Below are 72,089 nucleotides of genomic sequence, written 5' to 3' on the forward strand. Positions count from 1 at the left end.
ATCGGACCACTATAGCATATAGCTGCCATACAAACTGGTAGCTCGAAACCAGGTTCTAGTATAAAAAATTTCTTTATTATATAGTATAGGGTATACTAGATTTGGTGCAACCGAAATTAACGCTGTTTCTTGTTTTTTTTTTTCTTTTAAATACACATGTGTTTATTATTGTTGCTGCCATAAAATGCTTCACTTTACTGCTTCGATGCACCCGCGCTAGCCGCTCCTGCACTGCGGCGCTGCAACATCAATGTTGCGAATTTGTTTGATTAAAATCTACCAAAATATATTCGCGCACACACACACGTACATATATGCCCACATGCATACATTGCATAGTAAGTGCAGAAATAGTTTTGAGGCGCAAGTATTTCCTTATAGACATTTCCCAGCAAGGAATTTAATTCAAATCCTTTTACTTCTTGCTATGTGCTGGCGCAGTATTTACGTACTTATATCCATACAGCCATATGTAAGTGTGTGTGTACATATGCTTTTTGCAATTTCAACGCTGTCAAACACACACTAAGCTGGCAATTTTCAGCGTCCATTGTTCGGGCAGCGCCTTTGTAGCAACTTCAGTGCAACGTGTTTATCTTGTTAGATGTGATTATGGCATACTAACATACATATATACTATATATATACATATATGTACATATGTGTGTAATATTATATATATATATATATATATACTGCAAAAGTGCTTCATTGTGTGTGTGTTGTGCGGCAAAGTATATGCAATCCTTTAATTATCCTTTAACTGTGGCGCTTTCGCTTGCAGTCCGCCTGCATTGGACACTTGCATTGCTTTAATCACAAAATCTGCAAATATTAACTATGTACAAACCACTCGCCGTGAATTGTTGTATTTGCCATAACGGTGCGGGTGTTTGTAGTTGGATGCAGATAAGGCACAATTTGTGGCGTTTAGCGGTGTAATGTACTTGAGCACTTGTGTGGAATTCTTTGCGAATGAAATTTGCGCAGTAGTCCACTTTGAAGAGTATAGCTTCACTTTAATAAATATAACGGCACTTCTTAACTGTTTTAAAATTAGAATCTTTGATATATGTATATTACATAGCCTATCACTAGTAAAATAATTAAAATCAGGTAGTTACCAAGTCACAAATCCTAAACGAGCTAAAAACAAGAAATAATGTTAAATACACCGTTGCACCGCAGCTGTAATACCCTTCACAAATAAAAAAAAATTCCACATAAGAATTTTATTTTGATTGTACAATTTGCTTGGCAGCTATATCCTATATAAAATTTTTTTGAGGATTGCATTGTAGCCAAATTTCGTAAAGATATCTCGGCAAACAAGAACTTGACTTTGATCATTCAGTTTGTATGCAAGATGCATGCTATAACGGTCCGATATCAGCGGTTTCGGCAAATAATCATCTTCTTAGGGAAAAAAGGTTGGGTCCAAAATTTCAGCTTTCAAAAGCGGACGGAGAAATCGAAAAAATGCATGGCTAAGCCAACTCAGCTCGTCACGCTGATATTTTATAAAGGGTAATCTATTTAAAGTATCCCTACTTTTTTAAAGAAAAAACACAAAAACTTCAAATTTAATGAGAAATGTTTATTATTATTCGAAAAAACATTTTTTATCATTTATTTTTTGAAAATTATCTCTCTTTTTTTAAACGTTGGCCATGGCTACATCTCAGATGGTCCATCCGCTGAGTATAACTTTCGATGACTCGTTCAAGTATTTCGACTAGTAACTGACGAATGACAAGCGTGATGTTTTGCTCTAAGGTCTGAATCGAAGCGGGATTGTCGGCATAGACATTACACTTTACATATCCTAACAGGAAAACGTACGTAACGATCTCCATGAACAATCGATTGGCCAAAAACCTCGCTGAAGTGTTCTATAAATCAATCCATTGAGTGATGCGATGTGTGGGAAGTGGCGCCATCTTGTTCAAAACAAATGCCGCTGGATCACGTGCTTCAATTTCAGGCATCAAATAGTCCATTATCATGGCGCGATAACGGTCGCCATTGATCGTTACGTTCTCTGCGCCATTATTTCTGAAGAAATATGGACCAATGACCACAAACCACACCAAACCGTTTTTTTTTGGATGAAATGGCAGCTTGCTTCGAAATTAGGCTCGAAAACGTCGGATCTTCTTTGAATGAAGGCGAAGCGATGTCGCTTGGGAAGGTCGAGCGGCTTCAGTTCTTGGTCAAGCTGTATTTTGTACGCTTTTAATTGAAGATCTGATCTGTCAAGAAAAATGCTTTTGAAAGTATTACCTTTACTTGGATTACCCGTTATATAGGGACTCCGACGTTTCATTCATTTTTCTAAAATGTTTTGCTGAAAAGTTTTCCCACACATAGGTCAACATATTATCTACTTCTTTTGTAACTCAAAACATATATGACACATCCAACTTCAGAACTGCCAGCGAAATCGTTGACAATATTGTTCGAAGAGATCTGCATAAAGAACTGTCAGCAGAATTCACCCTTAGCAAGGCGTCTAGTGCAGCAATTAGTGAAGCAGAACTATGCAGGCGCTTCTAGGAAGAGGGACTGTCTTTCAAAGACTATGGACGAAAAAATAAATAAAATATTACTAAGTTTATAGACTGAAAACAATTGTATAACAGTTTAAGTAGGAGTGATTTTCAGAGTCAAATATTTTGACGAAAAACCTGACAGACACAAAGGACAAGCTTTCACAAGAGTTCTTTTCTACCTCCGCCTAGGCGAGAACTTTGAGAGACAAATTTTCATAAATCTAAATCACTTTCAATTTCGGTACAAATATTTATAACTAATTCGTTATTTCTCTATTTACAGGAGTCTCGTGGCAAGAGACCCCTTAAAATTTGGGATAGTTGGCGAAATGTGCGCAAAGGCGTAGTTGTTGGAACATTCGAGGAACTATTAGTCAGAGGTAAGTCTTGTTTGTGTTCAGAAATCTTCGTAACAATAATTTCAATTGCGATTGTTAACAGGAAAAGATAAATTAGGGGTTCCTGCCTCAGAACCGGTGCGTCTTGTTCTGGAGTGCGATGGAACCCAAATTGAGGATGGCGAATATTTTCGTACATTGACGAACAACACGGTGCTACTATTGTTAAGGCAGGGCGAACGCTGGTATCCAACTGGTGTTGATGTTATAAAAGCTGGTAGGTCATTGAATTCACAAAAAAAAAAAAAAAATACACAGAAGTAAACATTTAATTAACGGTGTTGCAGCGATATCAGCTATACCGAAGATCGTCTGTGAGACGATTCATGCGCTCGACTTACACGATGAGACGCCATCTTGGAAGATTATGGATAATAAGGGTCGTGTCACGGTGGTCCTGCATTGGGACCAGCGTCAGGGAGGTGGAGGCAGTGGAGGAGGAGGCGGCGGCGGCGGCGGTGGAGGTGGAGGCGGTGTCGGCGGCGTTGGTGGCATGGGACCGAGCGGTAGTGGTGTCAGCGGCAGTAACGGACTCATGTCATCGGACAAATATTCACCATCGAAGAAAGGTTTATCGGCGCAAAGTTCGCTCGATACCAAATCGGTGTCGTCACAATCGTCACAGCAACGCTATGCCAGCCCACAAATAACCGTCATCAGCGATGAGGGACCGGCTAGCATATACCATCCGGGCGGTGTGGTGCTGCCACCCGGCGTTGTAATACCCGGCACCAGTAGACGCCTATCTAAACAGGGCAGTTCATTTGATAGCGCCGTGGGGGCGGTGCATGTGCATACACCGGAATGTGCGCATCATGCGCATACGCCCAGTCGGGCGGGCAGTCCCAGCACCACGGAATGCGATTTTCATTGTTGTGCGCTGCACGAGGAGGGACGCAAAATTGCGGTGCATAAAAGTGTGGCCACATCGCCCATACAGGACGGCACCACAAGTCCCCAGCCGCAGCAACAACAAGCGACGCTATCTATGTCATCGGTTGTGGATCCTATGATGGGCGGCAGCATGCAACGACGCTCATCGGGCGTCAAAGGCCATGTACGCTTTCTGGATATAGCGCCGGAGCGTGATAGCTCCGAGAGCGAAACAGAAAACACCGTCATGGAGGATGATAAGACGACGACTGAGAAATTCCTGCTGCTCATCGATCAGCTGTCTGTCGATCAGAAACGACATCTCAGCATCAAAGATATCGGCATCATATTGGAGCGACTCAACTCGAAAATACTCGACGTGGAGCGGCTGGATCGCGAATCGGAATCGGACGATTGCTATAATTGGACGATAAAGGCGACAATACGTGGTGATGCGCTGCGCGAGCTGGGCGTCATCTACAATGGTAACTATTACGCCATATCCGAACATCCCGGCTACAAGGAGGAGGTCGAAGAGAATGGCGAAGAAGTCGAGGAGGAGGATGAAGAGGATAGAATATAGAAATGCAATTAATTAAATTTAAAGAAACAACAAAAACCAAATGAGCAGTTTAAGCATTAAAACGGAACTCACTCACACACACACACACACAAACGCATTTACAAGCAAAAAAAGTATAAGAAATAGACTAAAGAATCAGCTAACAAAAGGAAATGTGTAATAACAAGGAATGTGTGAGTGGAAATACTGATTAAAAGACATAAAAAGGTTGAAGGAAATTCAAAAAAAAAAAGAAAGTAGAAAAATAAAGTGAATAAATAAGCTAGAGCATACGTTTAAGTAAAGTATAGTGAAACAATTTTAGTAAATTGTAGTAAATTAATTAAGAAGAAGAAGAAGCAGGTGAAGAATAAGTAATAAACAATAGTAGTTAAAGGGACAATGCGACATGGCGAAAGCAGGCAGGTGACAGAAAATGAAAACACATGCACACACACATACAAGAAAACATCAAACACACATGCATGCAGACAGACATGACACACACACACACACATGCAACGTGTGAGCATAATTGTATGCATTAATAATGAGAACATAAAAATACCAGAATGCAATTCAATAGCGTTTAAGTAATAGTTAAAGCCAAAAGTAAAAGAAGTAAGCAACAATTAAATCAAACCAAGAAAAAGTTAAATAAATTAAACAAAATTGAGCAAAACCCCGACTTGGCGCTAAACCTAACCCAAAGAGAAACTAAAGAATAATTTCACACATTTGTAGGTTAATAGAGCTGTTGATAGCGCGTAGTAGGCAGCAAATACACAGTGCGACATTTGCATAGCCAACCCAAGTATGTACCGGAAAGCGCCAAACACGCATTACACACATTAACGCAGAAATAAAAAACAACAATAACAAATAAATAAAAAAAAAAAAAATTATAATAAATTACAAAAAAGTTAAAAAAAAGTTAAAAATTGCAAGAAATCGCAGAAAAATTACTCAATCAATCGTTTTTACATACACGCACATAAACACACACACTCACATACATGTAGACTACAGCATGCAGAACTATTTATGAAAATAAACATTTTTTTATTAGCCGTTAAACCTTAGAAACACAGTTCATATTATATAAAATATTTATATAAGTAATTTATATAAAAGCAGCAACTCATTTACCTTCTATGTGAACCAATGGAATTATTTAAATCAAAAATACAACAGTTACGTTGCTCTCACACAAATCTCAATGCAAACAAATGTGATCTTATTCAATCTAATAACTCATTTAGGTATTTATGTATATTTATATATGCAACGGTGCATATGTGGCACATATAAAATAACGGTTTATATGTTTAAATTGTTTGAATTGAATATTTATGTATAAATACTACATAATTAATTTCAAAATACAGTGATGGGCATTGAAATAGAACAAACATATGTATATAAATAAAAAATGTATGGCGATTTTTTAAATTAATTTTTGCTTGAGTTTTAAAATATATTAAGCCAAAAAAAATATTTTTGGAAAAAATTATATTAATTTAAAAAATATAAAGTATGTTATGTAAAAAAAATAGTTTAAAAATATTTAGTTCGTTGCTATAATTTTTTTATATAGAAAATCAATTAATAATATATTTAATTTCATAGATTTTCTAATTACATACATACATTGAAATAGAACTGCTAGGAACAGAAACTCTCGAAATAACTTAAGGCTATCAAAAAATTATTGTTTGAATTTTAAAATTATATTAAGTTAAAAAATTATTAAATAAAAAACTATTACAAAAAAATGTTATGGAAAAAAATTATAAAAAACATTTAGTTAATTTCTATAATTTTCCTTTTTGATAGAAAATAAATTAATACAGTATTTAGTTTCATAGCGCTTCTAATTACACGATGTACAGTGATGGGCATTGAATTAGAACTGCTATAAATAAAAGCCCTCGAAAAAAATGAAAGCGTTTCAATAATTTATGCTTGGGTTTTAAAATTATGTTAAGTTAAAAATTTATTACGAAAAATTTTATGAAAAAAAATTAGAAAATAAAATAAATATAAATTCGTTTCTCTAATTTTTCTTTTTTATAGAAGATAAATTAATAGAGTTTTTAGTTACATAGTTCTGCTAATTACACTGGCATAAATAAAGTGTTTCGAACATATTTTTTAAAAACATTATATATTTATTAAAATAAAAATTATAAAAAAAACAAAAATTGTTACTATTATTATGTATGTATATGTTCAACGTTTCTACTATTTTTTTTAATAGAAGTCAAAGTGTTAGTATTAATTTTTTTAGCTACTTCAATTACACAGAGTACAGTGACGGGTATTGAAGCAGAACAAAAATTTTAAATTTTTTTTTACTTTTTAGTAAGAGTAAATAAAATGTATTTGGGTTTTAAACTTATTTGTAATAAAAAAAATATTCAATATTAATTTAAAAAAAAAAATTATTTAAAAAAATTTTACAAATTCATATATTTTTTAAATCTACATAAAACGCAACATATTATGATATTTATTTTTATTGCGCTCTTAATTACACATTTGACACACATATTTAACGCGAAAAGATATTATAAAACATTTCCAAAAAAATTTAATTTTATAAAAAAAATTTATTAAAATCAAAGACCTTTTTTAAAAAATATATTGCTAATTGCTGATTTTTTTCCTAATTTTTATAAAAGACATGTTAATTTCTATAATTTTTTTTTTAATTTTCCTGTTCCTATTCTTTAGCAAATCACTGTATTTTGCAGACTTTTTAGACCACTCTTTTTAAAACTATACTACACTAATAACCATTGTAACTGCAACCTTGTTTTTAACAAACTCCAATAGTTACATACATACAAATGCTCATACTTACATAATCCATATATATAAAAGTGATTCTTGAAATGTTTTAAGCAAGTGATTTTCACGCACATAAATACCTCTTTATAAATATATATATAATATATATGTATATGTGTTAAGTAGTTGGCAATAAAAAATATGTGTAAAATCTACTTCCAGTTATTATATTGTATTTAGTTCAGGAATTGAAGTTGAAACATGAAACCTACTATTTTTAATGTTATATTTTATTGATCTGTCTATAGTGTATGTATTCGTATACTTAATTTAACTAAATGCATATAAAGTAAAAGTTGCGATAGTTACCATGAAAGCTAATTCGATCGAAGAAAACTCTAATTTTAGCATATAAGTTAAATTTTTCATCTATGAAAGCTCTTTAAACAATTAAAACTTTCGTTGTTCGAAAACTTTCGTTGTTCGAAATATGTGCTTTGTAAGTCTAATGAAATTTTATAAAACATATGTGAATCTGCAATAGACTGCAAGCACTTATGGTCACATCGATACACAAGTGTTAAAAATGAAAGCTCGTTTAGTTATAGTGAAAGCTCCCATAAAAAAAGTTAAATATTGAATTGAAATGAAAGCTTATTAACCATCAGAGCTTTAATAATTTACTGATCACGAAAAATAAAGTTTTTACCATGAAAGCTTGTTTAGTTACAATGAAAGCTCCCACAGAAAAATGTTATATTATTAAATTTAGTATGATTATGAAACTTTGTTTATTTATGTTTTGCTATTACGATCTAATATATGCATATGTTAAGATATCTTTTAGTACACTTATTTTAAATTCAAACTTACAGCTTAAGTATCCACGTTAAGCTTGCGCTAAAGCCACCTTATTGTTAGCACATTACTCAGGTCACTTGGAATTTATGTTTACATACATACATAAGTTAGAAAATATTTACTAAAGCTATTACAATTACAGCATTTAGTTAAACAAATTAGTTGATTAATTTTTAAACGATATTGCAGAGAAAGCTTCGCAAAGTTTCATTGGAAAATTGTTCATGAACTCTAACAAAACTAATGGGATGCCAAAAAGGATGGAATATTTATTTCATAACGAAAATATAAAGGTTAAAAAAGTACTGAAGATGCTCATTCAGCGGTTTTAAACTTAGATTTATCTCTCTAACCTTTTACGGTTCGAAGCATACTTTTAAGAGCCATAAAGTAGATATTTCCATAGTCCTAGTTTGGATTAAAAATTTCGGCAATTTGAATGTTTCTGAAGATCTTAAATGTTTTAAGGTATATAGAAGAAATAATTGGAATCGGTGCAGTTTATAAGCATAATTTTAGGCGGCATAGGAGCCGTATTTTAATTATTCTGGTCTTTTTTACATTGAAAAACACACTCGGCAAAACCGTCTTTCAAAGCATATGAAAGAAATAATGAGAACATAAGATATATACTGAAAAAATCGAGTTGCCATACAAACTTAGCATACTTCTAGGCGCCATTAAAGCTTTATTTTCACTTTTTTGCATATTTTAAGTGCAAAGAAACCTCACTCGGGATCAGGTATTGAAATTGAAAATTCCTAAATTTTTTTCAAAAAGTAGTGGCTACACTCTATTATATAATAGTGCATAAAAGCATACTTTTACATGCCATCGGTGCTTTATTTTAACTTTTCTGCACATTTCTTGAGTGAAGAAACCTCATTAGGGATGAGGGTAATGTAATTGAAAATTCCCATATTTTTTTTGAAAATAGGGACTAATCTCTGTAATATAGGGTGCACAAGTATACTTTTAAGCGCCATAAAAACTTTATTTTCCCTTTTCTGCACATTTCTGGAGTGAAGAAACCTCATTCCAAATCAGGGTATTGAGATTGAATATTCCCAAAACTGCTTTAAAAAGTATTGACTACTTTCAGCAATATCATTGTGCATAAGTATACTTTTAGGCCCTATCGAAGCTTTACTTTAATTTTTTTGCACATTTCTGGAGTAAAGCAACCACATTCGGTATTGAGATCGAAAATTGCCAAAATTTTTTCAAAAAGTGGTGACTACTCATTGTAATATTATTGGACATAAGCATAATTTTAGGCGCCATCGGAGTTTAATTTTCACCATTCTGCGCCTTTTTAGACTAAAGAAACCGCTTTCGAGATCAAGGGATTGAGTTTGAAATTTTTTTCATTAATGAATTTCTCTGCAATATCATTGTTTTTACAGTTATTACCTTCAGCATCCACTCTTCTAATTTCGCATTATAAATACTAAAACAATACAATAATTGTTAAAGAAGTGTTCGATGTTTTTGTTGTTGTTTTTTTTAATGTATTACATAATAAATAAATAAATAAAACTGCCATAGTATTTAATAGTGTACATGATGAGGAAATTACCACAACAATAACAACAACAAAACACGCATAATTTTTAAATATCAGAATTAGAAGAAAACACGAAGTAAAAAATAAAAGTAAAAAGAAAATATATAAAAATGTTTAAAAACATGAATGAAAAGGTGAATACGAATAAACAATAAAATAAAATAAATAAACAACACAGAAAACCGCATAAATAATAAAGACGAATGAACGAATATATTTACGAAAACGTAAACACAAGAAAAACACACAAAATTCTCCTCGTAGTGATATTGGTTTTTAGAAATTTCATAATTGTATTTGAACAGCTGAGAAAGAAATGAAACGAAAAATGAATAAATAATAAAATACTAAAAAAAGATTGGAAGAAAAAAGCTACTGAAAAACTAATAATAATAATGTTTGCAAATGATGAATTGAGGATCAAGATACACTGCCATTATGAGTTTTTTCCTCAACTATTTTGTAATTATAGTGAACAAACGAACAAAAGAAGGAGATTTAGTGAAATAAATTGCGTGAAATATGTGTAATTTAAAGATACCAACTGTTTTTGTTGTTAGTACGCCCAGTTATGTAAGCGCAGAAGCAAAGCACAAATAGATGAAGTAGTTAAAATAAAATAAAAAATAAATAAAATAAAAAAAATAAAAAAAATTATAAGAAATCATACTAACACACACCAAGACAACTGAAATATAAATAAAAAAAATTGTTAGTTATGCAAATGTTCATTAACACACACATACACAAGCGCACATACATTGAGTACATTTCTAATTTGTTGAAACATATTTTAATTGAAATTTTCAAAAATAAAAAAGAAACAAAATTCCAACTCAGCCAATTTTCACATTTCCGATCAAAATCGCTCAATATTTGTTCACAAAGCGGCAAACTCCAAAAAATAATTCATTCATAAAAATATGATACAATAAAAAAAACCTTCACTGCAAGCATCAAGCGTCGCTCAGTGGCGCAAACCACACTTTGCGCAAACGGAAATCTCAAACATTTCACAATTTGTCGAACATAACCAAACAATCTCGAAAAATTTTTATGAAAAATGCCATTCAAAGTCAAACTATTGTACTCTTCATTGTTCAAAGCACAAAACCACATATGAAACCTAAAACATTGTGTCATATGCGAAATGTGTTGGAAAAAATTGAAAAAAGCGGGTTTTTGTAATTAGAAAGTAAAGTACACAAACACCTTGCACCGGCATGAAAATGCCTAACATAACATTGCTTAATTATCATGTTAATAATTAAAAAAATTGTAAATGTAGAAAATTGAAGATCATTATAAGAAAATATTTGGCGGAAGTGTTGCAGACCACACACAAACTCAAAAGATAAATGGTTGCATTGAAGAGGCGCTTGCGCAGCTAAGTGTAGCGGTACTCTTGTTAGTGAACGATTTCGGAAAAAAGTCTATTTTTATTGTTAAAAATAGGAGTTCTTGTATTTTCTTTTTATTTATTTGTTTATTTTTTTATTTTGATTACACATACATATGTATAATAATGTATTTATACAATAAAAAAAAAATAACTTTTTTAATTTAAAATAATAAAAAATTGATAATCATTGTACACACATATTTTTATTTCTGAATTTCTTCAATTTTTTTTTAATAAATAATTTAATTTTGAATTATTTATGTAATTTTTTTTATTTAATATGTTGATAGTTGCAAATAATACAATCGAAAATGAATTCAAATTTCAGAAAAAAAAATTTTTTGTAATCCTCTAATTCTTAACTAAAACTAACTTTCAAATTTTTAATACCAAATGCGGTATTGAAAAAAAAGTATCCCAAACCCCGTTTAAAAAAAATATGTTAAAAATTATTTTATTATTTTGAAATACATTTTAATTAAATATTAAGTATATTAATGTATTTATATAATATTAAAAATAACGTTAATAATTTTAATATAAATGCTAAAAAGAATATAAATTTTTTTATATTTCAATTTATTAATTTTTTTCAATAAGTAATTTTATTTTTAATTATTGATTTCATTTTATCTATTTATTATGAGGAGTGTTTTTTTTTAATACGGATTTGTGATAATTTTTTTTTAATCCCGTTTTTGGTATTTTTTAATTAATTAATTTTTTAATTAATTAATTTTTTAATTTTTTAATTAAATTGAGTTAAACATTTTTTTATAATCCCCATAAGCTTAACTAAACACAAGTTACAAATTTTTAATACCAAGAACGGGATTGAAAAAAAAATTATCACAAATCCGTATTAAAAAAATAAATTAAAAATATTAAAACCATTTATAATTTAAAAAAATGCTTTCGAATTTAATTTCGGCTTTTTGGGTTATCTTATTTTCAATTAAATACCAACATAATTTTTGTCTTATTTATATTTAATTGCTGCTGATAAGAAATATGTAAGTTTTTCCTTTTCCATCACATTTTCCTACAATTTTTAAATGAAAAAAATTTATTATTTATGCAATTTAAATTTTTTAATTTTTTTGTTTTAATTTTTTAATTTAACTTTTTAAGTTTAATTTTTTTTATTATTTTTAATTTTAATTTAAAATTTTACTTTTTAAGTTTTTTTAAATTTAATGTTTTTATTATTTTTTAAAACCAAACATCTTGAATGAATTTTTAATTATTTTTTTCTGAATTTTTTTTATAAAATTTTGGAAGACCAATTTTTGATGTAAAATTTTTTAATTGCAAAAATCGTAAACCTGAATAAATGAGTAATAATTATAAAAAGGTTAAAGCAGTTGAGACTTTAAATTTTTACAAAATGAAGACAGAAAAAGTTGATAAAAATGTCTGAATTCTCACGACAGCCGGTTCTACATTACCGGAATTGACCCGGATTTTATCCGGCCAAGCGCTGTTAAAAAAAAATAAAATAAAATAAACATTTCTCAAATGTTGCCCCTTGACTTGAGTCGTCACAAAAAATTAGCAATTCCTTCCCACAAAGTAATACATCGTTTTTTTAAATTATTTTATTAGCTTTAGTAAGGTATTCATAGCAAAAAATATGTTTTTAATATTTTTTAAGAATTTTTTTTTCTAATTATTATTTATTTACTATTAATTTTAGCTTTTGTAAGACATTCATCGAGGAAGCAAAAGTAAAAAAATAATATAAAATGAATAATTAGTAACAAAAACTTTTAAATATATTTTTTTGTAATGTATTTTTTACTAATTATTTTTTATTTAAAATAATTTTTTTTTTTGCAATTTTTTCTATTAAACAAGAATCAACTTTCTACCACGTTGGTAATTCAAATTCTAATGTGTTTAGGATTTAAACTAATTTCTTGCATTTTATTTCGAAAATTTTAGCAACAACTATATACATACATATGTATGTATGTACTGCGGTGATCTCCTTTGAAAATGATCAATCTAGCTAGAAAGAAATAACTCATTAACTTCATAAACTTTACAAAAATGTGGAAATATTTCTTATAAAATTCAGTTTTTATAAAATTTGTAAACTTTATATACAATTTGGGAAAATGTATTCAAAAATGGAAACCTTACAAAATCCATGGTTTCACTGCAGCACTCAAAGGGAATATTTAAAATTTCGACGTTGTTTAGCGTGACTTGGCAGCTGGTGAAAAAGGATTAGAAAACATAAATTCTCGTTTGTTCTTCTTTATAGACACCGCTTACACGATTATAGCCGAGTTTACTTCGATAAAACATGAAGTGCGTGATTTTTTCATAAGAAATCATGAACTGGAAAGTAATTAAAGTGTTAGAATGGAAACTACGAACAAAATTAATTCAATATTCCAAGCATTTCACAAACCTAAATATTCAACACTAACAAACGACCGCAAACGCTGCTCGCTCTTTGAGAAAAAAAATCAATGTTTTACTCGTAATACAAGAACATATCGACACTTAAAATGCAAAACAACGTAACATCAAAAAGTTCGAAATTTAGTTTTTTCTTGCTTACGATTCACTATGTCATATTACATATATGTATGTATCATAAACTTTTAAGCTTACTTTATCCAATATATCCAATATATAACCATTTTCTAACCAAAACACACATTTCTTTCAACATGAGTGATTTCTATTATATCGTCTTTCCTTCACTTGCAAACTTAGGAACAGTGAAGTTACATTATTTTGCATTTTAGTTGACGATATAGACATACACATACACCCCATATGAGAACATTCCATAAAAGTCGAATCACAAAAATCTCAACAACTTAAAAAAAAGTGTAAAGGAAACCACAGAACGCACTTCGCCAAAAGCCAAACCGAAGCCCAAAAAGTTAACCCAACACACATTTCGCATGACACACAAGTCACTTAGCCACTTACGAACCCACTCACAAGCTCACTTCCAAAATAATGCGTGTAAGCATGAGAATATTTTTTCCTAGGGTTTTTTGTTTTGTAGTTTATAAGCGCCGGTACATAAATAAAAATAAAAAAAATTATAGAAAAAGAAGGAAAAAATATGTATATTATATAAAATAAGTAATAAAAAATTAAAAGTAATATTGCATAAACTAAAATTTATGAGAAGACATAATGAATATTGAAAGTTAATAAAGAAAAAATAATAAAAACTCAGAAAGCTTAAAATGTTTCCAGAAAAAACCAAGTAAATTAATTTTTTGCGGTAAAAGTGCAATCAGCTAGGATGAGAAAGTTAAAAATTAAGAGAAATTTAAATTAAAATTAAATTATATAATGCGGAAATATTTGAAAATTGTGAAAAAACAAACATTCAGAAATAAAAAATAAATTCAAAAATCTAATAAATAAATGCGAATTGGAAAAATAACTAAGCAAAGTCTAAAAGTGTGGCATGAAACTGATTAGTGTATAAAAAGAGCAAAGAAAAATATTAAGAAAGAAAATATTGAAAATAATACAAAAACACGCAAATAATTTTTATTAGCGAAAAACATGAAGGCAGAGAGAATTAGTAAACCGCAAAGCCAAACAAGCAGCGAGAAAAATATAAAAAAAGATTAATAAATAAACAAAAAATATTTAAAATAAATAAAAAATATTGCAAAAAATATAATAAATACTAAAGAATATAAAAACTAAATAAAAAAAATTAAAAATCTTGAAATAAGAGCCTCGATTACAAAATATATAAAAATATAATAAATATTAAAAATAACTAAAAAATCTTATTACAAAAAAATAAAAAAAAATATTAAAACTAATTAAAATAACATGCATTAGTGCATAAAGCTAGCGCATAAAAATGATTGCTAACAGTGAATAATACATTAAAATTAAAAATAAAGCAGAAGAAAAACACAACTAGCATATTATTGTAATTAAAAAAACAAAAACAAAAAAATTGATCAATTAAATTGTTTTTATTAATTTTGTTACAAAATAAATGAAAGAGGCAGGCAGAAATATATGAAATAAATAATAATAATAGTAAGCGTAGCCAAGCAGCAGTACATAGAAGCAGATAAAGTTCAAGTTAAAACCGCAAAACAAAAAAAAAACATTAAAAATAATGATAAAAGTAAATGAAAAACAAGTTAGGTAAAGCATATAAGAGATAAGGCGCAAGAGAGAGAGCGAGCGAGCGCTAGTAATATGATGAGTATAGTAATTTAATGAAATAAAAACAAAAAAAAAAAAGAAATTGCATAAAAATTATATTAATTTAGTTGTAAGCATTATGATTATACTGATTATTATTACTATGATTATCATTATTATTAAAAAACAACTAAAATTAATAATAATTTCCATTAATTGAAGTAAATAAAAAATAATAAATATTATGAATAAATGAAAAAAAAACGCATCATTCGTACATATATGCATACAGTAGCAAACGAACAACAACAATAAAAACAACACACTGGCAAAAAAAGAAAATTACAAAAATAGCACACATTTCCGAGGGAATGCACCACAGGCTGACTTTCACACACAGTAAACAACTGCATAGTATAATAACAACAACAATAGCAAAATAAATACAATTAAAAACCACTAATTAACAATAAATAGGAAAACAATTAACTATAGAAAACAAAATGCGAGCATACACACATACATACATACATATATGGATGACAATTAAACAAGCAACGCACTTAACAGCGGACAACACACAGTCATGCGGTCAGTCAGTAAGGCAAGACAGTGCAACAGACACACACAAACAAACACACAGCAATTGCATTGTTTATGCGCAGTTATATGTATGTATGTGAAGAATAATAGAAAATAATAAAAATTATTATTAACAAAACAACAAACACACATACATACAGACAACATGATTAAATAGTGAATGCGTTGCGTTGCGAGCGTTAATGATGAGCGATGTTGATGATGATGACGATGACGATGCTGAGTAGCAGACATTACATACATACAAACATACAGGCATACATAGATTAATTATTATAAAAGCGGTTAAAATTATGTATGATGTGTGCAAAATGCACGCAACAACAAGTATAACATAAATGATGAGACAAAATAATAATAATAACTATAATAATTAACAGTTTAAACAGTGATGAGCAGCAAACGATGAATAACAAATAAAAAACGACAAGAACAACAACAACAAACAAACAACAAAGTTATTTATGATGAAAAATAATAAAATGCAAAAAAATTACAAAAAAAACATTGCAACAATTGTTTAAATTTTACGACAATTTTGTTAGGAGCAGAAAGTGTGTGTAGTGATATATGTATAATATAACATAAGTATAATCAGGGTTGCAAATAATACATTAAAAAATATTTAATAAATATTTGAATTAATTTTGTTTGCGCTAAAAAATAATTTAAATTACATTTGAGTTAAATTTTTATTTATATGATTCAAATAAATATTTTTTAAAGTAAAAAAAAATATATTTTTTAATTTTCAAACCCAAACATTTATTTCAAACTACTTTTTTATTTTCAAACTCAAAAAGCGGATTTAAAAAAATTGTTATTTTAATGCAAAATATTTTTTTAATTTTTAAACTCAAAAACCGATTTTAAATTTAAAAAGCAAAAATATTACAAAAAAAACTAAAAATACATTTTTATCAAAAAAAAAAAAAATAACCCAAGCTTGCATTTAAAACAAATAATAATTAACAAATAATGGATTTTAAACCCTTTTTGGCGTTTGCATACTTTGTGTTCTACCATTTTGCTCAACTTTTCAAAAAACATGAAGAAGTTGGAAAAATCAACATATTTTTTGACTTATTTATATTAAATTGATTATAATTACAGTGTTGCAGTGCGAAATATGTTAATATTTCCTTTTCAGTCCTTTTCTGTTCTTTTCCTTACAGTTTTTATTTAAAAATTATTTTGAAATTTAATTTTTAACCCATTTGTTTGGGATTACAATTTAAATTGTCAATTTATGCCAGTAAATTAAAAATATACTATTCTATTAAAGAAAATTTACAAAAAAAAAAAAACATTTTTAACCTCAATATTAAAATTTTCCGATATTTTATTTTAATCCCAGATAAGGGTTAAAAATTGAAAATAATTCTTATTAGAAATTTTTTCCAAAATTCGTAACCCTGAATATAGTATGCCAACACGTGCATAAAAATATATGTACATATGTATGCATGTAGTTATTTGCGTTTACTTACCACACGTTGTTGAAGCATTGCGAGAAACTGCGCAGTTAATCTTGCTAGCATATGTATGTATTCGAATTTTGATTGTCGCCATAGCCCAAAATGACCTCCCCAAGCAGCATTTGCTTAACAATTGCCAAAATGTTTTGTTAGTAGACGTTAGGGCCCACACATACATATACATATTAATACAATTTTTCACGCTTCACTTAAATTGTAAACATGTAATGACAGACTTTTTAAGTACATATTTAGGTATATTTCATTCGATATTTTTGCACTAAAACTATGAGATACGATTTTTAACAACAAACAAACTAAGCTACAAAATATAGGCTGCACATATTATTAGAAAAAGGCACTACACATGGCAAACAACGGTTAAGCTCATTGTACATACTTAGGTATGTGTATAATTTTTGGTTTCTTTAAAATTGGCAAGTAAATGCGCACAGGCCTCTCTGTTGCTAAATTCAGGCACAATTTGAGTTATTGCTGCACTTTGTTCTTCTTTATCCATTCGGGCTTCTTCAAAAATTTCTTTTTGCCGGCGCTTTTATCAGCAGTGGTTTGAGTTTTTGGTTTTGCTTGGCATTTATTTTCGTCAGCAGCTGCTATTGGTGCGCCTGGTGGTTTGGGCATACTTGGTAGCGCTGGCATATCGCTATACAACAAAATAATCAGTAAATTACAATGATATAAAGCATACAATAACAAAATCTAATGCACAATCACGCTTACTGATTATATTCTTCGGTTTTTGTGAGTGGCGGCAATTCTTTCATGCTTAAGGAATCGACCAAAAGATCCCAAAAATGTTCACTATAGTATTTGAGCGTATGCAGACCACGTAAACGACGCGGTAACTGTAAGCCGTAGAGTAGTGGTATAATTTTGCGACGATTTTCCTCTGCAGAATGCCATTTACATATGTATTAGAATTAAGGAGAAATTTCAGATAATAACTTTCTACTTACGCAATTGCAATGTTTGCGCGTTGTTGAAAAAGAAGCAACTCTCGTAGTCACGGTTAAAATTTGGCGTTACAATTAGCAGTACGTAGTTACAGCGATCCTCCATGAGCTCCGTCACCGCATCGTGAAAAAAAGTGCCACCGAGCAAGTCACGGTTTTTAAACACAAGCTGGAACAAACATATTAAACGTTAAATCTCGTTAAGTAAAATAGTCACAGGTGACTTGCCTGGAAATTATATTCGGTGTATTTTTCTAACTTTTGCTGCATTTCGTTGGCGTAATGCTGATCGGGTTCGGCGTACAGTACAAATGCATCGTATTTTGTTAACGGCAAACCCCTGCGTAAACGCGCGGCATCTTGGCGTGTTAGCGGATTTACTTCGTTCGTATAATTTTTGCTTTCATATTTTTCTATCACCGTTTTGGGAGTTTGTACTGCTATTGGCATTGTCTCGGTCACGGCCAGTGCAGTTGTTGGAGCGCTTACTCTCGCCTGCACTGCTGCATTTGTTAATTCCTCAACACGTTCAATTAGAGATTCCAGATTTGGTGGCGGGCTCGGTGGTGGGCTAAGTGGCGGACATGGCGGTGCACTTGCTGAGGAACTTGAACCGCCATCGTCATTTTCTTCATTATCCGTGTCACTGCCTTCTTCGCTTTCGCTATTATTCTCCCTATTTATATTGTTGCTAACTAAATCTTGTTCATTACTTTCAATTGGAGTAATTGAAACACCCTCTGTATGTGCACCACCTGTTACATTTGCATGTGACCTACTGCTTTCAAATTGCCGAGCGTCTTTCACTAAAATGAGAAGGTATATTAAATACTAGATAATGTGAATTATATTTATTCCCCACTTACGTAGAAACGTAAAAATATCGTCACTCACATCCCACCGATCGATTTGAGAAAGAAAATGCAGTAAATGAAAACATGTAGCCTCCGCAGCATTTCGTTGTGTCCACTGGTTTAACACAGTCTGCATTGGATCGTCAGAGTTGTTACTGCAGAAGTTTCGCACTTTTGCCAATTCGGCTATGCCGCGCCAGTCACGATCATGTCCCGCATGTCTCAAGATTTTACGACCATTCAACATTTCCGAAAGTTTAATGCATGTTTCCGGACTCAACTCTGAAAGCGGCGTTTCAGCTAGGAGACGTGCTTCTTCACAATAATTAAAGGCAGGCACTTTCATAGAGAAAGGTATGGCGTTTACGGTGTTTGTATCCAACATCATATTAACCAATTATCAGCATATGCCTGCTTAAACAGAGTAGCACATTCATTAATTTCGTGAGGTTTGCTAATAACAATGCACAGGTACTGTTTTTATAACGACTGGAATTAATCAATAATTGAAAAGTTTTACTAACTTGGAGAAAACACTCGTTTATAAGAATTAATTACCTTTTTTTCGAGTCCCGCCAAATAGTCCGCTACCTGTTGAAACTATTCAAGTCTTTATTCCATATACATTTTCTTAATTGACACACTCAAAAAAGTTGTATTATACAAATTCAGTACATTGAGGGTAAATTTGAACCGAAATCCGATTTAAACAATTGCTGCGGTCGACACAATAATAAATGATAAGTTAGCGAGTGGAAAAGATTACAACAATTTACCGGCATGAGTGTTGTTAACCCACTTAAAAAGGGATTTTTGTTGACTTGGAAAAAAAATGTGTGAAAGAGTACTGATTTGCTTAATTTAAAATTTATTATAATTTTAAATAAAATAAGAACTTATAGAAGTAAAAGTTTTAGTAATATATTTCATAATAAGTTATTCATGTTATATGCACAGAGGCGTTGGAAAACAAAATATGGCAGCCCGTCCAATTTCGTATAGGGTGACTACGATGCCTAGATTCTGAACTGCTAAAAACAAATATAATTTCAGCTAAATTATTATATGTAAAAGAGATTTTTTATTTTTTTTTATTATTATATTTTTGAAATCATATTTTATAGTTGAATACTTTTTCAATTTAGGATGAGTCGTAATATGGCTTACATAAATTTGTTTGTGTGTACGGATACATCCTGTGCATTTCCGGCATTTGTCAAAAACAAAACGGTACATTAGTTCATTGCGCGTATCCGTCTTTCACGACAAAAATATTTGAAGTGAATTTAATAAAAAAATTGTTATTGCACAAAAGTGGTTATAAATTAGATGGATCGCTTTATAAAAGTAAAGTATTTATGTGAGTGGTTTACAAAGGAAATAATTTAATTATATTGAGGCATTTTGTCAACCTAAATATTTTTGTGTTAGTGAATAGTGATAATTTGTTATGCATGTACATAAATCGGGTTTAGCAAGTTAAAATCCTACCTGATTTACTCAATATACATATCTACAAAGTGCACCTTCTTTTAATTAGATATACACTCATCTTGAAAACCGGTTCAAAATGCTATTATTTAGCGGATGTCGCAGAAGTGTGAGTCTGGTGAGTACATAACAATTCGTTATACAAAATGCAATAAGATCTTATCCAATCTTAAGCATTTGTAAGCCGTTGAGGGCAGTACTAAACTACCACTTCATCACGTCTCTTGTTCTTTAGCACTATGTGGCTCTAATCATCTCACCTACATTTTTTGGAGGATTTCTTTAAAAGTCTTAACTAAGCAACTGTTTATAATGACAATTGTTCAATATTTTGAAAGAAACTTTAGTATACTTATATGGTGTTTATGCTGATGGAATTCAAACCAAATATGACATTGTTGTATGTGGCGCATTGTCATTTCCTCCCCGTCATTAAAACAAAAAAAAAAATATTAATGCAATAACTTTCTCGGTGGACCTACATCAATTTATTTATGTATTCATTTTGCTTCAGCCAATTCAATAGAAAATTGTGCAAAACAAATTCAATTGTATGTAAAACCATTTTTTATTGGAGATACACGAATTAAACCTTTTAGATTATACAGTTTCATTCATGAAAACTTTATAATTAAAGCAGTTTAATTATTCCGCTGCGTTTCCAATGCTATAATAGACGACTGCATTGTGTGCATTGCAAACCAAATTTTAAGTGAATCATAATTGAATATGGTAATGATAGCGTGGGGTTTTTTTTTATAAGATTGCATATTGTCTTTATTCGTTGTCTTAAAATAGTACATTCTTTATGAATATGTATACATATATATATAAATACAACTCTTAATAATGGTTTTTAAAGCACTTTATGGCTTGCTAATATGTTTGCAATATTGAAACAGTTAATTTAACAGTTAAAATAATCATTAAAATGACACTGAATTGTGCAGCTATGTTTGAAGAATCTTATAAATTCAATCATCAGATATGTACATGAGTGCGCGTGCCAAATTGATCGCTTGATGTTTGTGTATATATGAGCATTTGTGAGCGAAGTAAGAAATGCAACAAGTTGCTAAGGAATTATGTAGTGAGCACTGGAAAGTTTAAATGTATATTTGAAACATTTTAAAAGCGTTAAAGAAGGTGGTGGCCAGTCAGAATTGACTTAAAAATTATCATCAAATATACATATATTGTACATTAAAACAATTAATAACGCACAATTACATTTAAAAAATTTTTTTTTTATAAAATACGAGTTTTAACTGATTGAGCGGGTGTATAGAGCAGAAAGCGTGTAAAGCGCACGAAATTTATATTGTTTATGTTTTGTGAGTGTTGGCTGCTTGTTATGTCACAGTTGCGAAGATAAAACCAGATTCGTATAATTAAATTAATACATAAATAACATACAATACACTAGAACATAACATTTTCCTCTTTTCGCTTGCATTTTGTTACGTATTCATTGGTTTTGCTAAATAATATTATATATATATAAACTCGTATAGCTGATATTTATAAATACAATCTTAAAGTCAATTTACAATTAAGCAAAAAATAAAAACAAAAAAACAATTAATTAAAATACAATACTATTATTCTGCTGTTTGTTGTAGTTTCGGACTACTGCGGCTAAACACCCGCTTGAGCACAGCTTTAATAGGTTTCTTCTTCTTCTTCTTCACCTCCGTACTTATGCTGAGATCACTCATGCTGACGGCGTTGTCAACATTAACGCCAGCATTTAGCTGACTAGTAGAGTGTGCATTTCGCAAACCATTGACGACTTGACTAATGCGATTGTTGTTGTGATTGTGACTGTATACACTGTTGTGATGACGCAGGGATGAACGTTTGTTGAAATGATAACGTTGCTCCTTCTGTTGAAATACATCATCCGCCTCCTCCTCTTCGGGTGTGTAGGCATGTCCGTTAATATTGATGCTCGGTATGGGTGAGGTGGGTGTGGTTACGCTCGTTGTGTGGGGGGTTGGTAAGCTTGTATAGCTCGTGTCATTTGGTAGTTGCCTAACGGCGAGCACGCTGTGGGTGTAAAAAAAAATTATATATAATTTTTAGAGATAAAGTAAGTACATACAACATATAAGTACATCTAAATACAAACACACATATATATATTTTGAGTGTGTGCATTTAAGAGGTGTGATTAGGTGCTAAGTAAATAGGTATTATATAGTGCTGAATGCTTGACTTGTGAGTGCTTGCGAGGTTTATCTGATCGTGAGATAATAATTTACTTTATTGTTATTATTAAATATAACTGTTTACGAAAAATACAAAAAATGTTGAGAGCTCTGTATTGTTTTTGGTAGAGTAATACAGTTACGAGTTGTTGTTGTGGCGCCTTTTATATTTTTATTGCTTTATTTCTAGTTAAAAAACTAGAGGTTATCTCCAATGAAGATTGGAGAAGAAAGGAACATTAGGTGGAACATGCAAAGAGGTGTTTAAGGTCAAACCCGACCAAGCGCTCACTATTCACGTCCTGTTTTAAACGCGTTTCCCCAAAAATTTTTAGTTTGTTTTAACTTTTACTATAAAAGATATTCTAAATCTGTAAATTGTTATTGACTCACAAAACCTTTCGCTATGTTCGTTTTTTCTGTATACCAGTGTAAGAAATATGATTTTATAATACAAAAAAGCAAAAAAAAAAAAAGTTTTTTGCAAATATCATAAGTACTTTTTGCAAACCCTCGTCAAAAAATAAGCCCGAAATTTGAGCGCGAATGTCGATGACACCCTTAACGCCAAATAACTGACTTCTAATTGGGTTATATAAGCAGGAGAAATGGATTTAAATGATATTTCGGTTATGGCTTTCAGTAAAGTAAAGCTTTCGTAACCGAAACTTACGCGGATTTATATGTGAGGAAGAACTGTCATCTCAGCAGCGTTCGCAAAAAATATTTCGACAATAGTCTATGTTGTTATAACAACAAAAACAACTATTTTTGGAAAACGAGTATAAACAGTACTTTCTTTCACATATAAATTTTATAGGTTAGAGTGAATACATTTGAAACAGCTGCATTTGTAACTTATGGCTTAAAAATTCTTGGCTTACTTGTCAACTTCATTCAGGCCGAATGGCGACGGGTCCGTGGCATTGTAAGAGCGTCGTATTGAGTCACCAAGACGCGCCCAAAAGTCAAATAGCGTAGTAGGCACTGGTGTGTACTTGAGGTGTGTGTATATTTTCAAGGCACGTGGTATAATAACCGAATCCTCATAAATAAGCGGTATGATCTTGCGCGAATTATTCTCTGAAAAGCAAATGAAAAAAAAGGAAAATGTAATTGAATTAAATAAAATTTTCCATGCCGTTCAACTCGATTATTAGCGGCAAATGCACTCACGTATTTGCAGCGCGTGTGTGTAATTCATCAAAAATTGATTCTCTGGACTATCCAGAAATTCTTTTGTTAAGATCACAAGTAAGTAGCGGCAACGCTCCTCGATCAGTTGCGTCAATGCAACGTGCGTGAACGGTACGCCACCGAGTAGATCACGATTCTTGAAGCATAACTGCAATGCAACAACAAATTAATATGTATTAATTATATATAATTAGTGTAAATATTTATTTCATTTAGCACATACCTTGAAATTGTATTTCTCATTTTCTTCGAATTTGGTTTGTATTTCGGCGGCTTGTTCAATATCCGCATCGGCGAATAGCACGAATGCGTCATACTGTTGTGGCGGCAGTCCTTTTTGGGCGAGTATCACATCGTCACGTGTCAATATGGTCATATTCGGATCGCTTTCAATGATGTTGACATCGTTGCCATTAATACCGTTGCTGCTCGCCGGTATGAACGGTGACGTTGGGCTCGACCAAAAGGTGGCCGCCACTGCCGTTGACGATGTCGCGTCTGTTGTATCGCTGGCGATTAATGATTTTTGTCGCAATTTTATGGCATACCTTTTAGCATCCTCAACTACAAGTAAAACAGGTGAAATAAAATATATTAGCCAAGCGTTAATTATCAATAATTTCTGCAAACGAAGTGTTTTTATGATAGGTGTTAACCAGTTCGTAGAATTTATCACAAATAAAGTGTTACAGGCGGCACGTGGGAATCCCCGTCTACTTGAATGGCATAATAACTTTATTTTCATACGATCTGGTTTGGCAGCTCGTTTTAAGATACTTGTTTACTGTAAGTTAAAACAATAAAACTTTCAAACGAACCTATGACGTTTATTGTCAGCCCTTTAGCGTAAGCGAAGAGGTAATATATACCCTATTTACGCGCTCAAGTTTAAACCTTTGCCATTTTAATAACCACATCCAATCCCAAGATGTTATAAAGGACCTCTGAAACTTAATCGCACTGATGTAATAACACTCTTCTTGTTCAATAGAAACTATTAAGGTGAATTAGAGTCCCCAATTTTATTTTTTATTCTATAGGTCAGGCGAAATTATAATTAAATTAATTTCAGAGGATCCACTTCAGAGATATAGTGATCACCGCAAAACGTCTTTTTTGAGAGGAGCTCCCGGCGATCTGCTGTAGTTCCTTTTCAAGTAAATATTTTTATTAATACTAAGTCTTAAAATATAGTTAAAAGATGCCAGATGTAGACATATTACACATTTTTAGATCAACAAATTTGAAAGTTTTTTTCAGAAAAAATTCTGGAAATTCGCTGACAGGCAGAATTTGGTCTCTATCAAAAAATTAAAATTTTACGACATTGACAACATATATTTAGGAGCTAAAGAGCCACCTGTGAACCTGAGTTGTTCAATTCTACATACTTATGACATATAAAATAGCAAAAAATTGCAGAAATTGTTTTTACTGAACAAAGAGTGCAATAAATATTATAATCGTAGACAATTATACTTCCTCATAAGGCAATCAAATTGTGCTTAGTGCTTGAAAATATGATGGACTATCACACGTGACATCCGATTATAAATGTTTGTATGTTTTGCCAAACTCATTATAGGCCAATGGCCAAACACATTGCATCATATACTTAAGTATGTATATACATATAAAATTAATTTCATGTAAATATGTAGTAAAATGATGGTAGTTTAATTATATATATATATATATATATATATATAAATTGTTTTAGAATATTTTTAGTCAGCTGCCGGTGTGCTCATTTGGCACATGTGCGTAGTCAGCCCGCAACAGGCACTTAAAAAAATATTACGCCGCTTATCGGCACATACTGTTTGGCCTTGTGAGGAGCACATGACGCTGATGAGCATTCTTCAATTGCCATGTGTGTGGCAGTAAGCACTTTGATTAGCATTCTAATGCGCGAATTTCATACCTATACTTAAGTATGTACATATATACAAACATATAAGACTATCAGAGTGGCAATAACACTTTTAAAGCGCGTTTACAAACCTTTTCGATATTTACCACTTCTAATTTGGCATTCATAATCGATGAGTGTCAGTCCAAAAAAAAAAATATTTATATATACATATATGTATTTTGTATACAGATCGAGATATATATGCTGCTTGTGAATTCGTTTACACTTATCTGACGATATCAACTTTTGCGCTTGGAGGCAATGCATACATATGTTTACACTCGCAATCATTCACACGTTGTACTGAGTGCGCGCCTACAGTGGTTGTGATAAGTAAACGGCCAAACGTTTATGGTTTATGATATTTTTTGTATTTAAGGGGTTATATAAAGTTAGTATTTGAAAAAATATATATATATTTCATTTATGTCGGCAATTTTAGTGAAAAATCTTTTTAGAAACCGCCATTTTGTCAAAAATATTTATTTTGCTTATCCCTTCAATTAATTTCTAGAATTAACATTACTTTAACGAAATTTGTTTTTTTTTTTACTATTTTAGAGGATTCAATTCAGAGATATAGTGGCAAAACGTCGTTTTTGAGAGAAACTCCCGGAGTAGTAGTTCCTATCCAATTAAATATTTTGACTAATACTAAGTCGTAAAATGTTTATCCTGTTATTATAATTTTCGTTGAGATATCTATGCAAAAAATCGAGAAAAAATCAGCTCTTAAATTTCATAAGAACTAATTAATATTTGGTTTTTATTATGCCATAGAAAACATCACACACAGACCAGGTCAGTCTACGGAAAGGGGGCTTAGGTGTCAAAAAAAAAGGAGAACAATTAATGAGATAACGAGAAACTGACGATTATTTTTAACAGCTTTTCCCAGAAAACTAGTTTTCGCACGTTAGCTCCCTTTTCGTAGACCAGGTCACATATAACAATTTCTCAAATAATTTCAAAGAATACTGCCGACTTGACAGTTCTTGGTCCAACAAAAATCCGGAACCGTTCCATTAATGTACACCACACTACGGTGGAATCAGTTTAAGTTAACCCAAGATCTAAGCAGCAGTATTACTACTACATAGGAGTTTTGAGGTATTATAATATTTGAAGAATTTCCTCAACAGCAGTTGGATATTCTGCGTAAGATATATTTTGGTTTTAATATCCTGAACAGAGTATATTAAGTTGGCAGCAAATTTTGTCACATCCAAAAGGAAACGTTGGAGTTCCTAGAAAATACGAGGGTCGAATATAGCTATATTGTTTTTTCAAAATATTTTCCATTAAAATCTTTACACTTTTGCATGCGTTTGAACCAACTATCGAAGCACTTTTGCCACTCTGAATGAGGTATGTACAAAACATGTGTTCTGAACGCATCAACCGTGTCTTCAGCTGTCGAAAAATGTTGACTTCGTGGTTACTTTATACGTACGGGAATAAAAAGAAGTCATTCGGTGCCAAGTCAGGACTATGCGGAGAATGACTCATCAAATTGATGTGTTAAGTGCTCAAAAATGCAGTTCTTTCAGTCGAGGTGGAAGAGTTCGCATTATCGTGTGAAGAGGTATTCGTCTTCGGCGGTTGGTTTTCCTGAGTTCTTGAAATAAAACTGGTACAAAGATGGTTGTGTATCACTCAGAATTTACTGCTCAGCGTTGTTATAGTTGAGACATGTTCAGTTTCTTTAAAAAAAAAGGCAACCATTTGCTCGGAAGTGTTTCGTGTGCAAAAAGTTTTTGTTGGATTCGGCTCATCCAATCCCCATACAGTCGACTGCTGTTAACTTTCGGGCACGTCCGAGTAAATTCACGATTCATCATCTATCACGATGTCATGGACGAGTTTCGATGCCCGCTATCGTTTTTTTTTACATTTTTCTCGACGATTTCTCACGAGCCAGTTTTTGAGCGATTGACAAATTATGTGGGATCCAACGAGAAACATTTTTTTACAGTAAAATATTCATACAATATTGAATGTGTGCTGGTTCCACTAATGCCTATAGTTCCTGCTATCTCAGGATAGGTCACAAAACGATCTTGCGATATTAGTTTACGTATAGGATCAATAGTATCTGATTTTGAAGGACCTTAACGAAATTCGTTTTGGAGTAATCTATGATCTTCGATTGAATTCACCATATCATCGATAAACACTGGTCGTTGATGGAGTCTCATCGCCAAAAATTGAATAAGTTGCTGAGGCAATCCACTCGAGTTGCCAGATTGCAGTATTTAGGTAGCCAAATCCCGATATATAAAAGGCAACCTACGTGTACGTATATATTAATGATCAGCGTGACGATCAGAGTCGATTAAGCCGTGTCGGTCTGTCTGCCTGTATACACGCGAATAGTCCCTCCAGATATCGAGATATCGATATGAAATTTTGCGCACGTTCTTTTCTCTTCAAAAAACTCCTACTTGTGCGTTTATTAATTGCAGTCACTGTATGCATTTTCTACTATAAACTAACGCAGATTGATTGTTTTGTTTTTGCACAAAATAAACACTTTTTCGCTATTAAAAAAACGTTAAGTATTCTATGCGGAATGCAAAAGTGGGTTTTTTGCACAATTAGAGAGAAGAAATTCATTTGCGAAAAACAAAAGCTTGCGAAAGTAAAAAAGACGAGCAACACATTTTCACCCAAACGATAACCATAAAGCACCAACACTTGCAAATGCATACACACACACCTGCATATGTAAAACTTAAAAAGATTGGCAACACGCTAACGACGTTCCAGCTCTAATGATGCCCAACCAGCCCGCGCACCCTGCGCCGAGCGTATGCGCAAGTGTGTTTATGCGCAGTTAAGGAAAAACTGCTGTGCAAATACTTAGTAACAGCTAAAGTTTAGAAAAAAAAAAACAAAAAAAAATACATAAATGAATTGTTTTGAAAATTTAGTGGCACAGTGAATTTGGATTTGCGTGTTTGCCATTTCATTATTTAAGTTAGTGTTTCCTCGTAAATTTCTAACTATCGGCTAAGATCAATATTTAACTAAGGTAGCTATTATAAATTCGCACACACACACGCATACACGCGCATAAATAACCGCAAACCGATGTATATATGAATAAGTATTGTGTGCGTTGTTGTTGTTGCAGGCGCATGTGTATTTGAGTGTGTAAACAGTCGAGCGATGTTGTGTTATATCACACACGCGCCTTTGAAATTGCAATTCATTGTGATTTTTCCCGACAATTTGCGCTAATTAATCGCCGATTGTGCAGTTCCAATATGCAATAAAGCTCTTGTGCAGTCGCTTTTTTCGCGCATTATTTTGACGAGTCGTCAATGAGCCGCAATGCCAGCTAATAAATGACCATAAAAAGCTGTTTAACGCCGGCAAAGGCAGCGTGTGTGCGCACAGCAACAAAAAAAAATGCAAAAACAACAAAAAAATTATAAAAAAAAAAAAACAAATTAAAGTAAAATAAAAAATTGCGAGCAAAGGAAAATTCCATGACATTTTGTACACAAATTAATTAGCGCCTAATTAGTTGATATACAATTTCGCGCTTAATAAGATTTCACAGATAACAAAAGGTATTAGCCGAGTGGCAGCATGTTCTTTTAATTTAGATAATATGCAACGCACGCAAATGAGTTGCGAAAACAGGCGAGCAGAACGTTGTGATAATTAATTAGCGAAAACTGTTGCTAATTTATGAGCAACGAATTCCAGGAAGTCTACGTTCTGTTTTGAAAAACTCTTTTATTTTATTTGCATTTTAGAACCTTAGAAGTTTCATTGTAAACTAGTACATTGTAGACGTGGGTTTTACAGAAGTGCAAATTTATTATGTTTAGTTTTCATAAATCAAAGAAACTGTTGAAATTTACCAAAAAAAGAAAATATTTTTCATAGTTTGCATAAAAAAAAAATATTTTATATATTTTTCAAACACAATGCAACTTTTACCCGAAACCTTACGATAATACTTTTTAAATAGTTTTTTTAACTTATTTGTTTAAAAATCAGCTGGCAACGTCACTGAATCGTAATTGTTAATTTTCAAATATTTGTATTTAAATTTTATTTTAGAAATCAGGTGGCAACATCACTGACTCATAATTATTAATTTTCAAATATTTGTATTTAAATTTTATTTTACAAATCAGCTGGCAACGTCACTGACTCATAATTATTAATTTTCAAATATTTGTATTTAAATCTTATTTTACAAATCAGGTGGCAACGTCGCTGCATCGTAATTGTTAATTTTCAAATATTTGTATTTAAATTTTATTTTACAAATCAGGTGGCAACGACACTGAATCATAACTGTTAGAATTAAAATATTTTTCTAAATTTTTTATTTCTCAATATATGTACATACATATATTTTAAGCATCAGGTGACACATTTATAACATACTACGAGTTTAAGTATTTTCGTTAAAAACCTTCATTAAAGTACTTGTTTTGAGAAAGAAATTTCGTTTTCATTTATTTACTTAAACAATAAAAATAACACCTTTTGAGTGGTTATTTTTAATTCCCAAATATTTATCTTAAATTTTTATTTTTTAAAGCAGGTGGCAACATTATTTAGGCAAATGTTTTAAACAGACATTTCTTTCTCAAATGACAATCAAATATTTATATATATATTTATAATATTTACGCATTTCGACATTTAATAATGTTGGCAACTCTGTTTCCACTTTTTTGTACTAAAACTCAAAGCTTTAGATGAGTTTTGTGACCTCACTACATTATTTATTTTCAAAACATATATTTTAAACATCAGATGGCACGTTTATAACATACAATACTTATTTTCGTTATAAACTATTATTAAAATACTTGTTCTGAGAATCAAATTTTAGTTTTTATATTATATTTTCTTAAACAACATCTTACCATTAGTTTTAATTCACAAATATTTTATTTTACTTTTTATTTTTAAATCAGGTGGCAACGCCAATAAGAACAATTTCGTAAACAACGCCAATTGTCACTTTGCATTTTTTTATTATAAATTTTGTGCATTTCGAAATGTAATAAATGTGGCAACCTTGTTTTATTTTTTTTTATTAAAACTTAAGTTTTAAGAAATATATAAATTCTTATGACCTCAGAACATTATTTCATTTTATAAAATTATTTTTAATAACAGGTGGCAACTTTAGAACATGCTATTTTTGTCACAACCCTTCATTAAAGTACTTATTTGAGTGCAAAATTTTATATGTTTATTTAATTTTTTTTTTAAATGTGTACCACAACTTCGTGTTTTAGCCTTTGAAGCGCAGAAATGACGGACCCGCAAAGGCCATTGTAAAAATATCTTGTACACCGTAGCAAACTGAAGGACAACTCTTCTAAAATTTCCAAGGTCCCTAATACTCTGACTATTACTAAAAGTTTGCTGTTCATGGGGTCAGTGTCCCATATTTTTGAACATTGATTCTTATGTAAAATGAACGAGGAATCGTATGGAAAAGTAAATTTTTTGAAAAAAAAAGTTGGTGGAATTTTGAAAATTTTTTTGGATTTTCAAAATATTTTTATCAGAAAGCTGAGAGTTTTTTACATAAAACTGTATAACTTCAAAATTTTTTGCACTCAATTTTCAGGTCGTTAAAGAATACAAGAAATAGTAATTTTTTTGTTTGATCGGAATACGGGTACAAAACCATGTTCCCAATTGATGGAATGGCTCATATATTAAGGTGGGCCAAAAAATATAGTTTTTTTTGCTTGGGGTCTCTAAGTAGGGACACTTAATTGCAACATGTGAAACATTTGACGACACAGTTCACTCAGAACTGGAAAGTTGCCAGCGAAGCGGCGGCAACCTCAATCATGACAAAACTCAGACTTATAGAACAGAGTGGCCGTCCGTTAGTACGTGTCATAGAGGAGACTTAAATGCCTTGTCATTCCCACTAAGTAATACTTAATCTAGGATTGCATGATACATATTGAATACCAACTGGCGAACCATTGGGACGCTATAACTATACCATAAGTAATGGAATAATTTTTTAAACATAAATAAGTAAAGTAAATTTTAGTTGGAACGATTTCAATTTTATAACCTTTAAAATAAAATAATTTAAAATAAAGTATTATTGATTAAAGCTTAAGCTTGAAGTAAGTCCGAGTGTGTGACAATTGAAGGTCAGTTTTAATTCAAACTACTCAATAAAAAGTTGTTCTTGAAAAACCCGGACACTGTTTACTTATAAAATTGATCCTACTCAGCAGAATCAAAGAAAACTTTAGCTTTCAAAGTAAACAAATATATGATACTTTATTGTATATATGTATGAATATATGTTTAGCAATAAATTGGACCTCCTGCTGGGCAAATCAAAGAAATAAAAATATTTAAATGAAATAAAACGTAAAAGAAACAGTTAATGCCGATGCTAGCTGTGCAATCCCATTAAACAGTGGTATGTGCAACAATTTGTGGGAATCAAATTTACACAAAAATATTATTATATAATTAATTTCACACATGGAAATATGAATATATAAATATTTGTTTCTTTTTCCTTTTTAATAAATAAATTTTTGCGCAATTAGTTGCACATTGCTAATTTTTTTAAGGAGGATTACCAAATAAAATTTCCTTATAAAGAAAAAAATAAAACACAAAAAGCAAACAGCAAAAGAAAAAAATTAAAAAGAAATTTAATATTGTATTATTTAACAACGACAGACAATAAAGACGAATGTGCATAAAAAGGAAATAAAGAAATCAAATAATTTTTATTGAACAAGTTTTGCCGAAACCTTCTACGCGTCGATGCGGAGCGTTAAGTAGATTTTTAATATACAAAAACAAAAATAAAAAAAAAACAGAAGCAAGATAAAACGTTCACTTCGGCTGCACCAAAGCTATAATACCCTTCACACATGTATTTCTTTACGCATAAAAGGGTTTTAAAAGATATTTATCTTGATTTTGATTGGTCAGTTTGAATGGCAGCTATATGTTATAGTAGTTCAATATCGGTGGTTCCATCAAATAAACATTTTATTGCGGAAAAAAGGAGGTGTTCGGTTATATACGAAATGTTCTCGTGCTAGTGGAACAAAGAAGTGCTCGTAGTGTCTAGAATATTGCTGCTGCTAGCGCATCAATCGAGGAAGGCCCAATTCAGTCTCTCACACGTCGTTCTCAAGTGTTGGACATCTCTGTGACGTCGTTGTGGCGAATTTTGCGAAAAGATTTTGGCCTACATCCTTACAAGATCAAATTGACGCATGAACTAAAGCCGCTTGACTACTTCAATCGTCGTATGTTCGTGAATTGGGCTGAGCAACAACTTGAAAATGATCCGTATTTTCATCATCTTCAGCGTTGTAGCTCATTTCTGGCTGAATAGCTTCGTCAATAAGCAAAATATACGTTATTGGTCAGGCAGCAGTCCCCACGTACTCCACGAGTCACTATTGAATCCCGAAAAAATTACGGTTGGGTGCGGTTTATGAGCCGGCGGCGTCATTAGGCCGTATTTATTCCGTAATGATCAAGATCGGCACGTTACTATGAATGGCATATGGATGGTATAAACTTGGACAATATGTGGTTCCAACAGGACTCCACAAGCCACACTGCGAATGTCACAATCGATTTATTGAAAACCAAGTTTGGTGAACGCGTTATCTCCCGAAATGTCCCAGTCAATTGACCGCCTCGGTCGTGAGATTTGACGCTACGTCAAGTCTATTGGTGAACTTCGAACGATTATCGAACGTGAAATTGCAGCAGTATCGGCCGATTTATGCTTGAAAACCGTCGAAAATTGGGTTCAGCGTCTGGACTTCTGCAAGCATGACCGTGATGGCTATGCCAAAGAAATCGAGCTCCATACATAATGGCGTCCAAAGTCGTTTCACAGGAGGAAAGAGTTTCATTGGTATCTCAAACCGTTTTTGTTTTAATAAAAAAAAAACGTTTGTTGCGCTCTTATTGAAAACACCGTTAAATATGGTACATATATGCTTCATAAGGTGTCCAAACGTTTTCACCAACCACTAACACCAACTTCATTTACACTGTTGAGGGTATATTAAAAAAACACACATACAAATATACATATGTCTGCATTTAATTTCAGATTTCGAATGCATTTTCGCCTCCGATTGCTTTTCGTATTCAAATCCGAGCATGACCTTAGGCGGGAATTTCTTCGAACAAACTCATTTTTTCGCTAATCGCTTTATATAAAAAAGTGACAAGACAAAGAGAGAAACAAAAACAAAACGAAAACAAAAGTGCATGAAAGCCAACAAACAAGCCAACAAACACTGTTAAGCCTTATTTAAGTGCATTTCGGTATATTTATGTAAGTATGTCAAACTTGTACCTGCTTACTTAGGTCTACACACCTTTGCATATCTACATATTTGTGTGTGTGTGGGTATGTCTGTCTGTATGTTTTCGGAATACTGATTTCCGTAGCGCTTAAAATTTCTAGTTATTTAAATTCACGTGAGCATTTGTTTGCTAACAACAAAAAAAAAACACTTGAATGTAGCAAAACAGCACAATCAAAACAAAAACAAAGAAATGATAGCTTAAGCCGAAAAACCCCCGGTAGTTTAATGACATAGTCGTCGAATATTTTTAGATTTACATACATAAAATTAGCTAGTTTTTTTGACATTTTTTTCTCTTTCCAATTAGAGTAAATTATAAATTCATCGATAATAAATTACGAATGACAAAATTATGAATTATGTTCCGGTTTTTATTTTTCTGTTTCAAAGTTATTCGCGTCTTACTTCCTTCCTATTAAAATAGTGCTAGTGAACTACATAATAATGTGTTCGAAGCATTGTTTGTAGATTCGTCATTAACAGAGTTGCTAAAGTGATTTTGTCTTACGAATATGAAATAAGAAAAAATGTTAACTTCGATTGTACCGAAGCTATAATACCCGTCACAAATCCATTTATTATGGCATAGAAGTTATAAAATGATCTTAATATTGACTTTGATCAGTAAATTTATATGGCCGATATATGATATAGTAGTCTGATTCGAAAAATTTGTTGAAAAATAGTCCACGCCGTGAAGATATATCGTCAAATAAGAAAGTAATCCATACACGAACTTGATTTGGATCGCTCAGTTAGCATGGCACATATATCCTTTATTTGCTCCATATTGGATTCCGTTAGTTCCGACAAAAAAGCAGTTTATTGACGAGAAAAGGGACGTCTTAAAAATTTCATGTTGATATTTTAAAAATCGAGAGACTAGTTCGCGTACAGCAGGCGCACTGCTCGACTAAACTCGTCATGCTGATCATTTATATATACATACATATGTATATACTATATAGGGTTACCCAACTTCGACGCAAACTTAATATTACCTTGTACAGGGTATAAAACTGTAAATAAAACCATAGAAGAATAAAAATATACTTATAATTGAGACAAAATTCCTCTAAGCAGATCCAATCCATTCAGCTGCTTCAAGGGTTGTTTGAAGCAATGGAACTAGAGGAACACTTCAGGTTTGGGAACAAAAGCAACACAGGACATACCATAAAGTTACTTTGGGATAGTTTTGATGGTGGACAAACCAAAAAGCGCCTACTTCCAGGGAAAAGGGAGTTTAGTAGCTTCTTAAGGATCACCACAGGGCCTTCACATCCTAGCTTCAGAAAATGGGAAAAGTGGATTCGGCGGAATATAGAGTATGCGCGGAGGATGATGAAATGCCGGAATATTAATTATGCGAATGCCCAGCTTTCAGCTGGATGAGACGGACGTATTTCAAGGCTCTCTATGCTGCAACTTAAGAAACATTGGGCGGCTGGGATGGAAAGTAGTCAGGGTTTTTTTACCAAATCCACTGAGTTGCTGGCTAAAACTTAATTAGATTACCACAAGTTTCATTTCTTGATGGTCAGGGTGTTTAAAAATAATCTGTGTGGTTCCTGTTATTACAGATTATTGCTTGTTTATGGCCATCGGGTTTGTGTTTTTTGTTCGCTGAAAGCGGAGATCAGAAAAATATCTGTTCGCAAGCGTCTATAATTCAGCCAATATATGGCTCATAGAATTTACACTCTTCTTCTTGTTTATTAGCGTAGACACCACTTACGCGGTTATAGTCTAGTTTACAACGCGTCAGTCGTAGCCACTGTTCTTTCTCGTACAGCTTATCGTTTCACCGACTGCGGTATCACAAGGGGGTCTCTCATCTGAGGCTGTTTTCTTTTTTTTGATTGGTGATGTTTTTGACGTGGCGGGTTCCAAACCCAGAGCACAACCCGAGGAAAGATGTTTCGACTTCTTCCTTTAACTCGCCTTCAAACGGATGGCTACCCAGAGGATACTTGGTCTAAGACTGGAAGCCGTGAGCTACTTGAGCCTTATTGAAAATAATCGTTTCCCCAAGTGAATGGCGCTCAGAAAACTTTCTTCACTTGCTTGAACTTCTACACATGACTCCATCATCTTAATAATAATCACTCTTGTTAAAGTGACGTCACAAATAGCAGATAATGAAACTTCATCGAGACTAAATTATATGTGCTGGAACTATGGCATTCTATTTATTTGTTTAATAAGGCATTGACATTTGAAAAATCAGCTTTTTTTCTTGTGTTCGATAAGTCCCTAATAACACAGAGTTACCTTTCTGCGGCAACTTGAAGTTTGTCGAATGGAAACCGAAAAGTTTAGAAAATGTTTTAACTGCTTTTATATGTTTGTTTTTCCGAGTTCCCTGATAAAATTTTCACGTTTCTGTTGCTCTCGCAGACACATTGTAAAAAATTGTAAAAGCGATTGCCAAAAAATTACTAACAAAACTTAATCTGTGCGAACACAGTCTAAGTATTTTTGCCTCGCATAGTTTTTGCTGCTAAATCAACTCTAACACAAATAATAGCCAAAAAATATGTGTAAAATTTACGCTAATATGAAAAAAATTCGAATCAAATTTGAGATACTAAATATAGTCTTGAAGGCTAACATTGCTGATTTCTTTAACTGTTATTTTTAGCTAAACTATGGGCGGTCTGTACAAGTATGTATGTTTGTATGTATGTACATGTGATAACTTCTAATTCAACATTCTGTCAAATCACGCTTCATTGTATCGAATTGCAGGCCTCACAGCTGAGCTTCACGTTTATTTTTATTTTTTTTTATTATATAACAATAAAGGTTGAACAAACAATCAGCCCGACTCGTGTTGGCACACAAAATAAATTAGTCGCAAATTTTAACAATTTGGTCATGTTATTGTTGACTCGATTGTGATTAGACCATGACCGACGTAAGAAGCTGAGCTTGCCGGCGCTTGTTTAAGCGATGCCAATGAAAAAGCCAAACTTGTGCCGTGTGATGCCACTGAGACAGATTTAGATACATACATATGTATATAGTATGTATATATTTTCAACAGTAAATAAGAATTCGTGCATATCAGTTTAGAATTTTGGGCGCCCCACTACTTCTATGTGTTGATCTAAGCTAAATATGGGGCCCGTATTCGATCGCGTACCCGTCAGCGGCACTTTCGCAGCCTAGAATATTTGCATTGTTTATTATGACCGCACGTAATTGAATTTCATAAATGATTATCAAGCAAGTATTCACTCATTTATGATTGTTATGAAAATCAGTGAGTGATAAGATCTATCTTTATTGCATTCGTTTGCGTGGAACTAGTAAACGTGATGACAAAGTACGTAGAAATTAAATTTTATAGCCAATCGCAGGTTTTATCTGTGTGAGGGTGTCTATAATTATAGCAATAAAATATGCAATTAAATATATAATATTACCTTTTTGCGTAATTTTTAATGGCAGCTACATGCTGCTGTAATGAGAATATTTATCATATTGTGTCATTGCAACGAGCAGTTGTGACAGAATTATAAATCAACTGATTAACATCAGAACAACATTGGGTATGTAGTGGTGAGGGGATTCGGAAATTGAAATGCCTTATTATTTATTACATGGAGGGTCGTAAAGGGCCATTAAGGCCTCATCAAAGTAAGAGAGTTGCACAAACAGCAAAAACATTTTCAAAAAATCATAAAACTTTACAATGCTTATAAAAGTTTCTCAAAGTTTGCAGAGCTCAAAGCTTCTTGTCTGACGAATGCCGTTCTAGTAATGAATTGATATCATAAATTTCAGAGAACCTCTAAGAAGCAACTAATCTGGTCCAAAAAAGGTCAACTGATCTTTACAAGAGTTTTGAAAGTGCCATTCGTAAGCATGAATTTTTACAAAAAATCATCCAATTTGTTTATATGTAGGAATATAATTTCACAAGGAGATAAGCTTAAAATAAAATCAGTATATGAGCTACCTGAGGCTCTTGCCTATTTTTTAATTGGAGGTGGTTTCTAGTGGCGGGTCCAAATCCAGCGCACAACTTCTAGGCGAGTAGTATAAAGTTGTATACACATTCATATAGCGGGCCACTTGTTTCAAGACCGACGCCCACTCGCAGCTGCACCTTTGGTGAACAGACAATCTAATTAGCCTTCAGCGAACGCTTAAACCGAATATGTGGGAGTGGCCCCGGTATGGCTTCCCTCTCTCTTTTCCGTGACTCTAGGCTTCAAACGGGTTGACTACCGCATCTTACACAAGGGTTACTCACGTTTCAAGAGTGCGCGGCGAGGAGGCAAGAGTAGAAATTGGATATAGCCCTACGATTTTTACTGCTTAAACAGAAGCATGACTATACCTCCATATAGAAGATATGAATCGCCCTGTGTAGTAACATTGAAAATATTGCTTTACAAGATGGTGGGTTTCCTAACATTGAAGAAGTAGTTAAAGGCTTACTCAACAGGGTCAGTCCAACACTGGAAAAGAGCAATGAAGAAACCGACTTTAATTGCAGTCATAGTAAGTTTCGAAACCTATACTGGAACAATGAGGGGAACGCCTTTATTTGCAAAATTAGTATAGGTTTCGAAATGTCTCGGAGCTACTTTAAAAGTGACGCTATTAAAGATCCCAATACAACTACAACCATTAGACATTAGTGAAACGCGATATGGCGATTTTTTTTTCATAACACAAAAAGTGAGTTGGAAAGTCCTCACATAATACACCCACTACTTTCAGAAATCTTTCCTGAATTACGTTGATTACAATTCTCGAAAGTTTTATTGAGTTGGCTTTACCGTTAGATTAAAGTTGAACTAGACTGAATCGATTATTTTTTTTTTAAATCGCTTCAATCTTCCTCATGCTCATGTGAAGTTTGATTTCCATATGTCAATCAAGACGTCCTTCCACCGCTGTTAATTATGATAACATGGAAAATGGTGAAAAAACTGTACTTGGAAATCGTCACTTTGGCACAGCAGAGGATGTCAAGATCTCTTAGGGTTAAACTCAACAGATTTTAGTTAAAGTTTTGGGTATGAAGCGTGTCAATGACTCATACCAATAGACTTGAAGCTATAGTAGAATATTAGAGGTCGCAAAAAAGATGCTCACTAAAATAGCTATGGACCCTATATTCAACAAATGCATTATTACTGATGACGAGACATGGCTTTATGAATATCAATCGAGGCTGTCTAACAATCTAGCGAATGGCGCACCAAAAATGAGCCAAAACGAAAAAAAAACAAAAAGTCTCGAAATGCACTGAAGGCTATCCCAGCCGAGGCTTATAACAAGTGTATGAAAAATTGGATTACGAGTAGGTAGGCTTGTATAAGCTCAGGGACCTAATTTGAAGGCATTAATTAACATCCGTGAAAATCTAGTGTTCTTTGGCAGTCTCTCTCAAATTTGATCAGAAGGTATATTGCCTCAGTTTTATTAGTTTCAGCGAAAGTATTCGTACCTTCCATTGAGATGTTGTACTTGTATAATAGAGAGACCAATGGAGTCTTCGTTTGTAACAAAGATACCAAACATGCAATGGTCTCTTTAGTTTCCTATTTGTTTCTAAAATAAAATCAACCCGATAAGAGAACTAAGTATGTATTCATTCTGTAAAACTCAGGCGTGCAAATAACGGTAACTGACATATTTTATTTGTCATATTTCACAGACAACGGAGCTGGTTGCCCTGTTCACGCCTCAGGGTTGAGAGTTGAAGTTTGTGAACCTCAGACTGTCAGACAGCGTCAATTACGAAAAAATGGCGAAGACGGAACGTAAACAAAATAAATTCCGTGCAGTGTAAGCGAGAAACACTTGCTGCACATTGTCGATAATTAAATATTTTGACAGGTTCGAGAAACTGCTGCGCACCTTGCTAGAATACAAATGGCCGTAGAACAAAAAAAAAAAAATTAAAATTAAAAATAAATTAAAAATACAAAAAAGAAAAAATTGCGTATAAAAATAAAAACAACTTCGGATGTTTATGCGTTCGAATGTGTGTGTGCATGTGTGAGGGAGCGTAGCGTAGGGTTGATGGACTTTGCGCACAACCCAGCCAGCCTAGCAAGCGACCGACAAGCGTGCTGAGGGAAAGTGCGGAACAGGTGTAGGGATCTAGGGTAATTTAGTTTGTGCAAATAAACAATAAAACGAATTATTGACTCACGACGATGCGAGCGATTAGCGTAATCCGTTGCTAGAACAAAGCGTGAACAAAACATGTTTAATTAATGGATCTGCAGTAAATATTTATATGTGTATGTATATGTATGTGGTTGTGAGTGCGTGTGTGTGCATTTTTAGTGTCTGCGCTTTAGCACTTGCTATTGGCTTTGTTGTTGCTATTTTAGTTGGGAGCATAGCGCTTTCAAGTGCGCTAAATATATCTGCATACATACATACATATATAATATGTTTCTAGTAGATGTGTGAATATATACATATGTGTGCGTGTGACTGAAAAAAGCGAGCTGCAAATCAAAATTGCACGGATGTTGCGCGTTTTCAGCAGAAATTTTATGTTATTTTCACGCGCATTCGCTGCTGCCTAGTGTCCATTGCTGCCGCCAATTTGTTTTGTCTTGTCTTTATTGTTATTGTCATGCCAATTTGGTTTTTATACCATCAACAGGGTACATTGTGTTCGCCACGAAGTTTGTTATACCTAGAAGTTAGTTTTTCAGATAGCGATGAGAGCTTTTGCACACATCAATTGCTTCTCAACAAGCTGGTCATTTGTCGGAAGCGCCGATATCGGTTCACTATAGCATATAGCTGCTACACGAATTGAACAAAATTTGGCATGGGTAATTGGCTAAGGGAATAATGTAATTTCCAAAGAAAGAAAGCAGATCGGATGACTATAGCATATAGCTGCCATACAAACTGAACGTCCAAAATAAAGTTCTTGTATGGAAAACTTTTTTATTTTAAGAGATATCTTCACGAAATTTGGTATGGCTTATTGCCCAAGGCAGCGCTATAATCTCCGAATAAAGTTTTTAAATCGGACCATTATTGGATATAGCTGCCATATAAAGTGATTGCTTAAAATCGAATCCTTGTATGGAGAACTTCTTTATTTGACGAGATATCTCCAAGAAATTTGGCACGAATTATTGTCTAAGTCAACGGTACAATATCCGAAGGATTTGTTCAGATCGGATCGTTATACTATATAGCTGCCATAGAAACTTATCGTTGAAAATGAAGTTTTTGTATGGAGAACTTTTTTATTTTACGAGATATCTTCACGAAATTTGGTAAGAAATATTACCTATAGCAGCGGTACAATATTCGAAGAAATCGTTTAGATTACACCACTATAGCACATAGCCGCCATACAAATTGATCGATCAAAATCAAGTGCTTGTATGGAAAACTTTTTTATTTGACAAGATATCTTCATGAAATTTGATGTAGAATATTGTTAAAGTCAATGCTACAATCTCCAAACAAATTGTTCAGCTTGGACCACTACAGCACATAGCTGGCATACAAGCTGACCGATTAAAATCAAGTTTGGTGAGTTTTTTTATATGCGGAGGGTATTCTAGCATCGGTGCAGCCGAAGTTCAATTTTTTCTTGATTTATTGTTTTTGTTATTATATTTTGTAGTTTTTTTGGTGTACATTTTTATTGTTTTTTGTTTTGGTCACTTTTATGTGTTTATTTTCATGTTCCTGTGTACAAATAGGTGTACATACATATGTATGTATGTGTATGTGTAATGTATCTACATATGTACATAAAAATGTACATATTTATAGTCTTCAATATATTTTTGCATGCATTTTCTAGGTACATCTGTTGTTGTATATAAATAGATTAGAGCATATACTATATACAAATATAAACGTATATGTGTTAGTGTTTTTGTAAAATAAATTGCCTGTGCACATATTTTAACACTTTGGCTTTGTTTTGGCTTCGGGTGATTTGATTTTGATATTTTATTGACTGCCTGCCTCAATTTAATAGCTCGAGTTGAGCAAATCTCGGTTGTTCCACATAATTCGCACTATCAACATGATTTGTCGGCGGACAGCAAAACAAGTGTACACACACAAACATACATAAATACATATACACATATACATATGTATGTGCATGTGTGTGCATTAAATTTGTTGCCATCGGCTGGTCAATTTGGCTCAGTGTAAACAATTACAAATCATTCAATGTCACAGGCGGACAACAACAACACTGACAGCAACCAAATATCGCCAATAACAATAACGAAAAACATTTAAAATACTGAAATGTAGGTACTTTGTAGATGTGTGTGTGTCTATGTGGGCATTAACAAAAGTTATGTGCGGTATTGTACATTTGTACTTGCGTATGCAAAATACAAAAAGCTACAAAATACATACATACATACATACATAAGCACACATGTACACACGTGTAAACGTGTGTTAATGGCGCGCAAAATTCGTTTGATGGAATTACTTTATTGCGAAAAGTTCGGAGAAAGTGGCTGACGCAAGGCGATTTATGTTTGTATGTGCTTCGCTTATAAACTTTAGGGCATAAAAAACACATTCATCCGTAAATTTGTTTACATTTATGTATGTATGCATGTATGTATGTGTGCCTGTACAAAATTTTAATTTATCACACAAAGCAATATTGAATAATATTGCAAACATATGCACATGAGTATTACATACATACATGTAATCATGCGAACAATCATGTGCAAAATATTAGCAGTGCTGTTTTTAATATGAATTAACAATGGAATAATAAAAATTTTTCAGCAGCTTGCGTCTCAAAGCTTGCCAGTGTTTTCATTAAAAATTTCAGGAAGTTTCAGATGAAAAAAACAAAAAAAATACCTTTCACAAATAAAAAGTTTCCTACAAGAATTTCATTTTGGTTGCTCAGTTTGTATGACAACAATATGCTATAGTGGTCCGAACTGAACAATTTATATGGACATTGTACCTTTATCTTGGACAATCATTCGTGCCAAATTTCGTGAAGACATCTCGTCAAATAAAAAAATGTTCGATACAAGAACTACATTTGTACCGATAAGTTTGTATGACAGCTATATGATATAACAGTCTGATATTGATGATCACCTTCATTGAAAGATAAGGATGTGCGTACAATTTCAGATCGATATCTCAGAAATTTACTCATATAAATGTCTATTAACAAACAAAAATTGTAATTAGGTCAATACGGTAACACTGTATCCTATTTTCGAAAACAAAAAAAATTTTTAATAGCTTCGCCTATAACCTGATAAAAAAACCTATGTTTATCGCATCTCTTTTAAGCAGTATTTTATAGTTCACTGCCATTAATTTACACACAACTGTTTTTAAGTACACCCATTCGTAATTGTATTTAAATAGATAAATCCCACTGGAAAACATGCATTAGTCATAGGTTAGGCACATAGTATATATATTTATGTGATATTAAGCATTTGTGATACATTCGTGTGTTATGGAATTGTTCGACCGGAAGAAAGTCCAAGTAAATAGGAGCAAGCTTGAGGGGTGATCGGCGGCTTTATGATCCCGGAGAATGTTAAGCTGTAAAGCTACTCGTCACGAGCAAACCATAGATATACCATCTGATCAAATTTGAGCCGGACTGTACCAATAAAACTGCGGGCGCAAACAGAAGCGATAAATTCCTTTCGATAATGTAGAACTTTTGAGAGGAAAGTATTCAGTAAAGGGCGTCATCCAAAATTTGGCTCAACTTAGATATCCATCCATATTTCTTAATGACGATAACATCGAACAGGTTAAAGAAATAATACTTGAAATTGACATTCGCGAAAAAGCAGAGGATTTCAACATTGTACTTGTAGTTCAAGATGCAACTTTATTTTGGTTAATGTTTCGGAAATAAAGTTTGTCAATGCTAGACTCGTATTAGAAGATCTCAACATAGTTCACGAATCGACTTCATTTTGGTTAATATTTCGGATATGAAGTGTGTAAATGTCAAAAATGTACCAAAAATATTTTCCAGCTCCGACATCGCGTAGGGGCCACAAAAGCGATACTTCCAAAAATTAACCGAAACCGAAAAAACAAAAATTCATAGAAGGCACTGAAGGCTACCCCAGCCGAGGTTTATATAACTGGTATGGAAAATTGGTTTAAGCGTCGGTATACTTGTATTGACTCAGGAGCTAATTTGAAGGCGAAGATCAAAAGATTGTGGGTGAGTGTAGTTTTTTTGTCAGTCCGGATCAAATTGGATCATGTGGTATATATGTATACTTTTATAACAAATAAAAAAAATATATTTCAAGTGCTTCCATTGTAGTGATTCCACCTTATAATATATACCTTACGAGGTAAAAATCAAATTTTCGAAATTCCATGGAATTTCTTTAAACTCGTTTTCATACATTTCCTATAGGCTCTGCATTTTGCCTGCAAGCAAATACGTTGGCATTATTTCTACTTTTTCCTGCATATTTGATTATTGCTTAGCAATGATTTATATTATTTTTAGATTTTCGCTCATATGTATTCTCGAATTACGCTGTGACAATTATACTGTCCTTCTGACAGTGCAAGCGCACTCGCCTAAGCATGCATTTTATGCGTGTGTGCCTGTTGACATATTAATCCGGCGACGCTGCGTGGAGCCGTGTTATTCGAAAGTCATTGAGCCATGCAAAATTCGTTAAGCCCCACAACAGATGGAGTTGGAGTCGCTAATCATTGCCGCACGGCCCGAAAACTCGGCCGAGCGCTGTGCCATGAGCAGACACATGCACATGCATATGTGTGAGTGTATGTACCTTAATGAGGCGTGCAAATAAAAGCGCGTCACCAGCGTCACCGCAACCAAATTGACACCAGCTAAAGTCGAAGCGGTGAAATGTGTGGAGAGAGTGTGTGATTATACATACATATGTATGTATGTTTGTGCGCGTGTGCGTTGAAGAATGCTGACAACGAGACTGCGCCGTATGTAAATTTGCACGGCTGCTGCGTCTGTCATTCTGTTTTATTTAATTTTTGTTTGTTTGCTGCTCATTTCGGGCTTTTGTTGGCTGTGTGTTTAATCTTACGGGCGGCGGCGCAGCTAAATTTGGCTTAAAGTGATTGCTCTTTTCGCTTTTGTTTCGTGATAAATCGCATATACAAGTTTGTATACATGTCTGTATTTGTTTGAGCATGTGTGTATGTTTGTATGTTAGCAGATAAATGTAGAACGTCAAGTGATTTTCGACAAAAAACGACAACCATGAGATAAACAGACGAACGCGCAGCAGTGGCGGATTAACAAAGAAGTAGAGGGAACAAACAAAAAAAAAACAGCAAAAAGAATTGCTAACTGCGGCTGCACTGACTCTATAATACCTTTCACAGGTGTATTTCTTTTGGCATTAAAGGTTATACAAAGAGTTTTATCATTATTTTAAACGATCAGTTTGTATGGCAGCTATATGTTATAGTGGTCCGATCTGAACAATATGTTCGGATGTTCTAGCGTTGGCTTGAACAATGATCTATGCCAAATTTCGTAAAGATATTTTGTCAACTAAAAACGTTTTCTATACAAGGACTTACTTTTGATCAAGTAGTTTGCATGGCAGCTATATACTATAGTGGTCCGATTTGAACAATATCTTCTGATGTTCTAGCGTTGTCTTGTGCAATAACCTATGCCGAATTTCCTGAAGATATCATGTCAAATAAAAAAGACTTCCATACATGGACTTGAATTTGATCGATCAGTTTGTATGGCAGCTATATGGTATAATGGTTCGATATCGACGACTCCGATGAATGAGCAGTTTCTTGGTTTGAAATGGAGATGTGTAAAGTTTCAGACCGATATCTCAAAAACTAAGGGCTATTTCACGTTTATACCTACGGATAGAGAGACGAATATGGCCTAAATCGACTCAGGTTGTTTCGCCTCGTCACCCGGTTCTGGGTATAATTAGATATATTATTTTTTCTTAGTTAAGTGAAGTACGTTTTTGTATGTGTGTGTGTGTGTGCAAGTGTTTTAGAGTTTTAGTGGTTCAAATTAGTATGTATGGCTTTCCAGTCTCTATAAGCAGGTATATACATACATATGTATGTATGAATGCATGTATCTATGTTTATATTTAAAATTCTAAGTAAAATGCAGCCGTATATAAATAAGTATTTGAGCTTGTTTACTTTGTTGAAAAACAAAAACAATTTCTGCGTTAGTATTTTATTATCAACACTGTAGGTGATTTCTTTATTTTTTAGTAAATATTATTTTATTGCACAAAAAACAATAACTTTATTTACACAAACAATATTAGACTGCTAAAAGACCGCGCAAACAAGATGCATAGTTTTTTTTTTTAATTACGCCATAACGTTTTTTTTAATTTTTATTTGTTTCTTATTATTATTATTTTTTTTTTTGAAAGTCACGTGCCTCAAATTGCAACATATATGGTTTATTATGATTAATCACATCCACACTAATAATATACTAATAAATTCTGCGATAATCGGTACTGCTTGTGCTTTAGGGTAGCGCAAAGAGTCAACAACATCAACAACAACAAGTTTATTGTCGATCATAAACACCAACAATTTTTATTTATATTCATTGGAGGTCAAATTAGACGACATTTTTTAACCCAACAAGGGTTACAAGGACTTTATGACCCGATTATCTCTATTTTGGATTTAGTATCATCCTATGATACCTTCATTTTTACTCTCTACACTTCATTTTCAATTTTTTCATTTTATATTTCCAGCGGTTTAGGCGAGCTTTCTCTCATATTTGAGCTGGTTATCTTAATTTTATCCAAGAAGTAAAGAGTTTTTCTATTATTGAGATATTGTTTCAACTCTTGACGTGTCTGTGAAAAATGGTTTTGGTAAGCCTTTAATTCCCAATTTCAAAAATATTCTTATTTACGGTGTTTTTTACAAACTCTTTCTTCGATAAATTGCAGAAAAATCCATAACATTGACGATATTTTGAGTTTAAGAGATATCAAATACAGTAAATTCCAGTTTGAATAGAATTTCAAACCGACAACGATTTCATTTTATTAAAAAAAAATCCTGTCATTTCACTTTCCAGAATATCCGACTTTCAATAATCAATACAGTGCCAATATCCATCCTACTCCTGGACCAGCAAACCATAAAAAGCAGTAATTTTAGCATGAATACTGTCTTCAATATTGTTCGTACCACAAAATCGGCAAATCTTGTTTTCTATGTACCGATAATACCAAAACTCTACCTCACACTTTTAGAATCGGTTGAAATCCAAGCTACTACAAAGAACTGTACCACAGTTACAGAAAATAAATGACAAATATATATAGGTTTGATAGCTAACCTGCAAGAAAATTCTATATTCCTGAAACACCCTCTTTTTTATATATGCAGATCCTCAAATATTAAAAGCAATACTTGAATATTTAGCAAATAAATTTAATATTAAATATAAATTTTAAGCCTCTATAATTCTATAAAAAAAAACTCTTAAAAAAATCTTAATTTTTCACACATATACCAGCAGTCATTTAAGGGTTAAGGCACGCATTCCCCCTACAATATTGTATACAAAATATCAATCACTTTTGCTGTTTTTTTTACTTTATAATAAAAAAAAGAATCCCCAGCCAATTTTGGGCGTAAAAAGCATTTACCAACAATTTGCGATTGCAGCGAATAAAAGTGAGCCGTTTATTGATTTCGCAAAAATTAAATGGTTAATTAATTCAATGGTCTCCGAAATCTTGTGTCGCAGTGAATGTAAAATTATAATGCAGCACATTCACATTGCGTCATCTCGCATGGAGAGCCGGTGACTAATTTTACGGTGAATGAGAGTGGTCGCCAGCGAATTTGAAAAGTGAAATTCATAATTAGATTGAAGAGTACTTGTTGTCGGATGGGTTTCAATGTGTAGGAAATTGATTTTTTGCTTTATTTTAGTTTTTGGAGTTTTGATCTGTTTGGTGAACTTATGACCTGGGAAAAGAAACTCACAAAGGTCCAGTGTTTCTTTAGCTGTGGCTAACTTGAGGTATAGGAGGAATTTTTTTTTAGGGAGAGAACTTCAAAATGGTAGCAACGAAATTTTTTTTGCAAAAGGTGTGTTTCTCTGATAAAATTTGCCTAAATGTAGGCAAGGTTTTATCGTAAATATTTTTTAAGGGTTTCAGAGAGTAAATATATAAGCAATTTTTCGATTATGAGATATTCTAACAAAGTTAAAAACGAACATAAAAATAAACTGTTAACTCGCAAAAGTGTTCCAAACGATTTTATATCAAATGCGATAAAAAGTTTTTTCTACAAATTTAGTCACCTCACTGAAAATCGTGACACTTCCGTACTTTTACTACACCTAACCCCCCTAGGGGCAACATTATAGCATCGATTGCCAGGGTGGAGAACGCAATCGATGCGCAAGGTGGCAACTGCACAGCGCATTATGTCATCATGACCGGCTGACTGTCATAGGAGCCGTTCGCATAATTCACCACGCCAACACATGGTCATTAACCACATGAGGCGCGTAATAAAGGTTATGTGGCGCGACGCTTTCACCGCACTCGTTTTTGTTGTTGTTCTACAAGAATGCGAGAATTATTTACTTGACGTTTTTCATTACAACAACCTTGCAAAGTGTTTGTGCACACATAATATGCCTGACAACGGGCAAACAGAAAGAAGGAAATATAATTAGCGGGTTTTAAATATAGAACACGTGCCCAGGGGATGCCTGCGCCGGGCAAACTTAAGCGCCTCGCCCAATGCACTACGCAACTCTTAAATGCTAGCTTTCGGGGAAATGTAGGTAGGTGGAGGAGTATGTGCTGGCTTGTGACTCACCCATATTCTCGTAAATGTCATCGCTGACATCCCAGCGATCGATGATGCCGAGGTACTGTTGCAACCGTGCAAATGTCGCTGTCTGCGGCCGATGTGAACACCACTCACGCAGCACGGCGCGCATCGGGTCATCATTGTTGCTGCTGCAGAAGCTGCGCACCTCTGCCAGCTCCGCCACGCCGCGCCAATCGCGCTCGTAGCCATCTTCGGAGCGCAAGATCTTGCGGCAATTCAGCAGCTGCGACAATTGTAGGCGTGTATTGGTGCTCAGCTCCTGCAGTGGCGTCTCCACGAACAGGCCGATGTCAGCGCTGTTCACTTCCGCAGCCGGCGAGTCCATTGACGTCGACAGGCTGGCATTGTAGGTGGAGGAGGTGGTTGACGACACCGAACCGGGTGTGCTGATGCCGACGGAGGGCATGGACGGCATGCGATTGTTAATATTTGGTATTGAAATGGCCAAGCGCTGTTGTTGCACCATATTTTAGCTGTTTTTGTTAAAAAAAATATTTTGTTTTTGTTTTTGGTTTAAAATTTTGGTTGTTAATCTGATATTTTTGCTTTGGTTTCTGTCAAAAATTGTTATTGTTGTCGTTGACCCGATGTACATTTATCGTTGTTGTTGTCGCTGGCCGGGTGTACGGTTATCGTTGAGGTGGCGGTTGTTGGTGGTGTAGAATACTGCACGCGAGTTTATTGCCTCGAAGCGTTCAACGAACGCTGACGACGTACATACATACGCACACATACAACTTTGGCATCGGCGTCGTGGACGGCGGCAGCGCTGCGTCAGCAAAGTGACTGCGGCGGTGACACGTATGACTGCAAGTAAAAGAGAGGGGGAATATGCCAATCAATCAAATTATTATTTAGGCTGCATAATCTGAATAAATAAAACTAACAATAACAACAACAATCACAACCAGAGAAATAAATTTATGGCACTGATAAGCGCTAATCTAATTTCCAAGCGTTAAAGTGACATGATTTATTCGCTGATCAGACGACAGCGTCAAAGATTAACGCCGACAGACATACACATATATGTAGATTCATAAGTAGTTAAATACTTAGCAAAATACGATTAAACGATTTATATTATCTTAGAACTGATTCGTTTAACGACATATCAGGCTCACGTACATTTTGGGTTATTATTAGATTGCCCTTAGATTTTACATCGTTGATTAAAAGTATTGTAATAAGTACTTAACTTTAAACTAGGTCGACTACTTTTGGAGGCCAGATGCTTTACAAGCTTCTTCGGCTACTGGAGTGCTTATGAAAAAAAAAACATTTTAAGACGGAACATTTGTTAACTTGGTTTTTAATAATTGAAATTTCAAATGTTCGAAATTTTTCGGAGCCTATATAATGGGTTGTCAAAAAAGTCTTGCGGTATTTTTATTGAATTTTTTTTTTTTATTGAAATTGAAATGAATTTTTGATGACTCATGCCCAGTTCTTGACTGACGCTACGGCTGCTACTATGCCGGTCTCTTTCGACCAATTCAGCGATTTTATCGCAATTTTCGACGACAGGCCTTCCGGAGCGTGGCGCATCTTCGACCACCTCTACACCACAACGAAAACGTTGAAACCATCGTTGTGCGGTGCAAATGAAACTGTATCGGGTCCATAAACTGCACAAATTTTATTGGCGGCTTGAGATGCATTTTTGCCTTTATCGTAGTAGTACTGTAAAATATGCCGTATTTTCTCTTTATTTTGCTCCATGTTTGCGACGCTATAACTCACGAACGTCTTAAAAGAAACGACAATCAATCAAACACGTGTTAGCGCGTGAAATGAGCTTTCCAGATAGTATAGCATGACCCGATGCGACGAATAAAACTAGAACTACGCGCTTTCAGCGCCAACTAGCGAAAATACCGCAAGACTTTTTTGACAACCTAATATAAGCTTGACGTCTCCTTCTAAAGCCTACATACATACATATGTTCGGAGGTTTTTACCTTCGTTTGCTGTCTGCTGATCACTGTTAGAAAAAACGCTCTTTATCTTAGTCGGTCTAGGTTGCTCTTAGATCTAATCGGTTATACGACAGCTGTAGGTTTTGTCATTCCGATTTATTCGAATTCGATAAAACGTAAAATGATAATGAATTCGCGATAAAACAGATCGACAGTCGAAAAGAGTCATATGATTCACAACTGACGTCCCTGCTAATCTGAGTAGGCCTAATGCTCATTATTTCGCGAAAATTATAAAATAATTTACTGTCATCATAAATGACTCGATCAGATAATCTTAAAAACGGTGACATCACACTAATTTTACGAGAATTGCTGGATAATTAAACGAAAATATATTTTTTAGATTTACATATATGACTTTTGGTGACAACTGTACCAAATGTCATGTCAAAATAAGCATTAGTGTTTAGTATACGCTTGTTTTTCTGAAGTACATTAAGTGCATCGGCGATTTTTACAAAAGAGTGAAATTATTCAACAAGAACCGGACGGCTAAGCAATCAACAAGGATCACTTTTCAACTAATATCGTGCCGCAACCACCATATTCGCCTGATTTAGCGCCGTATGACTTATGGCTATTCAGCAAACTCAAATGAGCGCTACGGGAAACCGTTTTGAGTCAGCGCATTGAAGGCTATTCCGGAAATCAACTTTAACAACTATTTCGTGGATTGGAAAAAACGTTAGCACAAGAGTATGGGGGCCAAGAAGGCGACATACATAGATTTTGAAGAATAAAGTTTTAAAATTATGAACAGTCTAAATATTTTTTGCTCATAGTAGTATAACCATATTAAGAAAAATAATCACTGGACTGTAACTATCAAGAGACGATTTATTTCACTTTTTTTTCATAAAAATTGTTTATTGAACCATCCTAGCACTCTGTGACTCAATTTGTATTACACTGACTTTCAAATACAAACACTCATCGCTTTTGTTCGCCTAATGGTGATTTGTTGAAATAATATTAATTTGTGGGCTTATCTGATCAACTTTAGCTTTGGACTATGAACTAAAGTCAAATGATGTTGTTATTTTTTTTAAATTTTTGTGTCATAAGTACGTGCTCGAATTTAATGGACGTTAGAACGGTATAATTAAGAGAAAATTCGGTAGTTTTGGGCACAATTGGCAGTTGATGATGATGTTTCTACTTTAAGTTTGTTGATTTTAAAAATTATTAAAAATATTTTTGTATTTAATATTGTTAAAAGCAAAGTGAGAAAATAATAAAAAAAAATTAGGTTTGAAATTAAAAATTTTGATTTTCGTTACATATTTTCTATAAGAGTTAAAAAATATGTTTCATCCGGATGTTACTTTATTCAAATAAATCCTCTTTTTAAATTCAGAAAAAATAAGCAATTTACATTATCGGTAAACAGTGTTGTGAGTTAAAACAAGCACCCCAAATGTAGGCAACGATCTCCGTAAATATTTTATTGCTGCATGAACGTTGCATACATTTAGGGTAATCAAGCTCGTAAAGTGATGTTAAATACAAAGATTTTAGGAGAACTAGGACAAAAGAAAATATCATTGTTTAAAAATATTTTTAGAAAGGTTGCCACATAATTTTATTTAATATTTTTTAAAAGGGTTGCCAAATATTTTTATAAATTTTTTTCTAACAAAAAAAAATCAAAATTTAAGTGTTGCCACTTTTTTGTTATTTAATCCAACTTTTTAGATTTTCTTTATCTGAATATTAAATTTATATTAAAATCATGTATTAAATGTCAATAAAGGCTTTTGGAGATAAATGCAATTTAAATAAATATATTCAATCAGAATAATATCTAATTCTATTTAATTTATGATGGTTGACAAGCGACACAAAAAGTTTGTGGTTTTCTTTCAAATGCGGAATTTAATTCACGACTTTCATAAGAGGCACTTGAAAGCTTTATCGCTTTTATTTAATATAATATTAATACAAGTGTACTTATGCGGATCATAAAATTTATAATAATTTATATTATATATTTATATACATATCTACATGTCTGGTATACTCGTGTAGTGCTGACAGCTGACGATACACGTCGTAAATTAAATACACACACACATATATTTGAACACTACTGAGACATATGTATTCTTCTAATCGTTAATTAAATAATGCTAAATTTATATAGACATATGTGCATAAATATTTGATACCCATATTAATGTACATTACTACATTAGGGTGATTGACTTTGTGACCGCCAAAACGACGGAACGAGCAGTTAAGTTATTGTTGCAGTGCTTATGCAATTTTTAGAGGTATAAACCTACTAGGGTCTTTGTGACCAAGAATACCTGAAATTCTGCATAAACACTATAAAAAAGTATGAACTATTGAATCTTTGGCTCTTGTGCGGTTGGCCAAGAAATGGCGTAACTTGATTATTATCTCATTGGTCCAATTTTCCGAATATGTTTTGGAGGATCAAGTCTTTGCGCCTGTTTTCAGAATATATTATTCTTTTGAAACGTAAAATACAATAGTTTTGTTCTCTCGAATGCGTAGATCTTTGTGCCTGAAGATGAAATTGATGAACTGCAATCATTGCTGGATAAAGCTGATTGCTAAACACAAGAAGAGTTAGCAGAATAGTTGGGAATCACTCAAGCAGTCATTTCAAAGAGTTTAAAAGCAGCCCGATAGATTCAAAAGCTAGGAAATTTGGAAATATTTTTCATCATGTCAACGCTCGGCTAAAAACTATTTGGAAAACAGAGCCTGAGAAGTTTTGTCTCATCTGTCCAATAGCCCACCCATCCGACTACCATTTTTTCTGGTCGTTGACAAACGCTCTCACTGGAATACGGTTCACATCAGAACAGAGCATCGAAAATTGACTTGATTCACGCTTGGCCGCCAAGCCGACGCAGTTCTTTTGAGGTGGAATCCACAAATTGCCAGAAAAATTCGAAAAATTTTCAGCTTCAGAAGGGCAATACTTTGAAAAATATTATTCAACATATTTTTCTTAAATGAACGTTTAAATTTAAATAATTACGACTACCCTAATAAGCGCGCACAAATTGGCAAACTCATCAATACAATATATATGTACATATGTATGTATGTGTGCGTGCAATTAAACTGCTGATGACTAAGAACTAGTATAGAGCGGTGTTCATACCAATTAAAGTTGGCTTGTTAAATAACAATCTAGTCATATTTACAGGCAGCGAAGCGTTTGACTCCCAAGTGCGCTATCTAAGCTGATGTAAGCCAAAACAAATACGACACTCATACATATGTAAATATTTAGACGCATTTCCCTTCGCGGGCAAAATTAAATAAAAACATTCACAGCTACATACATTTTGGTAAAACCGCAATAACTGGTTTGAAAAAAAATTAAAAAAAAAAACAAAAACAACAACAATAAAATATGAGTGATAGCCTCATTACCCATCGCTGAATTATTTTGCATATAGACACTTATCCATACATATGTACGTGGTATTTTGCACTGTACATATGTATATACAGACAGACATATGTACATACATATATATGTACTATATGCAAATGTGGGTATAAGTGTGCCCGCCCATCCGTTACAAGAGAGAAAATAACGAACGAAATCAATATACTCAATAAATAAATATAAAGGAGAAAAGAAGAATAAAAAAATAAAAATAAAAATAAAAATAAAAAATAAAAATAAAAATAAAAAAATAAAAAAATAAGAAAAATAATAAAATAAAAAATAAAAATATTATTAAAAACTAATTTTAAATTAAAAAAATAATAACATTAATAATAAAAAAATAAAAAAACTAAAAAAATATAAAATAAATAAAAATATTAAAATTAATTAATAATTAGAAACAAAAAATAAATAAACTAAAAATTAAAAAAAAAAATCAAAACAAAATAAATAATCAATATACTCAACGAATAAATATAAAATAATACTGAAAAATTTAAATTAAAATAAAAAATGTAAAAATACAAACAAAATAATAAAACTAAAATTAATTAAAAAATATAAATAAAAACAAAAACAAATTAAAAAAGTAAAAATTAAAAAATAAAGGAAATTTAAAAATAAAGAAATAGAAACTACATAAAAGCAAAGTAAAAATAATAATTTAAAACAAAAGTAAAAAAATATATAAATAATAAAAAAAAGTAAATTAGAAATATAATTATATGAAAAATTCAAAAAAGTAAATAATAAAAATAATAATAATATATAAAAATTAATAAAAAAGTGTTTAAACAAAATAAATAAAAAATCATTACAGAATTTTTTATTCAGAGAAAATTGTCTATAATGTTAGAAAAAAACGTGCTAGAAATATCAACTTAGCTTCGCGCGTCTGTTTTATACGCCACTCGCATACTTATATAGTCTAATGGGAGCGTCGGAAAGGGCTGTAAGCATATTTATGGCTTTAAAGATGTGTGCATGTGTGTTCGTATTGGAAGCATTTTAATTGACTGCCACATTAGTAATAATCTTAAAATGTTTTTTGTATACAATTACGGTAATTAAAATGGGGCCCGGCTTGACTGTTGAACTAGAAAAAGCCGGTTAAGTCCACAGAGTAGGCAAGGAAGCTTCACTTTATCTAATTATCCGTTTTTGTTGTAATTTCCCACTTAGTAAAAAATTATATATTCGCGAAACGCGTTTAGCAGTTTTAAGCGTTCGCGGAAAAACGAGTGAAAATATTTTTTTCATAGGACACAAGTGAGCACAGAGTATAGCAAATGAGAAAAGTAGTGCAAAATATAATTATTTACAATTAAGAAAACATGGAACTTGAACTGACGCTGATAAAAGTTTAACAATTTTCTCATGACTAACGTTTCTTAATACATTGGAAGCTCGCTTAAACGGTATCAAGCGCGAACGCTATTATTATTGTTGCAATGTATGTTAAATATTGGAAATCGAAAATTTCCAGAATGGAAGCGAGAGAACCATTGTTGTGCTACCCGAACTGATCCGTAAACTTCACAAATTTCATTCGTGGCTTGCGTGGCATTCTTTCCCTTTTTATGCAAAAATTTTAAAATATAGTGAGTTCTTTATTATTTTCACTCATTTCGTAACTTTTGCTGTAACTTTTTTTCAACTTCCCGAATTTAATTTTTTTTGGTTAAATGAAGCTTAAAATCTCACCTTTCCAACACTATATGGTATGACATTATGTGATTTTTGACAAAATACAAAAAGACTTTTTCGACTACCTAATATTCACAAAAAAGTTCTGAGAAATGTTGTGAAATTAATAGATCTTGTGCCATTACAAAACTGAGTCATTTCGTTTATTTGACTCCGACTATCGTGAGAGCCGAAAAGTAAGAACTCAGCTGAATTAATATAGTAATTTAGAGGCCCAACTACAACTCAATCTCTCTAAGATTAGAACATTGCAGACACTGAAAGATATATTACCTCAATCGGCTTAAATATTCGCAGATTTAATGTTTTAGAATTTGTTCTTGTATTGCAGAAAACATTCCTCAAATAATTTTAAGAACCGTTATCGAGATGACAGACCTTGGGGCTTTAAAATCCGGCTATGTAGACCCAACTGTCGTAGAAGCCGAATCCAATTTTTCCCATTATCGATGCGTGCTCTATATTTAGCTGTTTCTACTTTTTTTACTAGGTTCTAAACGTAAAGGTGAGGTCCTGGGTGTAACCTAAAATTAGTAGTTTTTGATATTTCCACCATCCACGCCGCCATAAAGAAAGTTTTGTAATGAGACGTGTCTTGGTGGTGTTCCAAAAATGTCGGTGCTTTCAAGCAATTATTAATTTAAAGACTCGTGAAGTGAGTACAGAGAAGGAGTGCTGGGGAGAACCTGAAGGAGCCATATTTAAACGCAATGGTAAACGCTTAATTATCTACTAGAAAGCATGTTAGTTTAAACAGAGGTTCAGTTGTCGCCTAACGACAGAATTTCGGTCTGATGACTTCGAAGCTATGTAGAAATTGTTTTTTAATGATTCAGTTGCGGATCCATCATAGATAGCTACTACCATACCTTCGTTTTAGGTACATTTTTTTCAATCCTCTTCTTTTTCGGTGCGAACATAGCCAATCTGACCTAAATCTTAAGCAGACATTGAGCTGTGACCATAACAGTTCTGGTCCATTAAGGACAATTCAAATATTTATGTAGAACTATGTAGCCCCTTAATATAACGCCATATTACTTTTTACTTTAAAAATATAACTTTATTTGTATTTAGTTTATGTCATAATCTACAAAAATATATTAAGCAAATAACGTGATATATGATATTTGTAAAATACAATTAAAATGGCTTAAGTCGAAATTTGTGGTTTGAGTCTGTTAATAGCTAATTATGAGCTTTGCTGTTTCGTGCCCAATTGTAATTAATTTACAAGTGATAGAATTAGTTTGAAATAATTTATTTCTCGTAAATCAGTGGAAACTTACTTTAATAAATATACTACATATGTATGTATGTATATGCAGATAGATAATATAAAATTATCTAGGTAACTATGTACATGTGTAAGTGAAGTGTATAGATAATCAAATCTATGTAGATACACAAGTATACGCATATACCCACTGTACATATACAGGGTTTTCCAATAAGGGTGATATGATTTCTTAAAAAAAAACGCACTAATTGTTAAGAAAATTCATATGTTTTTCTTTATTTAATGTGAAGCACAATCGATACAAATAAGTTCTGAATACATCATTAAAATGGCCCACACGACTTCTTTTGCAGGAACGAATTCGTTGAACCTAATTTTCGAGTATAGCACGTTCAATATTGACTTCTAAAGCATCTGGTTTATTGCTAAAGACCAATTACTTCAAATAACCTCACAAGAAGTAGTTCAATGGTGTTAGATCACAACTTCTTGGGGGCCAATCAATGTCACAATTTTTTTAAACAATCAAATCTCATAACTTTTCCCGCAATAAATCGGTTGTTACATGTGTTACGTGGCACGAACACCGTCTTCTGGGAACCAGATGTTGTCATGATTAATTTCTTCCAATTGCGGTCGAAAATTATTGGTTATCATCGATCTATACCGCACTTTAAAGGCTGAAACGGTGTCACGGTTTTTTTTTTTAATTGTTTTTTTAATTTCTGAACTTTTTTAATTTTTTTTTTTTTTTTTAAGTATTCAATTTATTTTTATTTATTATTTTTAATTTTTTGTTTCTTTTTTTCTTTTTATAATTCAAAAGCAAACACGAAATTCATTCAAATAATTGCTTTTGTTTTTTCTGGCATTGGAACAAGTTTAGTGGTTTTATATTTTACATTTTTGTAGCCTGGCGCTTGTGGTTAGTTGTTTTGTGGTCAAGTACAAACATACTCATCATATTTATAACCTGAACAGGGTATATTTTTCTAATTTTTACTTTTAATTGTGAAAAGCGAGACATTTTTTACTTTAATGAGCTAATGAATGTGTTAGATTGGAGCCTAAGATTCTATTAATTTCTTTGAATATTTCAAATTGTGCTTTAACGACCAAGTAGCTTCCCACAAATAATATTAGCTGTTTTATGCCGAAACAACAACAAGAAATTAAAATTACCATAAAACGAAATTCCAACAGTTCAATCAATCCTAAAACAGCAATATCAAATAACAAACTTTAATACTTCGAAGAAAATCTTTTGAATATAATTGACCTTTTTAATTTGAGACTTTCTTTTTACTAGAAATACCATACTGTTTAATGACAGGTAATATGTAATGAAATACATAAACTAAGAGAGCATAAGTACATTGTTTTCAGAATCGTATGTTATGCTTCTAAGACTAGGGTTAGGTCGAAGCAGTTAGTTGTTTAATTATAGAGAAACTCGCTGCGAAATAATCGATTCAAGCTTATATTCTCAGTTTCTTGAGAACGAAGCTAGTATAATTATTTAAGGCAATTATTAGTAAACAGCTCAGTTAGCAGGCAAATTAGATGAGACAATTAAACTGCCGATTTAATCATTGCTTTTCAAATGTACTCAAGTAGGCAAAGATCAGTAACTCTGTAGCACATTGAGGGTCAAATTGAGGAGAATTTAGATTAAATTTACGAGATTTTCCTTAACCTTCAAATAGAAGCCTATGTGAACAGTATACATATTATTATAAAATATACTTCACTAATTCGATAGAATATTTTTCCAGCGTTCTATCAGAAACGTCAGAACTCACCATAGCAACATTATTGAAAACAAACCAAGGTTCTTTGGCTAATCACCTTCTTTACAATCAAGTTGGTGCAGGTGAATTGTAGTGTTCCAAGTGCGCAACCATTAGCTGTGTTCCCAATGATTATGTAAACAAATTACAAAACAAATGTGAGATTCTTTAACTTCCGGTTTGGCAGGTGTAAGGAAGCCAATCAAATAAAATGCATTAATTATGCGAGTTAGCTTCAAGGCTTTTATTCCATTCATTGTAAGAGGTTCAAGTGCTTGATAGCAGGCTAAATCAATATATTATCTATTAAATGCTTTTAAATATTAATTAATAAAAAATGAAAGAACTCTCCGATCCTTTCACTTATTGTGCGAGCTAGAAAGCCAATGTACACTAATCAGCAAAGTTTTTTTTTTCGACTTTATTTTTTTAATTAATTTGCTGGCTATAATTAGAAAGGAAGACTGATAGCTCTGTTTTGCATTAACCATTTATTTTTAGCACAATTCGGAGCGAACAAAAGAATTATAGCGAACACTCCACTTTATTTTATTGCTAATTTTTAGAAACTCGATAGATTTATAAATAAATATTTCGGCAAACAAACGTGCGCTGATATGCTAAATATATAATGGGTAAATAAATTTCGGTGTACAAATGTTTGTATGTATGTATGTCCAGGTTGAGATCTACTAATCAGCCGCTTTTATCAGTCTGCGTATTCATACACATATCATTTTATATTTATAACTTTATAATGTTTGCCGAGTATATTTGAAGACCTGAAACGCACTTGTTTTGAAGTTCTCTTTCTTTATTAGTATTACTAATGTATATTAATTTGATTTCCAAGTGTTTTTATACCCTGAACAGTGTACATACATATAGTAAGTTTGATACGATTTTTGCAAACTTCAGAAGAAAACGGCGGATACACTATGAAGTGTATATAAAAAGAACTAGCGTGATGAGCTGAGACTATTTAGACATGGCGTCCGTCTCTCCGTTTGTATATACGCGAACTAGTCCCCTAGATTTTGAGATATCGATCTGAAATTTTGCAAATGTTCTTTTCCCCTCAATAAGCTGCTCATTTTTCAAACCCGCTTATATCGGATAGGATATAGCTGTCATACAAACTGATCGATCAAAATGAAGTCATTGTATCGAAAACTTTCTTATTTGTTGGAGTATCCTCACGAAATTTGCACCAGATTACTTTCCAAAGCTCTGCTACATTCTCCGAACAAATTGTTCAGATCGTACGACTATAACATATAGCAGTCATACAAAATGGCGAACAAAATTAAGTCCTTGTATGAAAAACTTTCTTATTTGGTGGGTTATCCTCACAAAATTTGGGCCAGATTATTGTCCAATCCTATGCTATAATCTCCAAACAAATTATTCAACTCGGACGACTATAACAAATAGCTGTCATACAAGCTGATCGATCAAAATGAAGTCATTGGATGGAAAACTTTCTTACTTTTTGGAGTATCCTCACGAAATTTGGACCAGATTACTTTCCAAAGCTACTCTACAACCTCCGAAAAATTTGTTCAGATCGGATGACTACAACATATAGCTGTCATACAAAAAGGCGAACAAACTCAAGTCCTTGCAGGAAAACTTTTTTATTTGACAAGTTATCTTCACGAAATTTGGCATAGCTTGTTATTTAAGACTGCGCTACAATCTCCGAACAAATTGTTCAGATCGGATGACTATAACATATAGCTGTCATACAAACTGTTCGATCAAACTCAAGAAAAACAAAATATATTTTTTAACTGCATTTATGCAATAAAAAATGCAACTGTGAGGGGTATTATAGTCTCGGTTTCAGCCGAACTTAAGAAATTTTCTTGATCTCAACAAGAACTGCGAATAAAAAATGCTTAAAAGCGAAACCGAACTCACTCGCAGCACCTGTGGAAACTGAAGGCTTTTAACAAATTTTTTATACGCATTAATTAACTGTTTTTGTGCATAATTTTTTTCAGTTTTAATTAATACAATTTTTTTTAATTTTTTTTTGCTTCCCATCATCGATAGGTTAATGTCAGAAACGTGTATGTTGAATTCCAAACAGCAATAAATCTCTAGCCAGACACTACTCGCACACACAGGTTCAATAAAAAAGAAATGAATAAAAAAGCGCGAGAGGAAAACTCGATAAAATTCGTAATATACAGCTATATCTACATATGTATATACCTGCCCACAAACTTACATAGCAGCGCTAATAAAAGCAATACAAATTAAAAATGCTAATTTACTAAACTAAAAACTATAAAATTTTGTCTAGAAAATAAACCGTAACTTGCACGAAAGATCAGTTAAAGCAATGACAAAAAAAACGAGTTACTCGGTTTTTTCAAGCTTCAGTAGGTTCGGAGTTAGAAATAAATGCTCGAATATATAATGGAGTACATACAAGCATACTTACAGCTGTATGTGTTTGTGTTTGTGGATGAGTGTGTTTGTCTGCGAGTATGTTTGAGCTTTAAGATCTAAACAAGATAAGCAGTCATAAATAAGAGACAAATTCGCTAAAAGATTGCACGGCTTTTGAGTTATTCTTCTGTGTAGAATATAAGCGCGTATGTCTGATGGATCAGCAGAGTAACAAGGTCGGCCACACTCTTAGATCCGGCGTTTTGAATAAAATTTAAATGTAATTTTAAAGATTTATTATAAAAATTTAAAACATTTAGTGTTTATATAAATTTTTGATGATACTTTTGTGTAGGAAACTAACCAAAAGGTTGGGTACATTTATAATAGATAATTTTAATACCCTGAAAAGTGTATATTAAGCTAGCGACGAAGTTTGTAACGGCCAAAATAGAACGTCGGAGACCCTATACAATATATGGTGTATAAAATAACCAGCGTGACGAGCAGAGTCGACGAGCTGTTTTTGCCCGAACGTTCCCACGACAGTCGCATACGGATTCTCTATTCAGCCAAGAATTGTGAACTCGACAGAAGACTGAACCGCCTATCAGCTTGCAACCATTTACTCGTGATCTAGGTGCTTCGACATAAAGGGGTAGCCGGCAATGAACTACTCGACGAACTAGTACGCTCTGTGTCGGCTTCGAGGATGATGCGGCCCGATCCATGCATTGCGGTCCCACACCATAAAGGAACTACACCGATGTGATAAAGGAGAGGGCGCAATAGACCATAGGTTGCAGTGCAAAACCTCAATTATTTTCTATCTATTTTCATTAGCACTTCTGAGGGAACAATGGAGATTTCAAGACAATTTTAGACAAATTAACGATGGAAAATTTGGAGACTCTGACGTTTCGATTTATTAATAAAAAAAATTATCAAAAAACTTATTACCAGGAATAGAACGTCAATGAGTAAGGCTTGTGAGACATTCTATACTTTGAATTGAACAAATCTTGACAAGTCATCAAACTACAAAACGCATGATAAATCTAAAATTACATTTTTTCAATTATCTTAATTTCCCTAACTTGTTTAGACTCTTACCAAAAGAAAGAAAGAAATTTCATCAGATTTTGTAATCTCTAAAAAAGTGTTTCTTTCACGAAAACAGAATGAAAAAAAATCGCTTGATAAGCTGAGCTGACTATTTGTATACGCATTTTATAATATCACAGCTAGCAATGGGCCAACTGGAGACAAATGAGGTGTTCCTATCGCTAAAAGCGTCTATCAAAGTGAATGGCATAGCATGTCGTGCCACTTGTGCGCTAATTGGCAAATATATACAGGCATACATATAAATCATAAAAAAAAATAACAATAAATGAACAAAAACAATTCACACATGCCGTGAATAAGCACTTATCGACAGGCAGTCTGTCGGTTGGTTGCTTGGTTCGTTGTTCCGTCGAAATGGCCGAAGCTATGTACATGCGACCTTGTGCCGACAAATGTTTCCAATGGGAAAGCGCCTGAACTCGTACTAATTTTTTTAAATTAATTTATAGGTTTATGACAGTCACATGGTCGCCTCTCCCAATTGGCGTACGGCCAAAGAATGCAGACGTGCAGAAAGTGGAAAGTAGCAATTGTGTTTCAGCAAAAGTGGAGTGTTTGCACGATCTGATTAAGCTTTGTTGGTGCTGTAAGTGGATAGAGTGATTTTTTAACTTCGTTAACTGCAATCATTTACTTTGTAGAGATATGAGTTTTTTAACTTTTCGGAATAATCTCGATATTCTAAAGTGTTCTGGATAGCGAAAAATATCAACACCCACCTGTTTTAAGGTTTGTTTTAAGTATTTAATTGTTTTTGTGTTTTGAAGGAATAGGGCAGCTTTGGATATCTTTCGTAAAAGAGAAAATTGTTAGGTTTCGTGTCCATTACCGAGTTCTATTTGCCGAAATACATATGTATATACATTTGAATTGCACGAGTACCGCGTATGGTATGTATGCTTGTAAGTCCCTAACCACATTTTTTAGAAGTTCATGAAAAATGATTTCCAACACGCCGAAATAATTTATTGGCAAAATGGTATTACAATGGCAACGGTATTGAAACTAAGTTAAAACTGAGATGAATTTAACGCGTTTAAAGCTTTTGGAGTTGAATGCACGAATTTAAAATGTTTTAGAAATACACTCATATCTCCGAAATTATTTGCCGTTTCAATTTCAAAATTTTGAAAAATATTCTGAAATTTATGTACATTCGATATATGTGACCTGGTCTACGGAAAGCGGGCTTAGGTGTCAAAAAAAAGGAGAACAATTAATGAGATAACGAGAAACTGACGATTATTTTTAACAGCTTTTCCCAGAAAACTAGTTTTCGCACGTTAGCTCCCTTTTCGTAGACCAGGTCACATATGTATGTACATATATCCAAAAACAAAAACCGATTTTTTTTAATTCGAAAGCCGATATAACCTTTTAGATAAACAATAACAAGAAAGTGCCATTTCTTCTTTCTCGTAGGTGTCCACAACAAAGGCAGCTGTTTGCTTATTATAAAATAATGATATTTACTCTTTCACAGTCGCTATTTTAGCAAATAGTTTCAGCATTGTTTTCGATGTAAATAACAATATTTTTCGAATTTCTTTCGTTGCACAAACATACATACACACACTTATATATTTGTAAAAATTTAAATATTTTGCTTTCAGTTGGGTGTAAATTTAATTGCTTTAGGCTGACAAGTTTGCACTTTTGTATTTACATATATGTGTCTGCAGCTGTGTTTATCAGTTGTCGCTTTTATATTACATTTATTACGTTTTTAATTGTGCTCACTCTACATATTATATGTACATATACATATGTATATATTATTTTTCCGCTATATAATATATACAAATATTTGCATATATAAGTATTATATCTACATACTTATGAAAGGCTTTTGCGGTTTAAGTGAGTAATTGAAATAATTTTTGCCACAAGCTAATTATCAATCCCGGTGCTAAGGGGCTGGAAAACTGTAGGTCTAAGTAATTAGGCGACAAGCGCGATAATTTCAAACCATTAGGGTAGAGTGAGAATTTATATACATACATACATACAAATACATATATAAAATGGGGGAGCACAATATACAGTAAGTCGTGTGGGGAACTATATACAGTACTGTGAAAAATAATAGGGACACTTGCTTGAAAATAGGTAAAAAATAAAATCTGATTCATTTAAAAAAAAATTATCAAAAATGTAACATGCAACTGTTTCCTGGGATGTCAGTGAAGTAAAGAACCGTTATCAAAGAAAAAATATTTGGCGTCGTTTTGCAGCTGTTGATCATTTTGTGAAGTAAGGTCGTTTTTGAGTGTGCGAAATAATAGGGACGGGAATATTAAATTGGTATTAGTTTTGAAATATTGGGATTCTTAAAATTTTTTAAGCAATAAAGGTATTGTATATGAGATTTTATATAATCATAAATTGAGAAAGTTAACATATAATTTAATTTAGTAATTTAAAATGGGCAGAGGACAACACTGCAGCCCTGAGCTGCGTAAGGAAATAAAACACCTCCACAAACAGGGATTTTCATACCGGAAAAATAGCAGAAACGTTGAATTACTCCAAGAGAATGGTAGAGAATGCAATAAAATATAAGCCTCAGAAAGAAACGCGTGGACGAAAATCAAAAATATCTCCAACTCTTGAAAGGAATATAATGCGATTTTTAAAAAAGGACCCCTTCGCATCCTCTAGTGAACTTAAAAAGGAATTTTCTTTGGACGTCGACACTTCTACCATTCGTAAATGGCTAATTAATAAAAATTTAAAAGCAAAGAGACCCAGAAAAGTACCTTTTCTGTCCAAACCAAATGTGATTAAAAGGTTACATTTTGCTAATGAGCACGTCAAGTGGCCAGTGGAGAAGTGGCGCAATATCCTGTGGTCAGATGAGACCAAATGCAATCTTTTTCACCCTGACTGCGGTACTCAGCATGTGCGCAGGCCAGTGAACACAGCTTTTAACCCGCAATATACAGTTAAAACTGTAAAACATGGAGGAGGATCAATTATGGTGTGGGGATGCTTCTCTTACCAAGGGGTTGGTCCAATATATCGAATTGAGGACACAATGACAGCGGTGACTTATTGCAATATATTAAATGAGGTTATGCTGCCATATGCTGAGGAAAACATGCCCCTTCGATGGGTGTTCCAGCAAGACAACGACCCAAAACACACATCGAAGCTAGCAAAAAAATGGTTCTCGGATAACAATATAAACGTGTTAAGCTGGCCTGCTCAATCACCGGACTAAAATCCCATCGAGAACTTATGGCAACAAGTGAAAGTAGCTTTGAAGGGTAAAAAAGCAACAAACAAAGATGCACTTTGGCTACTGATACAGGAAGCGTGGAAAGCTATTCCCCGGGCCGGGTGCCAAAAATTAATTGACTCATTACCTCGCCGATGTCTGGCTGTCATTCAAAATAAAGGATTTGCAACGAAGTATTGAAGAATCAAATTCTAAGCGTCAAAAGAATTTTGTAAAAAAAATTAACTGAACATTTTTTTTTGTTTAAACTGCAGTTGTTCCTATTTTTTTTCACAACATAATTTGGGTAAAGCTATTAAAATAATTAATTTTTTTCTTCTTTGAATTGAATTCGAGTTATTTTCTCTAATATTCTTATGGTAAAAACATTAACCTATTTGAAAATAAAAACACAACTTCAAACTTTATGAAAATATTCATTTTCTTTGCATTTTTACGAAATACCGCCATGTGTCCCAATTATTTTTCACATGACTGTATGTATGTACATATGTATGTATATAGATATGTAGAATTACTTGTCAAATGCTGTAATACATAAAAGAAATTGCTGGCGTTCCAGTCATCAAACACTTGCATTTAGATTGCCTAACTGATGCATGGTGGAGCTGTTGCTATTATGATAACTCACAGTGCGATAAATTACTCGAAAAAATAAACACATAAGTACATATATATACATATGTACATATATACACTTTTTATAAACTAAACAGGATATATACATATATTGTGTTTTTCAAGAAGTTTATAATACCCAGAGGAAAATTTCGGAGACCCTTTAAAATATAGATGTTAACATTTAAAAATTATCATTATGACGAGCTGATTTGATTTGGCCATTCCCGGCTGACCGTCTGTATATACGCGAACTTGTCACTCAGAGTTTGAGATGTCGATATGAATTCTAAACTCTCAGAACAAATTGTTCAGATTGGACTACTAGAACATATATGTATGTATGTAGCTAACATTCAAACTGATCGATCAAAATCAATAAAAAATTATGGTTATACCCTTTATGTTATAAGTGATGCACCTGTGAGGGGTATCACAGTTTTGGTGCAACCGAAGTTAACGTTTTTTGCAAATGCGCGAAAATCTATGCATTTACGTACGAACATACATATTTATGTATGCAGCAGCAGTAACCGCAATAATAGAAACTACATCAAATACACATCTAGTTGTGTAAATTATTTTCAATTAACAAAATATATAGGTAACTATATAGAATATAAAGCAATACACTAAATATGCATGCCTATATACACCCAAGTGCAAGTTTATATAGAACGATGCGGAGTAAGCATAACATAACAGCAGAATATATACAATAAACGGCGACTGCTATTGCTGTTGTTGTTGCGATTGTTATTGTCGCTCGGTGAAAGAATGAATGTTGTTAAATGAAAATACAAAAAAAAAGTAAAAAAAAGTAAAAATAAAACAAACAAAATATAGCTAAATGTGAATTGTGTTCACCTTCGAGCAGTCTGCGTCTCCGTCTGTGTCTTTCTATTTGTCAGCCGCGAGTGCGATTGCCTCAGTGCGTCCAAGGCGTACGTCGTATGCGTAAAACTGACGCATACACTCTGTAGTGCGGGTGCGGCGCGGGTGTTGCGGCCACGACAACTAAGTACGACGACACGGCTCCACAAGTTTTTGTTTTGCTCCCCAACTGTTGCCTCCACCACTGTGATATGATATGTTTTTGGTCGTTCTCGTTAGTAGTACACTTTAATTTTTGCTATTACAGTGTGGTTTTATTGTTGTTGTTGCTAGTGCAACCTTTTAAATGCGCGAATATTTCAATTGTTTGCATATGACAATCATGCCAACATCACGCACAACAAACACCAACGATCACACTCTGATTGCCACCGGGCACATATTAACAATCAGAGATACATATGTATGTATGCTCATAGAAGCTACAGCAAAAATAATAATAACAATAAGAATAATGGCAATAAATGCGAACACACGTTTAGTATTTTATTCAATTAACTTTTGCAATTTGTTTTAATCTTGTCGTATTCAAAAATATACAAGCACACGCATTTGTAGATATGTATATGAAACTGGCTTTATTTGTTGGTTAGCCTCTTTGCGCTTGAATTTTGCAATTAATGCGAATGCGAAAGACAAAAAACTTGACACTTTGTCAATTTATTGGTTCATAAGATCAAATTTTTGCTGTTTTTATCGCACTTCTACACGACGACGAATTATTACTTGTTGCGCTTCTCCGGCCACCAACCGAATCACAAGCCACATCTCAAAATTTTTTGTTATTTTTATTATTTTTTTTTTGTTTTAGCAATCGATAGATACAATCTTGTCCGCGTAGCTGACTGGCAGACTGGCAGACTGCCACACAACAGCACAAGTATAGCCAAGTAGAAGTGCACAATAGCCGATAATATGTGATATATATGTATATATTTGTATGTAGTTACGTTAGCACAGCCACTAGGCAATAAAGGAACACAATTTTATCTTTTAATTAGTTAAATTAGCGAAAACGCAAAACTATACTGTGACTTTGTTATTTTCTTAAGAAATTCATTGCTTTTTAGTGAACACCATATGCGCGAATGTCGAACACCAAAATAATACTTGACTGCAACGAACACGAAACGGCGAAAACCACTTGACAATCCACACGCAAAAACACAACAAATGAGCAATGACGAGAAAAGACAACTGAGCGAAAAGCGGCGAAGTAAATGTCAGAAGCACTTGAGCGAATTGCTCGCCCAAGTGTTGCTTCTATTACAGTATAGGGAATTTTTTGTGCCTCTGTTGGGTAAAGATAAGAAAATTGCTTATCATGCCATATGTGTTGTTTTACATTTACGTGAAAAATTATGCTATAAAAAGTTAGGTAAATATTTAAAACTAAAACTAATTTTTGCATCGGAATGCATTTGTAACTTTTAATTGCGTTTATATAAAAAAATGAAAAAAAAAGATTTTGTTGGAAAAAAGAAAGTGTATGCTACACTGTTTTATGGTTAATATATCCGGACATTATGCTGCGTTTACATAAAACGTATTCCGGTACAAAATGAAATAAAATTTTATTTTAAAATGTGGGTGCTGCAAAGCTAATAGGCTTACTAGGGAATGAACCCTTATCCCAATTTTATTAGTTTTAGTCGGTACTCCGTCATCCTCTTGCTCAAATGCGTTGGATCTATGGACCTCCAGTGAGCTATTTGCTCTTAGCAAAATTAGAACGGAAGAAAATTGGAAGAAGTCACCGTAGCATCATCTAGATAATTTTTCTCAACTGTCCAGCTTTTGTTAGACTGAAATTGCAGCTTCTCGGTAGTTACTTTTTCGGCGAACCTGGCAAAATGGCTAGGGTCGATAAGTATTATATGAGCCGCTTCAACAAATTTTTGTAAGGCACAAAGATCTTCGTCGATCGATAATTGTCTAGTCATCTATAGCTTGGAGTATTGGCTGTTTAAGAAAGATCCTGCATAGGGCTACGAGGATCTGCCCTTCGATCTGACCTTTTTATAAAATATAATGAAGTTCTTTGAAGAAAAAAAATCTAAATAATAAGAAAGCTAGGAAATTATGGTTTGTTAAACTGTACGGCTACAAGCAGTTTGAAGGCGGAAGTCTCGGTAAGAAAAGCCGCTGAGATAGTTAACAATGCAGAGAACAACATAAAGAATAACAATGTGTCGGAGAATGTCTTAAGAAGCAGGTAGACAGTAGATGTAGCGGCTGCTAAAAAGCGGGGGTACAGGGTTCCAGCTCAAAAGGGCGTTTCGGTAAACGAAAAGTTGACGATGAGGTTCCATGAGTTCGATTACCGAAGCCGTGCACGAAATACACTAAAAACTATAAATAAAGAAATATCTGAAAGCATTGACAGACAGATCATTGTATGACTGAATGCCTTAAGGCTTTGCAGGATCGCCAATATCAGGCGCATGCTTCTACTTACACGGTTTCGAAAAAACTTCAAGACGGTTGTTGGCCTAATGACAGATCACAACTTACTGGCCACTCATGGAAGATGGATGACGTTAGAACTGACCAAACTTAACTTAACTGTATGGCGTTTAAGTTATGTTTTCGAAAGATGCTTGCTAGTATCCGTAGTTGCCGATATTTACATACTTTGGTGGAATGATTTCTAAGCCCCAGTAGTTGTTGAACATCCCTTAAGTACTTTGAAAGAATGCTTCTGGGTTTATTTCGGTTATTTGGGCCTGACCGTTGTGTGAACGAAGTCAATGATTGTTCGAATTGCTTCATGAATCTAATATTACAAAATGCAGGTGACCTCATTGTACCTCTAATTGCGAAGTGGATCAAGGAACGAATGAAATTTCAAATATTTGAGGGTGGACAAGGACTAGTTAGTATTGAGCTCAATCCATATAGTTCTCCGAATATAGTTATGTAAAAGGTTGAAAGGAATATTTACTTGCTTCTAAGGGACAGCGAGTCTTTGATCTGTATACTTCGATGTACTCCCGTGAGACCTTTAAGCATGCCAATAATGACTAAAAAACCGAAAACAGTTATCAAGTCAAGTTCGTTATTTCAAAGTAGCAACCTCAAAATAATGAACAACAATGACCTTGGTGAAGAAAAAAATGGGAGAACATATCCCAAGAGAGCGAAAGCCACTCGCTCAATAATAAAATAATAAACGATTAATGGTCTTATAATGGAGAGAAAGCGAGTGCTATAAAGGAAGCAAGGGTCAGAACCAGAACAAGTAAGCAAACACACATACATACAAACATAGACAAGACAACACCTGCACACATAACCACATATATGTGCAACAAAACGCAATCGAATGCCATTGACTAGGTGTCACGAAGGAAGGACAAAGCCCAATGGCATTGAAATACTAATACATACATATGTATGAGTGTAACAACACTGTGGCAAGGCGCAACACTCGCACCCAACAAAACAATGAAGGAGAACATGGAAATTTGTACAGACAAAGTTTTTCATAGACACGGTTGAGGATATGTTTGCCTGTGTGTTTGTGTGTGGCACAGACCAACAAAGGAAAGTTTAAGAACAAACCATTTACAAATATTATACTATATACATATGTATGTGTATGGCTGTTTAAATGTGCTTATGAGTTTGTAGAACATTATTGTGGTGAGGTTTGTGTGCTCGCAACACTCTTGCGGTATTGTTTGTTGTAGAAAAACCATTCGCAAATGTGTCTTGTACGTGTTGCGCCAGGGCAATGGCTTTTTAATTGACTAATTGAGGCTTATACACGACTGGCGGACTGCCTGACTGGCGTATTGACTTGCCAATTGCCGCTTGGCGGTGCCTTTAAGTGTGAATTGGGAATAGTAATGCTGACATGGGTGTATATTTACCGTTTTCTTTAATCAAGTTGCACCTGTGTCTACAATAAGTAATCATCTAAAGAACATTGGTTAGCGAAAATAATAATTGAGGGTGTAAGGAACACAATATCAGCACAAATTTCAAGGTTAATTGAGATTTGGCTGTCATTAACGTAAAATAATTTCAGAGAGTGTAAGTGAAATCAAGGCAAATTTCTTATAAATTAAGTTAGGTATCTGAGTTGGCAGTTCTTGGCAACAAAGAGGCTTCGTTCTGTGCCTAGAATGATAGAATTCGAGATTCTTTCATTCAAATACCGGTGACGTCATAGGTTGTAAAATGAGAAGAGGCGACATAAAAGAATTGTGAATTGCCTGTAAATTGTAAACAGTAGCTTAAACACTTCTATGACCTACGACGTCACCGGCGCAATTTTGTTTCTGTTATTCTTGGACACGCCTGTCAACCGTGTCAGCTGAAACCGAAGAAGTAACGATAAAAACTTGGCGTAATCTCCCCGTCAGGATCGGAAAGAACCTCTCCGAGCCGTTCGATACCAAACGAGGTTTCAGACAAGGCGACTCCCTATTGTGCAACTTCTTCAATCTACTGCTGGAGAAAATAATTCGATCTGCACAGCTTAATCGAACAGATACAATCTTCTATAAGAGTA

The 72,089-nt window shown here is 33.2% G+C and overlaps 3 protein-coding genes across 4 annotated transcripts in view; 1 reads left to right on the plus strand and 2 right to left on the minus strand.

The window, feature by feature from the left end:
• The window catches only part of LOC120772501, a 34,329-nt gene extending 28,508 nt beyond the window's left edge, over positions 1 to 5,821 (plus strand). For both annotated transcript variants that reach the window (XM_040101148.1, XM_040101146.1), the window contains 3 exons: positions 2,836 to 2,932; positions 2,994 to 3,167; positions 3,238 to 5,821. In XM_040101148.1, coding sequence (XP_039957082.1) covers positions 2,836 to 2,932; positions 2,994 to 3,167; positions 3,238 to 4,406 — 1,440 coding nt within the window. In that variant the 3' untranslated portion in view covers positions 4,407 to 5,821. The remainder of the gene's footprint in view (positions 1 to 2,835; positions 2,933 to 2,993; positions 3,168 to 3,237) is intronic.
• Positions 5,822 to 17,474: 11,653 nt separating this feature from the next.
• LOC120772376 lies at positions 17,475 to 19,800 on the minus strand. Its single transcript, XM_040100959.1, has 6 exons — positions 19,628 to 19,800; positions 19,082 to 19,558; positions 18,444 to 19,021; positions 18,219 to 18,384; positions 17,983 to 18,151; positions 17,475 to 17,905 (listed from the first exon to the last, which is right to left on the minus strand). The coding sequence occupies exons 2-6, from the start codon at positions 19,455 to 19,457 to the stop codon at positions 17,731 to 17,733; spliced, it is 1,464 nt and encodes a 487-aa protein (XP_039956893.1). The 5' UTR covers positions 19,458 to 19,558; positions 19,628 to 19,800; the 3' UTR covers positions 17,475 to 17,730.
• Positions 19,801 to 21,306: 1,506 nt separating this feature from the next.
• LOC120770989 (myeloid differentiation primary response protein MyD88) lies at positions 21,307 to 49,681 on the minus strand. Its single transcript, XM_040098736.1, has 5 exons — positions 49,120 to 49,681; positions 24,191 to 24,531; positions 23,947 to 24,115; positions 23,655 to 23,853; positions 21,307 to 22,609 (listed from the first exon to the last, which is right to left on the minus strand). The coding sequence occupies exons 1-5, from the start codon at positions 49,598 to 49,600 to the stop codon at positions 22,162 to 22,164; spliced, it is 1,638 nt and encodes a 545-aa protein (XP_039954670.1). The 5' UTR covers positions 49,601 to 49,681; the 3' UTR covers positions 21,307 to 22,161.
• Between the last annotated feature and the right edge of the window lie 22,408 nt (positions 49,682 to 72,089).

This window comes from Bactrocera tryoni, chromosome 3 (assembly GCF_016617805.1).
Source record: "Bactrocera tryoni isolate S06 chromosome 3, CSIRO_BtryS06_freeze2, whole genome shotgun sequence".
NCBI lineage: Eukaryota > Metazoa > Arthropoda > Insecta > Diptera > Tephritidae > Bactrocera > Bactrocera tryoni.

Bases quoted from the DNA above. Each gene is read 5' to 3' on its own strand.
- LOC120772376 (XM_040100959.1), bottom strand. From the start codon at position 19,457: ATGATGTTGGATACAAACACCGTAAACGCCATACCTTTCTCTATGAAA. The intron at 18,152-18,218 runs GTAAGTAGAAAG...GGCATTCTGCAG, and splicing joins CGCGCAAACATTGCAATTGC to AGGAAAATCGTCGCAAAATT. The intron at 17,906-17,982 runs GTAAGCGTGATT...TTTGTTGTATAG, and splicing joins AAAACCGAAGAATATAATCA to CGATATGCCAGCGCTACCAA.
- LOC120770989 (XM_040098736.1), bottom strand. From the start codon at position 49,600: ATGGTGCAACAACAGCGCTTGGCCATTTCAATACCAAATATTAACAAT. The intron at 24,532-49,119 runs GTGAGTCACAAG...TTTTACTTGTAG, and splicing joins TGACATTTACGAGAATATGG to TTGAGGATGCTAAAAGGTAT. The intron at 23,854-23,946 runs GTGAGTGCATTT...TTTGCTTTTCAG, and splicing joins CACACACGCGCTGCAAATAC to AGAATAATTCGCGCAAGATC.